Source organism: Zingiber officinale, chromosome 5A (genome assembly GCF_018446385.1).
Source record: "Zingiber officinale cultivar Zhangliang chromosome 5A, Zo_v1.1, whole genome shotgun sequence".
Lineage (NCBI taxonomy): Eukaryota > Viridiplantae > Streptophyta > Magnoliopsida > Zingiberales > Zingiberaceae > Zingiber > Zingiber officinale.
In genome coordinates, this window is record NC_055994.1 from 75,800,266 (window position 1) to 75,872,354 (window position 72,089).

A 72,089-nucleotide genomic window follows, 5' to 3' on the forward strand; every position below is an offset into this window, starting at 1 on the left:
ATTGAAACATATTTTTCCAATGCACGTCACATCCTTTGTATTTGACACATAAACCAATGTGTAATGAAGAAATGTGCCCCTATGCTTGATCCGGAGTGGCAACATTTTTACGCATCATGGCACTCACTCATTAATTCATCGACACAATGGTCTTATCGGCATAAGTGGGATGTCATGCGTAATGAGTATCAACGATTCGAGGGTGCTCTAAATTATCTTTGGAATACATGGTTACACCCTTACAAAGAGCGGTTTGTTTCAGCATGGGTTGATACATGTATGTTAATAGTTTTATTATTTAAATTTTGTTCATTATTGTAGTATTTCAATTCTTTTCAGTATTTAAACACAATGTATTTTTTTATTACAGGGCAGAATCTGCACATGCGAGATTGAAGTTATATTTGGGAGATACCATGTCATCCCTACAGACATCTTTTGAAAAAATACATAAGATGTTGAGAATTCAGTTCGGAGATAATGATGACATTTTCAGTCAAATAAGGTGTCGGATTTCATTAGAGGCAATGGAGTTGATTTCTGATCAACTAAAATGTATTGAGGAAGCATCTCACCAGCTATCTAGCAGATGCAACTGTTCTATCAAAATTGTATACGGATTGCCATGCAAGCATGATCTTACACATTACCGTTACTTTTCCATTCCAATTCCACTTCAGAATATCAACGCTCATTGGAGGAGATTGTCGATGCACGTATATCAGTTTAATGACGAGGAAGCAGAACCTAACAAGACATCCCATGTTGTTGAGATATTAGATGAGATAGATCCACATATGCGAGAGCATATGATAGACAAGTTTTTTGATATGATAGATCCATCTCAAAGTACATTGCGAGCTCCTTCATACAACACGTAACATAGAGGTCGACCTACGGGTAGAGATGAGCAAAGTGGACGCCGCATATCTTCTTTCTGAGAAGCATCCACTTCAGGATCTAGGGTTTCTCAACCGATTGCAACATCTCAAGGGAGAGGAAGACGTGGAAGAGGGTCGAAGGTTCTCAATACTCAAACGACCCATGATCACTCTCCGGTTCCACCCATCCGTGATACTTATATTGAGAAATTACGTGCCTCTGCAGTTATATTTCTCACACTGCTGATGTTCAACCCGATGGTCATTGTGGATTCTGGGCAATAGCGCACTAATTGGGTATGGTGAAGAAGGTTGGGTTCAAGTACGATTTGAGCTTATAGAAGAGATTCAACAAAATAAGGATATATATGATCAACTTTATCCGGATCCAAATTTGGTAACCAATCTATTATTCTCATTGAATTATTTGACGTGGGCACCGTAAATATATTGGATGGACTCTATGTACAATCTTGTACTTCATACATTTCGTGAGAATATTGGGAGTTGTTTTACTCACTTGCCATTAAGAACTCCTCCAGTTCCAAACCAAGAGCGTCGAAATAGCTATTGCTCATATTGACAATCACTTCGATAAGTTTTCTTATATCCTCATTATCCTGTACCACCCATTCCAACTTGGTGGTGGCAACATTCATCGTATGAAGCTAAAGGATGGGTCACTCGTTACAGGACACGCTTTCATTTGTGGTACGAAATAATAGGTACCACCACCAAATGCATCGGGAGCGTAATTTGGAGGCAATATTGATTAAGATTCCTATTTTTATATGTTTTTGTTTTTTGTATTATTACATGTACTCTTCATTTGAAAAAATATATTTGTTCCTAAGTTATGAATGTGTTCATTATTAATTAGTAATATATTTTTTAGTTTTAAATATAAACTAAAAATAAATAAAAGATTATTAACATATAAAAAATTATTGAAAAAAATAAAACTGAAAAAATTGATAAAGAAATTGATTAAAAAAATTAATAAAAAATTAAAATTTAAAAAAATCAATTGAAAAAATATAAGTATTATGAAAAAAATAATAAATTAAATTATTTAAAAAATAAAAATAAATAAAATTTATATAAAATTGAAAAATAAAGTATTGATAAAAAATAATAAATTAAATTAATTAAAAAAATAAAAACTAAATAAAATTTATATAAAATTGAAAAATAAAGTATTGATAAAAAATAATAAATTAAATTAATTAAAAAAGTAAAATTAAATAAAATTAAAAATATAATTGTATGAGAGTTATTTTTAAATAAAATTAATTAAAAAATTAAAATAAAATCAGAATTAAATGAAATTAAAAAAAATAAAAAAATAAAAAGGGGAGGTGGAGGGGGTACATGCGACTTTTGGCTGGGAGAGAGAGGGGAGGTGGGTTGACCAGGGGGAAGCAGCCCTCTTTTGATTTGCATTGCATGTAAATTATTATATGAGCAATGATATCTTGGAAAAAATCTCAAATATAAATTCAAGTATAAATATATAAATTTATAATCCATCATTATATATTTTTTTTTAATCCCATAAATTTATACGTCCATCATTCAATTTTGAAATTTTTTTCTTGAACATATTAATTTTTTATTATATTGTCAGAGATTTTGATCATTAAAATTTATTGTTATTATTTAACCTTTTAATTTGAGTTTATTTTTAATTGAACTTAATTGTTTTAAATTTTTTTATTATTTAATACATTTTATATTATAAGATTATTATTTTTTATATTAAAAACATTTTTTATTATAATTCACAAATTTTATTTTTTTAGACATTTTTCATATATATTATTCACTAATAATTTTTTTATTCAAAAACCAAACACATATATATTTAAATTTGAATAAATTATTAAGTTAATTCATATTATATATATATATATATATATATATATATATATATAAAATTTTATCGAACATAGACATTAATTCATTTACAATTCTAAGATCTAACTAGTTTTTTTTCTTTTTCGTGTACGTTGACTAATGTCCGGTCTCATCAAAAAATTTTATCGTCCACCAAATTAAATCGAAAAGTATTCACTTATAATGAACGATTTATTTTTTTAATATTTTTAAATTAACTATCTATTAAATAAAGATGAATCCTCTAATCCATAATTTATGATTCAGAGGATACTTCATTATATAAATTAGTTAATTTTAAAAGACCCTGTCAATTTAACCGATGGATTCATCAAAATTAACTAATAAAAAATAGATCATCTTTTGATGTACAAATTGTGAACTTAAGGGATTTCATATGTTATTAAAGAAAATTTATTTATTAATTTATGGAAGCACAGATTTAGGATAAATAATAACTCATTTACATCCATAAGGTGTGATCCCCTGACAGAAGACTTGATAAATAATAAAAGAATTATAATTGTGCTTTGAATTTATCCGAAGAAGACCATCTAAATTAATAAGTAAAACTTGATCTAAATTATCAAATAATAATAATAATAATAATAATAATAATAATGGCTAATGTACATGTCATTTATCCAGTGCTGTCAAATGGATCCGTGGAATGTTATCTATTATACGATGGGACGGACAAGCCCACCATCTCAGTGAATTGGAAAATCCCCAATCTAAAACGGATTGTGAGTAAATCATGCAAATCTTTTTTTTATAAGAAAACATCAACAGTCAGTTATCTATAACGGGGTAAAAAGATGATTTATTCGTCCTCAGCGTCTCCGTCACTCCGTCTCTAGATTAATACGGAGGAGGTAAATTACCCCGTCAATTCGTTTCTAGACCAATACAGAGGAGGTAAATTACAAGTGGCTACTAGCCATTAGTGCAAATGACCAAGACATGGGAGAGGTTATGCTCGGTCACACCGAGTTTCGACCCTAAGACTTCATATAACAATACCCCATATTTTAATCATCGTATCACTCCAAAGGGATAATAGTCATTTTTCTATAATGGTCTATGCTATCAATGATTTTTTTATAAGAAAAATATCAGATCAACTCATTCAAACGGTTACCTATTCAAAAAAATTCAAAAAGAGTTTTAAAGATCAAACTCCAGTGAAAATGGCAAAAACAAAAAAACAAAAAAACAAAAAAAAAACCTAGAATAGCACACAAAATAGATCTTTTAAAACTTAGAAGGGTGTCTAGACTTTTATAAACTGCATATAAATATAATGATATCTAAATTAAATTTTTATAGAGTTTTAAAAAATCATGTGGTATTCAAACTTGAATTTTTAAAATTCTATGAAAATATTTTGGTATCCAAAGTTTCAATAGATTTTTATGAATTCTTTTAGAAATTCTTGGATATAAATTTTAATCAATAAGAGCTCTCCAAAATATTTAGTACAATTTTAAAAATAAAATAAAAAAATTTCTCCTCACCCTTGAGATTTCTATAGACGTCAAATCGCTTTAATTTTTTAAAAATAAGTCATTCTCTTTTCGCTTCTCGATTTTGATTATTTCTTTGATCTTAAAGGTCCCGTCCTTGTTCAACCTCTCGACGGCATGCATCAACCTCTCAGCATACATTTTATGCGAAGCTGAGTGATCCTGTCCGAACGCTGACTCAACTGGCTCTCACTCAGCGTGCCATCGGGCATTTAGATCTCCTCGGCGTGACCGGTCTCCCGGAACCTTGCAGGAAGGCGGGCCGAACGGTCAGCAAGAGTCGTGACAATACTGTAGTGAACCTTGAATGATCTGCATCTTCTCAATACCAGAGCTCTGGACGTGAGGACCTTATATAGGCGAAAGCGGAGAAGCGGTGCACAAGTGAATACGTGTCCTCTAACCATACCTCGCAGCTCGAGGCTAATTCGACACCGCTACCCCTGAGCAGCATCTCTCTAATGGGACAACCCTTCACAAGATCCCTCGTTGGCTCGCGTATCAGTCGCTGAACATACCCATACGAAAAATGTCTCCCCTTCTTACCGTCTTAGCGCCGAGCGTCCGACCGTAGTCCCTCACTCCGATCGTACGCGCTGTCGCGCACGAGATCTATTCACGGTCTTATGATCACACAACATTGTTGCCGCCTAGGCGGGTTCGCGTCGTGACGTCCGGCGATGGCCATGAGCGCCCAGACCCGTTGTTTCGAGTCTCGACAAACTCAATCGGAGGTTTTCGTCGACATCCCCTCCGTGTGACCTTCTCCGCTTGCACCTTGCCCTCGACCCATGTGGACTTTCCTCGGGTCCCCGTCACATCACGATCACTTGCCTCCCCTTCAAGTCTAGTCGAAGGAGGCGATTAGTCCGACTGACTGGACCATCAATTTCGCCGAGCGGCGACCGTAAGCAACTATCCTCTGCTCGGCCCCTATGGGGAGTAGCTAAAACACCAGTCAACGTCAACCCTCCTCGGTATCTTTTCGAAGTTTTCGCCAATCTCCATCATTAAGGCCGAGCACGTGCTCTGTGCCTCGTTAAGGCGCTCCTTAAATGCTCCCCCATGATGGAATGCCACGTGGCCTTGCTAGCGTCATCGTACGGCAGCGGCGCCGCGGGTGACGAGACCGAGGCGGTTCGAAATGGACGGCGCGATGCGTGCTCCGATTCTCGCAACCTGGATCCGACGGTGGAGGCCGCTCGGGTTCCACCCTATAAAGGCTTCTCTTCTTTCCTTCGCCTCACTTCTGTTGTCGCGTGCTTACCGCTGCTTCTCGCATTCCAGATTTCCGACGATCTTGCTCCTATTTTCGGCGATCTCCGGTGCGCTTCCCTCGATCCTCCTCTTCGTTGTAAGGTTCTCCTTCTTTCTCTCTTTGGTTCTTGTGTTTTCTTTGCATTTATTTCCCGAGTTTCGATCCTCGGGGCATCGTTTCGATTGCTGTCTTCTTTCTCCTATCCTCTACCTTTCTTCGCCTTTTTTGATTTCGTCCGTTCGGACAATGGCCCATTCTCTCAATCCCAAGACCAAACTCTCGGCCCGTGATATGTTACCATGGAGTCACGCTTCGATCGCGCGTGACACCGATATTCTGATAAATAACTTTGACATCCCTTCCGACCTCGAAATTATCTTACCCACTCCCTCCGCTCAGCCACACAAACCGCCGCGCGGAACCTTTTGTGTTTTCCGTGACCAGTTCACTGCCGGTCTGCGACTTCCAATTCATCCCTTTATCATTGACGTTTGCAATTTCTTCGGCATTCCGCTCGGAAGCCTAGTACCCAACACTTTGCGCCTTCTATGCGGCGTTGTCGTCCTATTCAAAATCCATAACATTCCCCTCCGACCGGAGGTTTTCTACTATTTCTACTACCCTAAACAGTCTGAACCGGGCACTTACATGTTCTAGGCTCGGCCCGGCTTAGTTTTCTTCAATAAACTACCTTCTTCCAATAAGCATTGGAAAGAATTCTACTTTTATATTCGCCTTCCCGAGTGGACCTCCTTTCGAACCCAATGGCAGGTCGGACATCCTCTCTCCCCAAAACTCAAAAGGTTCAAGACCCGGCCGGACTATCTTCATGCCGCCAACATGTTAGCCGGCTTGACATCAGTTCTGCAGAAGGGGTGATGTACATATCTGATTGGAGTCCCATCAGACCCCTCCGAGCGGTTTTGAATTTTACTTCTGTACATTTGCCTTGATTGCAGCACATTTTTCCTCCTCCTCCTGATGAGCTAATTGTCGCGGAGTCGCAGTCGGTGAGTGATGGCTGGTATAAGAGGAAGAGGCCGGCGGCTTTTCGAGGCCGAGGAGTAGCGGTTGCCTGAAGCGCCAGCCCTCGCAGCGCTTTACAGCAGTCATTGCCGGGGGGAGGCGGGACTCGGCCGCCGACGGAGGCCTAGGCCTTCTTTCTGGGCCAGTAAAAGCTTCTGTGGTCTCACCGCGCCTCCAAGGCCTCTCCACAAAGGCCACCACCCGACACCATAATCCGGCTATTCTCAGGTCTCGCACCGTGAGAGCGACCGCGTCCTCGGATTCTCGAGCGAGGGCTCCAGGCTCCAGCTCAATATGAGACTATTTCTGTCCCGATCGGACCTTCCCAGTGGATGCCCCGCGACCCAGCCGTTCCGACGATCATCGGCGGTCAAGTCCGCGCAATCTTGTCCTCGATGCTCGGATGCCCGATCCTTCCCTCCCGGTCTTCAGACAATCCTCTGTACGCTCCTCCAAACCCGGCCTGCTGTCACACGAGCGACGCGCCATGTCCGGATCGCACCAACGATAAAGTCCACACGACAAATTAAAAGGAATTAATGTCTGAGCTGACAGCATTCAAGCGCAACACCCTTAATAGCCTGAAACAACGGACGCGTCCATTCCCAATATTGAAAGCACTTAGCTGTGCCCACGCCGGACTACCGATGATTCCCTAGTAGTAGTCGATCCGCCCGAGCACACAGCGGTAAGACCGGTGGGCACGGCTAGCAACAACGTCGTCAACTTTGATCGTGGATAATCGATGGTGGACAAATTCGAGCCTGCAACCTTCGGTCCAACATATTAAAGTCTGCTTCTCTCGTACCTTTAAGTCCGATGAAACCTTCGAGAAGCACACAGTATGACTCGAAGCCATAAAGCAAGACCTATTCCGGCGACGTGCTTTACTTCTCAAATCAGCGATCAAAGAAGACAAGGCGGAGAGGCTCGGGCCCGGCCAAAGCAGCTGCTGGTCCGACGAAGCCACATGGATCATCTCTGCCGACAACTTACAGAGTCCCACACATGCGAGTCAAGATCTTGAGCTTCCAGGCCCGCCGGATTGACGATCCTTCAGGAGACGTGGAAAGCGGGAGGCTGAATCGTGCGTCAAGTTCCTGTATTTGCGGTCCGGATTGGAAACGGATCACAACTGTGTGCAGAAAGCCTTGCCATGAAATCTACCACCAAGGGTCTACCCTGGACTCCCTGAATCCTAATCTCCGACTCACGCAAAGCAAGAAGGAGAGCTTCTTTCTGAACAAATTTCTCAACTCCGGTTTATGATTTTCTTGAGTAGGAAGCTTTTATGTAAAGTGTCGACGGCGAAACTTACAAATGTAATTAGTTGGAATGCCTTAATTTCTCTTTAATGTTGTCCTTTACTTGCCTTTTCCTTTTCTAATCAATATGAGTGTTGTCCTCGGCCTTAACTACCGCATCACTTCTCGTTACTTCCCACCTTTCTTGTGGTTGAAAGGGGGTTTTTACGAAGTATTTTGTGTAGCTTGTCTGCTCGGCTTAGTATATTATGTTTCAAAAAAGGAGGTTGTTCGCCGGATGTACTCTTAGGCGATCGACGAAACGACTCACTAGTTAAAACCTCTTTATTGCATTCGTCCGGCCGGCGGGTTTATAGTCGCCGGCTCGACTCTCGATTTTTAACGTCGGAGCTCGACGGTCTTCAGCTCGGATGATTTATAGTCGCCGGCTCGACTCTCGATTTTTAACGTCGGAGCTCGACGGTCTTCCACTCGGAGAGTTTATAGTCGCCGGCTCGACTCTCGATATTTAACGTCGGAGCTCGACGGTCTTCCGCTCGGAGGGTTATAGTACGATCAACCTCTTTGGACTCGACTCGATATTTAACGTCGAGCTCGGCGGTCTTCCGCCTTCGGAGGGTTTATAGTCGCGTGACTCTCGATTTCATACGTCGAGTTTATATCGGCGGTCTGACTGCCCGGAGGTTGCACGGAGGGTTTATAGCTCGACTCTCGATTTTAACGTCGGTCGCTCGAATTTTAATCACAAGATATTGCCATCTTTATCATTTTGCTTCCTGACAAGTATATAGGCGACCAAACATATATAAAATTACATCATCACCGCCTCGTCTGAGATGAGCGCTCCATGGATTGTCGCTCCCATGGTATCATCCTCCAAATAATAAGCACCCGAGAAGAAGTTTTTCGATGACTTTGAAGGTGCCTCCCAGAGCCTCAGCTGCCAACATCACTTTTCACACCAGTCAGCAGGGAACTGGGATGCGCGCCGGCGTAGTTTTGCTTGCATCATCGACGCCATGCATCACCGGACGCGCTTTGGCTCGCTCCTCGTCGATCAAGTCCAACTCCATGTTTCTGCTCGTCATCAGTTGGGATGACAGCCGATCGGAAGCGGCGCTTGCCTACACTAAATGGAAGGTCCTCCCTTTCAGGGGGTGTCGGAAGGACAGCCCCGAACGCGGCGGCCTCGTCCACCCAGCTTCCTCCTTCGTGATCAAGCGAGCTCGAAGAAAATCAAGTATTTTCGGTTACTTTGCTTGCGATTTGCACACGGATTCGGCACGGATGAAGTGTTGCACTGATTCTTGAGCTACTTTTCCTGACTGCCATTCTCGCGAAGATCCATTAGTCGGTGGTGCGCGAATGCCAAACCGATGATTACATTTATGCGATGAACTTTTGACCATATTTTGGCCATGGCTCGGCCTCCACCCATTTGAGAAGTAGTCCACCACGACAAGTAACCGGTCGCCATAGGGAACGAACCCACGATATCCATTCCCCACCGATCGAATGGACAGGATACTGTAGATGCTTTCATTTCCTCCACGGTCGGTGGAGAAGTTATGATACACTTGGCAAATGGCCGCGATTCCGAGGCAGTAGCTAGATGTTGGCGTCCGGCGGATCTTCTTAGCCAGCGATCGTCCGCCCGGATGTCCTCCGCACGATCCTTGGTGTACTTCCTGGAGGATGTATGCAGCGTCTTCCGAGCTCACACACTTCAAAAGTGGACGGGAGAAAGCCTTCTTGTAGAGTTGGTCTCCGACAAGTGTGAACCGACCGGTTCTCCTCCTTAATAGCTGGGCTTCCTCCCGATCAGACGGTGTTGCCCCCGATCGAAGAAACTCCATGATGGCTATCCTCCAATCGCTCGAAAAACGCGAGGCCCTCCATCCGGTCGACGTGCGCCACCAAAGATACTTGTTCAATTGGTTGTTGGATGACGACCGGTGATATTGCACTTGCGAGTTTGGCTAACTCATCTGCCGCCTGGTTATCCGCTCGGGGTATCTTCTGGATAATGACTTCTCTGAAGTTGGCCTTGAGCTTTTCGAATGCTTCAGCGTAGAGTTTGAACCGAGCGTTGTTAATCTCAAAGGTGCCCGAGAGCTGCTGGGCGGCCAACTGAGAATCTGAATGAAGCGTCACCCGACCGGCTCCAACATGCCGGGCGGCTTGCAGCCGACTATAAGGGCCTTATTTTCCACATAGATTCGGGCTCTAGCTTTTGTACTTCGGTGACAAAATCTGCTAAGGACTGCGCCTTTATCGCCGAACGGGGTTGATACTGAATGTCGAATTCACTCAACTCCGTAGTCCATTTGATGAGCCGTCCAGACGCTTCTGGGTTCAACAACACTCTTCCCAAGGGGCTATTTGTCCGGACGATGATAGTATGAGCCAAGAAATAAGGGCGAAGTCTCCGAGCGACGAGGACTAAAGCAAAAGTCAGCTTCTCGAGCCCAGTGTATCGAGATTCAGCGTCTTTTAAAATATGACTTAAGAAATACACGGGTTCTTCTCCGCTCGCCCTCACTAATGCCGAGCCTACTGCTTGCTCAGTTGAAGATAAATAGATACAAAGCGGCTCACCCACAGCTGGCTTGGCTAGCACGGGCAAAGAGTTTAGATATGTCTTCAGTTCTTCGAACGCCCGATCGCATTCTTCATCCCACTGAAACTTGGTGGCTTTGCGCAAGATTTTGAAAAACGGGAGGCGGCATATCTTGTAATGCTTTCACCTTGCTGGGATTTGCCTCGATGCCCCGCTCGGTCACTATATAGCCCAAGAAACGCCCGCCTTTTGCCCCGAACAAACACTTTTGAGGGTTCAGCTTAACTCCATACTTCCTTAGCATTCGGAAGGTCTCCTCCATGTCTTTAAAAAGATCGTCCAATCGGATGGACTTGATGAGAACATCATCCACGTACACTTCCAAATTGCATCCGATCTGCTCCTTGAACACTTTGTTCATCAATCGCTGGTAGGTTGCCCTCGCGTTCTTCAGTCCGAACGACATCACATTGTAGTAGTAAGTGTCGTCGCCTGTAACGAAGCTGACCTTCTCTTGATCTTCTCGGGCGAGCGGCACTTGATGGTAGCCCTGATAAGCGTCGAACATGCATATCAACTCACAGCCGGCTGTGGAGTCCACCAGTTGATCGATCCGGGGCAAAGGATAAAAATCCTTTGGGCATGCTTTGTTGAGATCCCGGAAATCGATGCAAACTCTCAACTTGTTGTCCGGCTTGGAGACTAGTACCACGTTCGCCAGCCAGCTCGGGAACTGTACCTCGCGTATGTGGCCGGCCTCCAGGAGCTTCTCGACCTCCGCTCGGATGATGACATTCTGTTCGGCACTGAAGTCCCTCTTCCTTTGCTTCACCAGCCGAGCGTCCGGCAGCTCATGCGTTGACCAAACGAAGACATCGGAGTTCCTCTGGAGACATTTGATCACTTCCTTTTTCTGGCTTGCCTCCAGATCGGCCGCGATGAATGTGGTGGCCTCCGATCAGGTCAGGTGAATCTGCAGTTCCTCTTTTTCTTCATAAACCAAAGAGGGGGGTTTTTCGGTTATAGCGTTCACCTCGATCCGTGGCGTCTTCCGAGCGGAATTAGCTTCAGATCGGACCATCACTACGTAGCATCGCCTAGCCGCCAGCTGGTCTCCTCGTACTTCTCCCACTCTATCTTCCACCGGGAACTTGATTTTCTGGTGGAAGGTGGAGACGGCCACTCGAAACTCGCTGAGCGCCGGTCGCCCCAAAATGAAGTTGTATGCAGAGGGAGAGTCGACCACGGGCGCCCTTCGCCGGCTCTTCTCCCAATAACATGTCCAACGCGAGAACTTCATTGCTAAACCCGTAGAGGGGTTGTCATGGCGGCTCGCTCGATCAATGGTCAAAAGTCTTTTTGAATATAATATTGAACGAGCTTCTTGTATCGATGAAAATGCGGTGAATAGTATAGTTATCTATTACCGCTTTGATGAGGAGAGCGTCGTCATGTGGCACTTCGACTCCCTCCAAGTCCTTGGCCCAACTCGATCGGTCCGTTCGCTCGTTCTTGACCGCATGGATCACTTGTGCTCTATTGGAGTCACCTCCGGTCGGTCCGCCAGCGATGATGTTGATTTCGCCGCGGGATGTGTTGCTTCTATTTTCTTCTTCCCAAGTGGACGGCCTAGGCCGCTCCCTAGACACCCGGGGATAGTCCTCGTGCCTTTGAGGATGATGTCGCTCGGGAGACTGTCGCTGTCGCCTGTCGGATATACGCCGATCGACTTCATGGTGTTGCTGTCGCCTGTCGGATGATGGTGAGCGACGTCGGCTACTCCGAGGAGCGGGGTGGGCGATCAGAGGAAGGCTCCGGCAATCTCTGGTGTTATGCGTGTCGGTCCGGTGGAACGAGCAAAACATAGGGGTCCATACCTTCTTCTTAGGTTTGGGTCGCTCGGCAGCTACCTCTTGGACTGCTTGGGACCTCACGTGGTGAGGGTGGGCTGCTTCGGCCCTCGGTCCTCTGGGCGGCTCCTGGCGATTGGCAGACTTCCGCTTGGCAGGGGCTAGCCGCTCAGTTGGAACTTCTTTTCTTCGGGTCGCCTGGGCTTCCTCCACATTAATGTACTCGTTGGCCCGATGTAACATGTGATCGTAGTCTCGGGGCGGCTTCCGAATCAGTGAACGGAAGAAGTCGCCATCCACGAGGCCCTGTGTGAACGCGTTCATCATCGTTTATGAGGTGGCCGTTGGGATATCAATGGTCACCCGGTTGAATCGCTGAATGTAAGCTCTGAGCGGCTCTCTGGGCTCTTGCTTGATGGCGAATAGACTAACACTAGTCTTCTGATAGCGCCGGCTGCTTGCAAATGGTGGAGGAATGCCATGCGGAACTCCTTGAAACTTGTAATGGATCCGTCCGGCAGCCTCCGAAACCACCGTTGAGAAGATCCTGAGAGGGTGGTAAGGAACACCCGGCACTTTACTCCATCCGTGTATTGATGTAGGGTAGCTGTGTTGTCGAACTTACCCAAATGATCGTCCGGGTCGGTGGTTCCGTTGTACTCACCGATCGCAGGGGGCACATAGTGCTTTGGTCAGGATGACCTCTGAAAATTGCCGGTTGATCCGTTCGGGGGAGGCGTCCGTTCGGGGAGCTTTGCCTTTTCTGTTGTCTTGCATGAACGCCTCGTCGGACGAAGATCCTCGGTCCCGATTAACTGTTGCGGCTTCAGGAGGCGTACGAAATAGGGCCCGATGAAATGGAACCGTGGCCGGTGGTACTTCCACTCAGCCTCCCGACGCGGACGTCGCTTGTTGCTCGATCCGCTCGGCTTGCGCTTGTTGTTCCACAGCTTAGCTCGGCCTCGATCGGAGCTCCTCCATGGAGAGCGGTCAGCTCGTCCATTGCTTCCGCCGGATGCCGCCGCCAATTTGATCCTATCCCGCTCGACTCCGGACGCACGTGGCGCTCGAGCGCGGCGTAGATCTGGGAATCCTTGGTCTCCCAAACTGCAGGAAGTCGGGCGGGAAGGGGTTCCGACGACAACCCTCCGCGCCAAGTCCGCAAGAGGAAATGTGGCTTGAATGGAGAAACCTCCGGTGAAGTATGAGGACCCTTATATAGGGTTGTGGAGAAGTGAGTTCTTACCCCGTGCCGAGCGTCCGACCGGTAGGTAGTCCCCTCACTTCCGGCCGGTCGTAGGTCGCTGATCCGCTCGGGAGATTCACGGTCGTGTGATATGCTGACTGTTCACAATATTGTTGCTTTCTGCCTCGGTCGAGCGGGTTTCCCGATTGGCCCGGCGACCCTGTTCCCCATGAGCGTCGGAGACCCGACTCCCCCGTCAGGTTGTTTTCGATTCTGCTTAGACCCCGTTCGGCCGACTGGTCGACATCCCCTTCTCCGGTCGGGCACCGTTTGACCTTTGACCTCCACGTGGCGTTGACTTTCCTCAAAGGGGGTCCCCCGTCGTTACCGCCGGATCACTTGCCTCCCCTTCAAGTCTAGTCGAAGGAGGCGATTAGTCCGACTGACTGGACCATCAATTTCGCCGAGCGGCGACCGACGGGCTGTAGGCGGAGATTTTTTCTCTGGTTGCTCGTGATGGGAAACAATGAGTGCCATTCAGAGAAGCCCGTGGGGCGCTGGAAAGGAGGAAAACAAATAGAAAATTTGTTTGAAGCAGCCGGTGATGCTTCTGTCAACTACTTACGAGCAAGTTGAAGTCAAAATCGATTTGGACGGCGACATTGTGCGTAGAGGGAAGAGAAAATTGAGACATTAGGTTTTAATATAAAATAGATATTAATAAATCAAATTAATTCTCAACTTAATTAATAGATAGTTTAGTAAAGTCTAATGAAATTCGACCCTAAAAATATTTTATAAAATTTATTAAATTTTAAAAAATCCTAAATAAATTTTATATATTTATATTTATATTTATTTTAATAATATTATTACTAATCAAATTAATGATAATATTATTAATTTTATTACTAATCAAATTTATTAATTCAATATTTTATTAAAAGTTTGACCAAATTAAAGAGTTAACAAACATTTCATGATAATTTGAATCAAAATTATAAATAAAAATATTTAAAATTATTATTATAGTTTGGATTTAAAATTATATTATTATTTATTTTAAAAGTGAGATGTTTATCATCTCTTTGTTTTTTAGTCAAAACAAAATAAAAATATATAAATGATGAAAATTTTTTTTATGGACAAATATGCTATTTATTATTATATTAAAAAAAATAAATTTAATTAGATATTTTAGATTTTATTTGAAAATAAATATCGTGCGAGACAATAACCACCGAGATGAGATCCTCTGGTCTGCAAAGGTTGGACCAATCCCTAGTCTAGCCTTTGCATTGGTGGGGGTAATAACCCTCATCTGTTAACAGATAGGCGTCATTGCCTCCCACCAATCCTCTTTTCTTTGTTCAAGAGCGGATCAGGAAAAGAGGTCCAGAGGATCTCATCCTATGACCGCCTACGATTTTCTAAGATTGAATACACTCTTTTAAATCCACAAGTTTCTATGAAATTTTAAAAATGTTTACAAAAGTCTTGCAAAAAATCTATAGAAATCTATGAATTTTTTTTTCACAACTACATGAAATTATATAAAAGTTAATAAAAATCTATTAACTCCATAAAAATTTATCATTAAAAAAAGTCAATAAAAATCATTCAATCTCTTGTTTGAATCCACCCCGTTAATTTATCTTAGAGTTTTTGGAGAGTAAAACCAACAACTAGAATATGATTGAGTTCAGATCAACACAACCTTCATGCAGTGAAAACTCGAAAGCAGTCATCAACTCATACAAAGGATAATGATATGCCTAAGAAATTATTTAACACCTAAGAAATTATCTTTTCTTCTTCTTTTTTTTTTTTTTCTCAAAGCATGACTGAAATTTTAGCAACAGATCAAGTTTATCCATCATCTAAAAGCTACACAAAGGAATTCCACACTATGACCACACATTAACAGATAGAGATTGTATATATTCAGCCTAAGGGACTGTTTGTTTGGGGGGTTTGGAATGAGAATGAAATGAAACTTGATGCTTGATTTGGGGAAATGATGATGAGACCCACGGATTCATTCCTCTAAATATAAGAAGAGACCATTACTGAGTAATATGCGGGGTATAGGAATCATTCTCATTTTATTAATATTTGCAATCATTCCTATTCTATTCCCATTCTCTTACCCAAACTAAGCACCCCCTAAATGAAAGAAAACATTAAGAACATCACTTTAATAATGGAAACTAATCGTTCGATAAAGAAGTACCAAAAAAACTTCAGCACAGGTCAAGTTCATCCAACATCTCAAGGTCATAGAGATTGAACTCATCCTAACCGAAAGAGAATATCAAGAATATCACAGTATTGTTAAGCATGGAAACGATCATCTCATACAAAGAAGTACCACATTTTCTTCAAACATATATACTCTGAATACTCAATACCTAATCAATTTCCCCCTTTTTTTTTTCTCAAAGCACAGCAGATCATACCAGTTAATAGCCGCCGACAACAACAACAACAACAATCAAATATTTATCCCACTAATGTGCCTATAAGATGAGAGGAACAAGTCATTAGAGCCAAATAGTAGATTGTATATATTCATCCTAACTGTGAGAAAACATCAAGAACACAACATTGTATTGTTAAGAATGGAAACCAATATCTCATACAAAGTGCTACATATTTTCTGGTAGATATTTACTCACAATAATCAACATGCAAGAAATTTCCTATTTTTCAACTGAGAAACTTCAACAACGGGGCCATGTTCATCCATGTTTTTTTTTTTTTTTGCTTTAAGAGATCACGACAATTGAGAAACTTTAGCAACAGGCCACGTTCATCCAACATTTAGAAGCCACAAGATATATCAACAGTGATGGTGATGGGGGTGATGGTGGTCGCGCTCCAAGCCAAGGCACCGTAAGATGGGGTAACATGACACGAAGATGCAGCTTCCAATTCCTCTAAGTACGGAACTCACAAGCAAGCATGGGCAGCAGCAGCAGAACAAGAAGGGATTCTCATATGGGTTGATTCCGTCATGGTGGTGGTGGTGGTGATGGTGACCCATTTGCCTGAAAAATTAGGGCTTTAGCAGAAACCCCCAAAACCAATGTCGAACAGGAGACACAATAAAAACCCAAAACAGATCACAGACGAACATATATTAGAGAAAAAGGTACTTTTCATTTAGATCTCCGAGAAAGCACGCCTTAAAGCGATCGTTTGCTATAAAAAAAAACAAACCCTAAAGTCCAATTATTTACTGCGAGAAGAAAACATTCCTATCCAAATCACAATCAAAAGCCGATACGCAGATCGAAATCATAGTTTTAGTAGCAGAAGATGATTATAGAAAAAGGGATCATCTATACCTCGAGGGAATCGAACTCTTTTTCCATTGATTCAAAGAGATGCTGCAGTCGATCCAGAAATGATCTCCAAATCCCACAAGATTGCAGCTTTATAATCCGATTGGAGCGCACGCGGATTAGGGGCGAAGGAAGGCGAATCGGGAATGGATTCCAATTGAAGCAAACGACTATTGTTCTCGTCGTCGAGTGCCAGCGAAGATTTACGCGTCGTGCGGCAGTTAATGTTGGACCAATCCGTTAATTGTCAATCAACAGGGATGTAAATGAAAACATTGCCATGTATTGTAATCTTCCAGGTTGTTTACTCGAGCGGATAGTTAGAGGGTATGACTCAGACCATATCGGGTCGGGTCGGGTCGGGTCCGGCGGCGGTTTGCGTTCGGTTTAAAATTCCCCTCCCCCGTTAAAATCGACAAGGTAGATTATCCGCTAGCTAGGACATTCCCATATCAAACGGAGCCGACCGAATCCGACGGCTGCTAACCGATCCATCATCGAGGCTTCACCGTCCTCTCTTTTTCCTCCGCCCCACTTCCTGCGCACCGCCTCCGCCTCCGCCTCCCGTCCCTCTCTCCGAGGGCGAGTGGTCGACCGCCTCCTTTTGAACCCTAGAAACCAGACAGAGAGAGAGAGAGAGAGATCGGATCCAACGTCTCGTCTCCTCCTCCATGGAATTCCACGACTGTTCCACCGACTTTCTCGTCGCCTCCGGCTTCGTTGCTGCGTTCCTCCTCGGCGGCCTCCTCTTTGCCGGGTCCCTTTCCCTCCTCTCGATCCGCCTCCTTCCTCCGTTTTCCCTTTCTCGGATGCGGCGGCGGAGGAAGAAGCCTGTCCGGGTTTACATGGACGGGTGCTTCGACATGATGCATTACGGGCACTGCAACGCGCTTCGGCAAGCGCGGATGCTTGGGGACCAACTCGTGGTTGGGGTCATCAGCGACGAAGAGATCAAGGTTAACAAGGGGCCTCCTGTCACTTCCCTCAGGGATAGGTATATAGATCGAACTATTTTTTTTTTTTTTGTTTTCTGATGATTAATGTTTTAATATTTCTTGCGTTTCGTGCTGAAAAAATTTCGATAGTGTTCTTCGTTCCTATACTATCATTTTTCATCATAGACGTTCTTTCCATTAGTGGCAATGTGCAACCCCAGCTTGGTTAATGCATTTAATTCGTATGTTTATTTTGTCTTTACAATTAAATTGAAGCATTTCCCCATCCCTCCACTCATCAGTGTTTTCTGCAATTTGATAATTCTCCCTCTTTGTTTTTTGTTGTCGCATTTTTTTCGTTTGCTGTTTACTTGTAGCATTCAAAATTCCATAGTGGTTTACATGGTCTTCTTAGTTTGTACATTTTTAGATATGTTAGCGTGAGATTTCCTTGAATACATGACTTGTTGTTCTGGTTGTTGCTGCGTTCTTATATTTTGTTGGGCTAATGAACTATGCTATATCTTATAAACTATCTGTCGCCGTACTTTGTTGGGCTGATGAATTATGCAATATCATCTACTAGTCTGGTATGAAAATGCCAAAATCCTTGCTTAATTGTCTTTTCAAATATGCATTTCCTGCTTTGTGGATAATTACACTACTTTAGATACTACTGGTTTTTGTTTCTATCATCATAAACTATGTTCCACCCATGTTTCCCCCCATGTTTCCAGCCTTTCCATTTCAACACGTCCAGTGGAAAGGGTTTAGTTTATCTGTTTCAAATAGAAGCTTAGCTTTTATAGTTTATTATAAGATAGATTTGTTTGTTTCTATCTCACAAGTCAAGAATGTTCAAGGCTGTTTACTTTGGACAAATTCTAGAACTACCATTAATCAGAGATTTGTATATTCTTCTATATGTGATTCTATATATATTCTTTATGGTAGGATGTTAATGGTAGGTGCAGTGAAGTGGGTTGATGAGGTCATTCCAGATGCTCCTTATGCTATCACTGAAGAATTTATGAACAAGCTATTCACTAAATATGACATAGATTATGTTATCCATGGGGATGATCCTTGTGTACTTCCAGATGGCAGGGATGCATATGCCCTGGCCAAAAAGGCTGGTCGCTATAAGCAAATCAAAAGAACTGAAGGAGTGTCAAGCACAGACATTGTTGGTAGTCATTCTGCTCCTGCTTTTAATCATATCTGTATATAGACAACTCTGTTTTTTTCTGTCAGCTAGCATAAAAGAATTGGACGAATTTGTTTGTATCTTGGGATGTATCATATTTGGTATTTGCATGGAAGATAGAACTCCTTATTTATTTGGTTTTTCTATTTGGTACCATCTTCACTCTAACCTTCCTAGTTCAAAATTTACTAGACTCTTGATTATCAATTCTTTGATCTAACATTTGCATGTCACAAAATCCTCATAGTCAAATTATAAAATTGCATACTTTCCCTAATTTACTCAATTCTACTGTTTGCCATAGGATGGTCTATAATGTGGGTGATCCAGTCTTCTAGTTTTCTTGTATTATCCATTTGACTGACTGGCTACATTTTACTTCCTTTACTTTTTTATAATTGTACTAAAAGCATACTGCTTATGTATAGCAACCGGGTCACTTTAGGGGAGTTCTGTCCCTATTTATAAATGATGCTACTGGTTTATAATGTGTTTCAACCTTGTCTGATGAGGGCAGGGTGTGGCTTTTGGCAGGCTTTTAGGATGCTAGGGCAAGGAATGAATTGAGACACACATTGAAGTGGGGAAAGTATGAGCTATGTTTGTAAAATGCCTTAAATGGATTAAACAACAAAGTGCGTTTTGATGAAATTGGCTTAGTTTTCCATAAAAATTCCATGGTTACTATGCTTGGTGTGGAGCATTTTAAGGATGAATGGTTAATTGGGAAGCTTCTTACCTTGAAATCAAATTCCACTCGTGACAAAATTTGTGAGGTCAATAGTATGGGGTATTGATTGAAGCAGACAATGCCTCGACGTGTGTTGAGTTTGTTACAATATATGCATGATTCACCACTGGCTAACAATATTTGACTTACAGACTTTTTACTAATTATACTTCAAGCATACTATATGTAAAATAACCAAGCCGCATCAAGGACATTAATAAATATGCATTATTGAATCATGAAAAATTCGTCAAAAGGATTAAACTTTAATACGATGACATAGTTTTTCTTTAGTCTACATCTTATCATCTTTAGCTAGTTTATATAGTAGCTTACGTTTCTTTTCATACTTTCAAAGCTTGTTTCAATGATCCCATATATAATTAATAGGCCGCATGCTTCTTTGTGTGAGGGAGAGATCACTTGGTGGCAGACATAGTCCTTCTTCTTTGCAAAGGCAGTTCAGCCGTGGGCACAACCAGAAGCTTGATGATTTGGGTTTTAGGACTCCAACTCGGATATCACATTTCTTGCCTACATCTCGTCGAATAGTACAATTTTCAAATGGCAAGGTATTCCCACCATAACTTTTCTAGTTAGACTACATAATTAATCATCTTAAACGCAATCTAAATTTTTCTTTATGAAAATTTCCTTTAGAAAATTCATTTTCTTGGTTTTGTTTTATTTCAGAAAGCTAAAAGTGGCACCTAAATTTGAAATTTGTTGCAATTTTTGTAATCATTTCATGGCAATCTTGTCCAACAAGAGAACTGCACACTGGTCCATACCTTTTTACCAGTTGTGCAGAAAAATTTAACTTCTTTTACTCTTGTCATACCTTTTTACCAGTTGTGCAGAAAAATTTAACTTCTTTTACTCTTGTTTTTTCTTCCTTCACTGGAATTTTGTTATGTCACCATTGAGATCTTCTTTAAACAAGCATTCTATACTAACCTGACATTTGGCATTCTTATAAAGGGTCCAGGTCCTGATGCTCGCATAGTTTACATAGACGGCGCATTTGATTTGTTCCATGCAGGACATGTGGAGGTACATCACTGCTTTTTTTTCTCCTCCTTAGGCACATCAACAATGAACATTAGTTGTAAAAACATACCAAAAGTTTATTGCAAATGAGCATATATGACAGTTTGCTTTATTCATCCTTGTTTCATTTGGAATTTTGTAATATTCATTCCTCATTCATGACACTTCAAATATAATCACCCCCTTCTGACACGGCCATTCGGAATCGATTGCTAGAATGAGCCTCTTTTTTTCCTCCATACTTTTTAGTCTTACTAGACTTTATTAGTTTATATGTAAAATTGTGCTTTGACTTAGAATTTCTGAAGTTAAGGTATATTGCGTTGTAAACATTTCTCACTATCCCATTTTTTAATTTTTTTTTTGTGGGCGCGCGTCTATAGTTCTTGCCAGCTCGAAATGGCCAAATACTCTTTGAGTCTAACCTTGATTACTGGGTTAGCTTAATGAAAACCTGCTGTTAAAGGATAATAAATCATTGCGAAGGTTCAAAAAGATTTTGCATCAGCAGGGATGGTTGGGAACAGGAAGTGAAATAGACTAACAATATTCTCAATTTTTATGAATGAATTACATATGTTCTTCTAGTGACAAAATTACATGTGTTCTTCTAGTTATTTGATTAATTGGTCTATGGTATTAGGACGTTTAACTAATAAGAAAGTAGCATAAAAAAATAATTTGCCACTGATAACTATGCAAGTAATATAACATTTATGTCACGATAAATTTATTGATGGGATTGGCGTCCCTCGTAGTTATTGTTTATATGCTAATGCTGCTAAAAGGAGCCATGATAGCTCAACTAGTCTGAACTCCGAACTCTGGAAAAGTGGACCTTATTTCTCCGAGATCTGATGACAAAGTGAACACCTACTGGTAATGAATATAATGCCAAGAAGATGTTGCAGCAGTAGGGATAGTTGGGAACATGAAAGTGAGTTAGACTCACAATTTTCTCAATTTTATGAATGAATTACAATTTTTCTAGTTATTTGATTAATTAGTCTAAGTATGCTATTAGGATGTTTAACTAGTAAGCAACTAGCATAAAAAAATAGTCAGTGATACTATGTAATTAATATAGCATTTTATGACATGATAAACTTATAGATGGGATGGGAGTCCCTAGTGGCTAGTAGTCATTGTTTATATGCTTAAAGGAGACATGATAGCTCAACTAGTCCGGATTCTGTACTCTGGAAAGTTGACCCTTTCTTTCAGGTCTGATGATTATGTGCCAGTCATAGCCTGTCAGATCTAATTACTTCTTGAGACTTACAATATGGTCTTAAGAAATCAAATGTGTCAATATACCTTACTAGTATTTAGGATATGACAATAAAATGACTATCTTTTATGGTATAAATACTCCTTGCGGAACAAAAGTATGCATTTGGGCTACACACTTTACTGCCGTCAAAATCTTCCCTTTAACTGATTGCCTTAGGCATTGGAGTTGGACCATTCTGCAGCAATTCCTACTGTCTGTTCCTCTGTGATGGGTGCCAATCCTAGAGAGGTCCATTGCGCCACCTAATAATAGAAACCTTCAGGTACATATCCCATATCCTCCAGAGACAACACTTGAGAAGGTTTAGCATGCATTGCAACACCTGAATGTCCTGAACATTAATGAGTGAAATTCTATTCCTAGGTGATTCACACTCTAGTTCGAGTAGCCTGCTCTACCACATCTTGTGCCTGCAATGTTAACCATTTGACATAGTGTTTAACTTGCACTCTGGATTTTAATATGAAAGCCTGCTACACATATCCTCGGAAAAACAATGTGTTGTAAACAAATTACTATTGTTCCAAAGCTAGACAGCCACCTAGAATATTATGAAGTTTTCTGTCACATGTTTTTTTTTCTCCATGATACTATTAGAAATTTTTGGATGATTCATAGACAATTTTTCTATTTTGAAATAGTGTTTTTGATTTTGTCATGGCCTTTGCTAATGATGACTAGTTTTAATTTTGCTTACAGATACTCCGACTTGCAAGAGAACTTGGAGATTTTCTACTTGTAGGAATTCATACAGATGAAACCATCAGGTTTCTCAAACTACTGAAGCTTCTGTCTTATCTGTTATTTGTCATTTATTAAAATTACAATTCAATATATCTATGATGCTGCTAGATTGTTTATAGATTTTACAAATACTGACTAGTAGTATGTTAAAGTGCTATACAAGGTGCCCATCGTCCAATTATGAATCTTCATGAGAGAAGCTTGAGTGTCTTGGCTTGTCGTTATGTAGATGAAGTGATTATTGGCGCTCCTTGGGAAGTTTCAAAAGATATGGTTAGTTTTTACACTGATGTCAGTTTCTATCCTGCAATCTTTAGTAGAAGAAAACAACTGATTTATGATCACTTTAAAAAACTGTGAAGTGAAATTCCTTTATTAATGAATGTTGGATTCTGGTTGCTTAAAGTTATCAATAATGTGAATGATTTTCATGGTTTTGACACTAATTGGATGTAGCTTGGACTAGCGCCAATCATCAAAACATCCTAATCTTGGCTTGATCTATCCAAAATATAAGCGATCTTCTGCTTTGATCCAGAATCTGATTGTAACTCAATGTTTGTTGAGGTTTCTTTTGAGACCAGTCATTGCTACATCTCAAAACTCCGAAGATGATATGAGACTTATGTAAAGGCTGTTTTATGATTCTCAACTGGTTTTCGTTACATAACATGACACTTCTTATTGCTTTTCGGCTATTTTATGATTCTCAACTGCTTTTCTTCACCTAAGATAACACTTCTTCTTATTGCCTCTGATGTTAACATGAAAATTTTAATATTTATCTCCAGATTACTACCTTCAACATTTCTTTGGTCGTTCATGGTACAATTGCTGAAAATATGAATTTCCGAAAGGTACTTTACTGATTTTTTATTTTATTTTACGTAGCACCGTAATATTGTGACTAACTGACTATTCATACTATTGTCTGCTAATTTTGCAGGAAGAGACGGATCCATATGCCATTCCAATGGCTATGGGAATTTATAAGCAGTTAACAAGTCCTTTAGATATCACAACAAGCACAATTATAAGGAGGATTGTTTCAAATCATGAAGCTTATCAGGTACTTCTGCATTGTTGCTCATGTCAAGCCAAGTTTTGTTTTAATCATATATGTTGCTTATTCCTGCCGTGCTGGAGTGCTAAAATATATAGTTGGCCTTGCCACATTATTCATGAACAAAATTGACCAGTTAGGTGCTACTGTTGTAAATTGAAACTGTAGGTGATTTATTCAATAGGTAGTTCTTATTGCTAACACTTTGCTGATGTCGCCCGCTTTTTGATGTTTGTTAGTAAATAGTAAGATGATTTACAGCGTATAACTATATCGGACCATCTTTTCATATCGGGTTAACCTTTGATTGCTGGATTGAATATTGTGCATATACAAGGTTCCATGCAATTGCTGGCCACTGGTATATTCCTTGCGCTTGAGAGATTGGTATCACTATGAAACATTGATGTAGAAACACAATTAGTGGAGACTTGTCTTTTCATGCTTACAGATTTGAAGATCTTATTAACTGCATTAAGAAGTTAGAAAAATAAAGGGGAAATCTGTTTTTTTGGTAGACGGTAGAAGATAATACAGCTTAGCCTTAAAAGAATCAGCCCATAGATAGCAACTATTAAATTTTGGTTCAAGTTGCCACTGTTTGGGTCACTAAATCATCTTCTTTGTATCGCGTGTACAGAAACGAAATGAAATGAAGGAAGCCAGTGAAAAGAGTTACTACGATAACAAAACATACATTTCTGGAGACTGACTCCTTGGATTTCAACTACTCACATTTCTAACACCAACAAAGATATGTCGGTTGGTGCGATAAGCCCAGGGTAATTGATCTGAGTTCTCATTCTTTTGTTTTCTTCATTAATGTACAATATGGTTCGATCAACAGGCTGGAAGCTTGATGTTTCGCTCTATAGCATTGTTTTTTTTTGTCCATCTTGTTTCCTATTCCATCTCTATTTGTTTTGTTATTGTTAAACGTTCTCTAGGCCATACAAAGTCTTCAATGATGGATGCCCATTTCTCCACGTATAGATATACATGTCTCATCTTAAGTTTTGAGTATTTGTTCATCGATATGTCGAATTCCTATGTATTATTTATTTTTTATGATGACGAGACATTATGATGCATTTGAGGTAAAAGATGCAATGAAGGTAATGTTTCGTTTTTATTATGGAATATGTTAACAATCAAATATACAAACATCTATTTCAAATTTCAATAACTTTCTTTTTTCTTTTTTATTTTTGGCAAGATTCTATTATTTCCTATATAATTCATATAAATTTATCCTTGCAAATGAACAAAAACTTGTGATACAAACTTAAATTATTATATCAATTAGATGAATTCTAAAACGTGGAACTTCGTAGATAAATCACATATGTAGCCATCTCAAAAACTTAAAAAAAATAGCACACAGCACGTCTTTTCTACAGTAGAGGATCAAATCATTTCCAGGAAACAAGGTATAAAAATGATTTTTTTCAAAAGGAAATAAAAGAATAAAAAGAATTTTCTAGCACGTCAAAATTCTGAATCAGAGACAACAGCAAACAAATCATAAGAAATTCAGGAGCACTGAATCTCATTGTTCCAAATGGTATTCATTTACACACGGTTCACTATGATAAAATCTGAAACTTATATCATTAAACTGTTGTTACAACGAGGAAAGGAGAAAAAAAAACCCACAAACTTGAGCAAGAGGAAGAAGACAAGACTGGAATTAAAAGAAATACCACCACCTCCTGTTTCTGGTGGCCGGAGATGTGACGGTGCTCTGAGACCTCTGAGGAAGCTGTTCCCTAGTATTGTGCTGGATTCTCACCTCACCAGTAGGTTTTTTTAACCAGAAAGCCAAAGCGATCCCAACAATACTAACAATTGGAGCGGCAGCTAGAAACAGCCATCGGATTCTGTTACCTTCGCCTCTTGGTTGATTCAGCTCCTGTGGGTGCTCCACTCTACCTGGCTCAGTGCTTGTGCCATTGAAGTCGGGAGCTTCCTCGGTCTCCAGCTCAGTAAATGCATAATAGATTTCTGCATCTGTGTTGGGTGGCTGAGGTTCATGTCTTGCAGTAATGTTGTAGTTCCTTTTCGTCTCTTCGTACTCTGGATCATCGGTTGGAAGTTCATGCCGGCAAACTGGGCACGAGTTCCTCAACTTTAACCATGGCACGATACAGAAAGAATGGTACAGGTGATTGCAGGGAAGCTGCTTTGCTTCTGTATCAACGGCCAATGGATCCTTGCAAACCGCACAGATCTGAGTACCATGCCTCTCGTGGTCGTCCGAAATGACTACCGATGGAAGATCCCTCACTGAGGAAGCTGCTGCAGGAGGTGCACCTCTTCTTGAGTTGTCAGCCGCCGCTAGCTGCTCGAGTAGTTCCTCAAACCCTCTTGCATCGACATAGTCCTCCGGGTTCCCCACATACGCTGGTTGAAATCCTGATTCTTCAAAGTCATTATCACCATACCGTGCTTGTGCTTCGCCTACCCTGAAGTGAAACCAGGCATCATCTCGAGCTACTCTGCCATCGCCATTGGGACTGATGTTAGTAGCATCCTGGAATTGCTGGTGTGGGTAGACAGATCTGTGTTCTTCCCAAATAGCCTCTTCCCAATATCGTTCTTCATCCTCTTGGTCATCAGAGTTCCACTGATCTAGTCCTGCATGCATTGGGTCAATGTCTGTGTCACTTGACCCGGAGCTTCCATTCTCGAGTTGCAAAAACAAATCTCTGTCAAATAAACTATGCCGATCCACAGAGGCATCCGAGTCTCCACCATAACCGCCAAAACTTAAGTTTGAGTCAGATTCTCCAAATATGGAGTCTGATTGATCAAGAACATCACTGTCATTATCAGATAATACAACCTGTTGTCTCCTGGACCTACTTCGAGCTGCATAATAGCTTCCACGTCGCCGAGTAGCAGGAGTATTGCTGCCTCCAACTTGTGTTTCATCATGACGGTTGGCCAAATTAATCAGTTGTGAAAATCTGCGAGAGAATGAATCCTCCATTGACTCCAAGCTCCTAAACCTGTCTCTGCTGTGTCGCCTTAATCGACGAATATCTCTCATGCTCAAATTTGTCTGATTATCATCAAGGATCATGATTTTACACTCTCTACAAATGTGGATTGCTTCAAAACCATCATTCACTTCGGCTTCCAAAGAAAAACTTCTTCGGCATAATAAGCATCGTACTCCTGTTGGGCTCGAATGAGGAAATAAACTTTGGTTTTGGGGCGAATGGTCTCCAGACAATGGCGACTCAAGGTAGAATTCCTGGGATTCACCATCCATCTGGGAACCTGATTTGATAGAAAATGATTCTCAATTCCAAGCGAAAGCAAATAAAAAAATTGTTATGAAACTGTTCAATAATGCCAAAAATTCATTATCAATTTCTTAAAGCTAGATGAAGCAAACAAGCAATACAGGCGATGACTAATGTGTTTTACTTAAATTATTAACATTTACATGTAAAATCATTTCAGAAAAAAAAAACTGCTTGCTATCAAGCTCAACTATGTAAACATTTTTTTTTTTTGATGAATGAGATCAACTATGTAAACATGGTGGCATGAGGTCATGCCACCATGTTTACATAGTTGATCTCATTCATCAAAAAAAAAAAAAAAGGCTTGACAGAAAGTAGACAACAATTATTCCACAAACATTAGTCTTCAACTTCTGGAAGATATAAAGAGAAAGATATTTATAAGAAGATAAATGTAACTTATTAAATGCTCACTATATGAGATAAAGTTGAGAAGGATAAACTATTACATTATTATTGTATAGAATTACAACTCATGCACTTTTAGCCGTCCAACATAACTTATTCTATTTGAAACTTAGACATAGAATCTAGGTCATTTGACACTCCTGTAATTACATAACTAGAAAATATTTCACTAGAAAAAAATATACATTAATAAAAAAAATAAACACAAAAATAGTGCAACATAATGAAAACACAAGGTCTTGGATTCATCTTTCAAGAGTTGTCCACTGGACTTATGGTTGTTAAGAGACAAGAACTTTGAAATGTGAAGTTGGTGACAATTTTTAAAAGACAAGATAATCTTCTTTGGCTGCTTCTCAGACTAAAGACAGCATAGGATCCTAAAGTTTTTTGAGGATAGATTACAATTGCTCTTCAAATGAGGAGTTAAAATACGAGAACTAAAGTAAAAACTGATATTACAGTGAGAGTTGAGGATGTTAGAGAGATTGATTAAAATTTTAACATCTACTCCAGAGAAAGAGGATGATGAACAAGAGATATAACATCCTCTTTCTCTGGAGTAGATGTTAAAATCTAATATACTTTTAATTAGGTCCTATTTGGACCAGGCCTAGCAGGACTTGTTAAGGATTTGCTTCCAGTGGGCAAGAGATGAACCCCACTAAGGTCAGTGTTGCCACTGCCATATAACAAATCCATGTTCCTCTACACAAGCTCATTTCCCAGGTGGATGGAAGTGATTAGATGGCTTGATCACTTCTCAAAACTGCAACAACAAAAAACGCAAGGTCCTCTTGAAGCACAAGAATGAGGAGACCACTTGGAAGGATACTTGGGGGTTCCAAATGGATTCCATAGATCTTAGAAGTCCTTCAAATTCCATTGGCAAGTGGAGAAGAGGCTAGACAAATGGTGTATGGGAGGAAAGCTATGTCAGAACATGGAAAGAAAGAAGATGCTTTATCCCAGTGAAGAAAGTGATATCAAAGACCAGAAAGGATGATGATGATCCAACACCATAACTAGCTCTATGTCCATCATCTAGAGGAGATGTTGCAGTGGAGGGAAGAATGATGCTATCGAGGACTCTGATGCTTTGGCATTGCAAGGACACTAGCAATTTGTGTTGCTAATATTGTGCTTTTATAGGAGAGAGGAGCACCACAAGCAAAAGGGGAAACCAATTAGGAGAAAAGGCTATACATTGGAGAAAAAGGTTAGAGAGGAAAGAAAATTAAGTTTTATAAAGGAAAAGAAGTGTGATTTGGTCAGCAACGGAGGAAGGAAGGCCTTCTGCTTAGGAAATTGAAGAAGGAAAACCTAACCATAGCAGAGTAACCCACTCAGATATTAAGTTGAAAGGAATAAAATATTGCATTAATATTGTAGAGCTGCAACTCGTGTATTTTAGTCCCCTCCAACAAAAACTAATTTGATGTTAAATTTAAGTATACGACTAAGCTATTTTTTGTATCTAAAAAGATATATAGTTATCACCATCCATCAGTGTTAATGCCATAAGATTTAGACACTTTCAACATCAGCAAGGCTTAGCCAATCCTCCACTTTTTTTCATATAAGCTTGGGACTGACATTTACAGTTTTAAATAACATCTAGTGAACAAATGAAGGCAAATGGGAAGAAAAACCCGAGTTTTGTCAGCAAAGGAACCTCTTATCTTGCTCCAGTAATTTTTATATTTGATAAATTCATTTCTTTGACACAAGAAGATTTATACAAGAGTTCATTATTCTCAAAACTGGAAAAAAAACAACGTGCAGTCCTATGGGTGATTGGAAATTTTACAATGCAATACTAGTTCAACTGTTAATGTAAGAGTTAAACAAAAGAGATTAAGAATGTCAGTAGATGCCCAACCTGTAGAGCTGAACCTTATATGCTAGTGAATCAAGATATTGCCTATCATCAATAAAGGTTATCTTCTATACTATTTGTTTGCACAACAAAGTTACAAATAGTACACATACATTGTTGAATTTTTTTACAGTTGCAAGATATTAACAAACAATTTCATGTCATCAGAAACTCATAATCCTTCTGATTATATAAGTCATATTCGTGAAGTGCCAAGAACAGCATAGTACAAAAATAAATAAGCTCTCATTTACTCTGCTATACAAGGCAATTAAGTGCAAACATAAGTCATCTTTCATTAAACCTAAGTGTTATATAAGCATCACCAGAATGATAAATGACAATAAAACTTCCCTAAAAAAACAAAGAGGAAATCCTAGCCCCATCATATTAGGCACATCTAATTAAGTCATCAAGTTCCTACATAAAGAACAAGACATGCTTAGCACAATTGAGTAAAAAATAATTGAGACCTCAGGAACTAAAATAGCTGGAATAACCGAATAACTAAAATCAAACAAGTGAAAGTAAGAGTTTTTACAAACTACAACTAAGGATATTGAAATAATTTATGAATACAATCAAGAAATCAAGCTTACTTGTCCTATTCACCTAAGGTGATAAATCATAACGTTTGAAAACAACAAACATTTTCATATAGTGTGTTGGCATCATCCAACCTTGATGCACAACTCGTGCAAGGCTGCTGTCCACCGAATGATGCTTGAAAACAAGGTGCTAGATTGTCGAACAAGAATTAGTGCCAAACATGAGTTGTCAAACAGACAAGGATGCATATGATAGAGGCAATGCATGCAGGCTAGGAGGATAAGTCAAGCAGTAAGAGGAATATAACTGTGAATTCATTTCCTGTCTACATATCACTTCCAAGATAGCTTTTGGCAATGTCATATTGGATAGTATCATAGTATTAGATCTAGTATAAGAAAGCCGATGTAGTGTTAGGTTGGATTGTGTCAGATTTATTACTGAGACAAGTCAGATTTTCCCTTCTAATTGAAATGGAAATAAGCAATAAACTATCCAAATCACTCAGGTAACAAGCTACAGGGAAATCACATTTTTTCTCAAACATTCAGCCCCATCACCTATCATCTTAACTTCGTGAACATAGATAAAATGTGTAATGTTGACTGCCACAAATGCAAACATGCTTAGAATTATTTATCAATCAGACTATCTAATTGGACAAACAAACTTTGTTTCTTTGATGAGCTAACGATCTCTGAAATGGGATCACATTTCAGATTTTACTAGAAATAAAATCTTTGTCTGATTACTATTGGTTGAACAATATTTAGAGAAGTCTGTATCCAATAATGGAGCATTATCACTACCATTCTCATATCTCCAAGTTTGAGTAGTGAATTGGTCCTACATTTTTCAGGCATTTTCAATTGATGGAACAAATATAATGGTATCTCAAAAGCCTGATATTTTTATCCACATATTTCCTCTATGTTCTCATATTTGTTATGCCTTGTATTTGTTCCTTCCACAAACTTGAAAAGAAAATATCAATTACCATTTTCTCCTAGCTTTTTTAATGTTAAGTATCCCTGTGCAATGGCAAATCCCAATAGAGCTCACTGGGAACAATTGCACCAACTGAGCTCTAGGTGTCAACGGTGACAATAAATCTATCAAAGGAATTTATGTAAATTTTATTTATCATTACACCCAGCAGTTAGTCATCTGGTCATGCTGGTTGCATTCCTTTTTGTATTTACGTTAACAAAGGTTCAAGTACCTACTAGCATAATACACTATCTTTTTAATAAAATATCTCTATCAAGTCATTTTTTTCAGTAATATCTATGTTTAGCGTTTATAATATTCAAAAATATTATGTACCAATTTTTTATCTAATAAAAAAAATATATTTCTAAACTTTAGTATTAACAAATTTTTCACAAATGTTATTTTATTGATATTCTCATCATGCTTTGTATTATATGTGCTTCCAAAATTCTTGCTCCTAATGAGTCAATCCTCTTTTTTATTAAGTAAAAAAATCTATTACCTTACCAATTTTATTATGTTTAGTGTATCGTTTTTGTCATTAAATAATAGATAAGATGGAAAATTGAATAATTGAAAAATTATGGTAATATATTAAATGCTACTATACTTTTTTACTTTGAAACTCTAGTTGCAAATGATAATGTTATTTTCTTTGGTCAGATATAATTTGCTTGTTATTTATATTTACTTTCAACTAGTTAACTAATCACATCACATATTCACATGCATCACAAAAATTTAATCATTCTCAAAATGTTCATACTATCTGAATAATATCCAATTTAACTCTAATGGAAACAATTAAAGTAAAATCTTACTAAAACTTAGTTTACTTCAATTCAACTAGAGTGAAAATATGAAATATTTTGCCCAAAATGATAATTATCCAACACGATGTCCAATTGAACTTTTTTTTGCTGTGATTTCTTAATAATTAAGCAGTTTGCTCATTATTAAAAAAGGGAATACCCTTATAAAATATACTAATCAAGCATAACCTACTTAAATAATTAAAAATAGATATACAATTGATGTAAATTCATCTTAAAGTTATATACTTTATGGTAGTGTATCATGTCTGAATAATATCCAATTTAACTATAATGGAAACAATTAAAGTAAAATCTTACTAAAACTTAGTTTACTTCAATTCAACTAGAGTGAAAATATGAAATATTTTGCCCAAAATGATAATTATCCAACATGATGTCCAATTGAACTTTTTTTTTGCTGTGATTTCTAAATAATTAAGCAGTTTGTTCATTATTAAAAAGGGAATACCCTTATAAAATATACTAATCAAGCATAACCTACTTAAATAATTAAAAAATAGATATACAATTGATGTAAATTCATCTTAAAGTTATATACTTTATGGTAGTGTATCATATCTACCCTTGAATATGTATATTTTAAAATGTGAAAAGATTATCAATACTCTGTATATTTCCTGTTGTAAAGGCATAATTAGATATAAGCATGTTTTTATGGTTAATGCTTTTATAGTAATGACTTTGCTCCACAAATCTTTGGGTCTAGGACCTGTGACAATGTAAAGTTCCTATGGCTAATTTAATCCATTTCACAGATGTGAAAAAAAAAGAAAAAGAAATATTCTACCTTTCCAATCAAAAGCTAATTTTGAGTATGAGGTAAGTTAAACAATTCCAGTGAGATGGATTTTAGTCCCACATTGACTTGAGATGAGAGACTTTATTATAGTGTATCAAGTAACTCCCTCCTTCCCCTTGAGGTGCATTTTAAGAGTGGGAGAAGCCAAAAAATAAAGTTGAGATGAGAAGGAGAGCTTTGGCGCAACGGTAAAGTTGTTGCTTTGTGACCAACAGGTCACGGGTTCGAATCCTGGAAACAGCCGCTTGTAAAAAGCAGGGTAAGGTTGCGTACAATGGATTCTTCCCTAGGACCACGCATGGTGGGAACTTCGTGCACTGGGCTTCCCTTGAGGCACATTTTAAGAGAGGGAGAAGCCAAAAAATAAATGCTCTAAAAATAAACATTTCCTCGAGGAGGTGATGTGTTTGTGCTAGCATGCAAAAGATGTTCTCTTCAGTTATTATCACTTATAGGTACAATAAAAATGCTTTTGTTTTTTCAACTAAAGGTGGCTAATAAGAGGAACACAAATTTCACAATAGTTAAAGATGAGGAATCTATACACTTCTGTGAGGCAAGGTAATCCTTACCACAAGGCACTTAAAAGAAACAAAGAGAGAAATGGTCTTTTTTGCTTCGCAGCTTGCGTGAAAATAATAGCAACATACCTAGAGGTTAAAGTTAATGTGCAAAAATAATCTCATTGGATGAGACATGAGGTTTCAACTCCCTACATAAAGTCTTTGAAGAGGGAGACTTTAATCCTACATTGGCTAGGGGCTTTGTACCTTCATCAAGCTCTAGACAGAAGCTCCTCACCTCCTAATGAATACATGTATTTTGAGAAAGGGAATATAAACGAGGATCTCATTCCACTCCAGATCCATTTCAAACAATAGGTCAACAAACATGAGAGCTTTGGTTAATGTCCAAAAAATTATAACAAACAACATTTTTAATGCAAGGATGAAACACTTCCAAGTCCCATAAGGAGGAACTTTTCAGAACCTAAACAAAATTGTAGGATCAAGAAAACACAATTGTGTGAGAATGACTGCATAGATAATTCATATTAATCAATCATCTTGGAAATATGCAACTTGGAGATGACATTAACACATTTATATGAACAATAGTATTTAATCATATGATTAAAATCTAATCTACGCCCCTCTACATGATAACCCATAGAAGTAAAGTAAAAAAAAACATACAAAGTGATTGTCGATTCATTACAACAATATGTGGGAAAAAACCTGCCCTATCCAACACAACTCCCCAAACATTTCTTGGATAGTTTCGACAAATTTTCTGAATATCAAAACATCAATTCCTACGGGCTCTCAAACTTTTTGCAGTCATCCCAGCATTGGTTAAAATAAAGGACTCATTTTGAGAAATGCGAAACCTAGAAGACAATATGTCAATGCAAGATTTGCCTTCGTCCAGATCATTGCGTTCGATTTGCTACATATGCGCAATATATTCCGGACAGGAAACCAAAACCAATCTATTAAAAAGCAAGGAAATCCTGGAAGTTGAACCTCACATACGTGCATGATAGGTAGGATAAGAGATCGCAGAGCAATCAAAAACCGGTTTTACGAGAACACAATTTCTTACCTCACCGTTGCTCTTCTAGCATGAGATCGCGATGGCACGGGCGATAAAACTCGAGCTGGCTACTGCTGGGGAACAAAGAAATTGATCAGGCAAAACTGCAGGTAGAAGACGAAGGAATCCAAAGAGGGGATTGCTAGGATGCCTGGAGCAAGCGATCGGAGATTAGGACCGTAAATTCCACGGAAGGAAATTGGAAGAAAGGGGACGAGACAGAGGGCGTTAGCGAGGAACACGGATTTGTAGCGGTCGCGACTCGCCAAGCCCATGGTAAATAAACCGGGCCAACATCCGGTCCAACGGGAGACTCGGAACAGGCAGATCGAACCAGCTCAGCGAACCGGCCCCATCGTTGGCATTCAACGCTCGAATACATATACCATATTTAATTTTATTGATTTTTAAAAAAAGGAAATAAAAAAATCATTAATTCCGTAGATTTATCATAATAAAGAATATTTATGGATTTCGATTCTTAGAAGAATCTAATTTGATTATTCATTTAACCTGTATATTCGATCAAACAATGATAATATTACAATGTAGAAAACCAATGTGATCTCACCTATATGCTCTCACTTTATATTACACTGTACAAAAGCATAATAATAATAATAATAATTTAAACCATGAGCAACTGTCTGTTGTACTACAGTGGACAGCAACGTTATGCATCAAGATCATCATTTGCATCAAGTTTCAAACCTGGAAAAGCAAAATAGAAGGTTTCAAATTTCATTACTTTTGCATCAAGATCATCACTTGTTGAATTGAACCATAGGCAACTAAAGGGAAACATGTCTAAGAACATGTTGGCTTTATGAACCGGTGAATGTGTGTGCCATATTGGTTGTCCTGGTTTAGTCTCACATCGAAAGTTGAACAACTAAGTTGAGCTTAAAAGATATCGAGCCACAAAAGTCATGATTTGCAATCAAACGGTGACACATTTATAGACTTTGTAAAAACTAACATGCTGGTTTTGATGGCAGAGAAATGTGTATGCAATCAAATGGTTTGTGTCAATTTAGCCTCAGTATCTCGTAATGAGAATTGTAGTACAGCTAAGTTGAGCTTAATAATTTCAGGCAGAATGGTTTAAACCTAGCAATGCTTCACATCTATGATAGGCCACCAACTCATGAAACTTGGAAGTAGAATAAACAAGTTAGCTCTTTGATAGCCAAGACATGCAACTCGAATTGGTTGTCTCAGTTTAGTCTCTCTTCAAAATTTTACTACGACTAACTCAAGCCTCTTAGTGTCTCACATCTTGTATAAACCCACTCATGTCAATTGGTAGCAGAACTAACATGTTGATTTTGATGGCTAAACAATGTGTTTATTGCATTAATCATCTCAATTTAGTCTCAAATTGAAAGTTGTACAGTCAAGTTGAACTCAACTATATCGGGCCTCGTAGTTGGAACCAATCAATTTTTCACATCACTGATAGGCCATCTCATGGCAATTGTCAATTAGGGGCCATTACTTCGAGTTAGGCATGGTGAGATGATTCTTAAAAAGTATATACCGAATGGTATAACTTTAAACGACTAGAAACTTCAAAGATATTGAAAAGGAGAAATACCTCGCTAGCAAGTTTGCTGGAAAGCCAATCCAGCCCCTCATACAAACCATCACCAGATGTTGCACATGTGCTCTGTATGTACCTATCAATCAACACCCATTTTCATGAACAAAGAGTAGTTAACAACGATATAGGCAATGATACTGCCAAGAAACAAAAAGTCAATCAGTATTCAAATTACACTGAAAAAATAAAGACTTTTTACCTTTCTTCAGTTAGTTTTAGTGTCAAGCTAGTGAGACAATTCTATAGTCCTAGTTTTTCTCATGTATTTAGTGGAAGGTTTAGGCAATTGGTTCTTCCCTCATCAGAATGACAAAGTTATGGAATATGTTGGAAAGATATAATAGCCTTGCATAGAACACAATAAAAGCATAAGATCGAGATAGTTGACCCCAAACAGTTGGGCAAACATGGCTTGATGGAATTTTGTTTATTTGGAATATTAAGTCACTCTTCAGTAACTCCAACTAAAAGAATGAATGTCATGAAGGATGAGGTAAGTTGGTTGCATACTTGCAAACATAACAAATAAAAAGGGTTTGCAAAATAGAATGATAGAGAAGAAAGGTCAGAATTGAGCAACAAAATGGCAATGTGTTGCCAAAAGCTAGAGGGTAGTATGGTGTTTGATTCCAGAAATAGTCTTGACCACCAAACCTTGCTTAGCATGAACATATAAAAATCTAGCATTTCTAGAAATAATATGAACATGAAGCATCATACCAGTGTCGCTTGTTCAGAGAGTGCAGACCAAGCTTATCAGTAATTTCAGCGACATTCATTGCATTTGGTAGATCTTGCTTATTTGCAAATACAAGCAACAAAGCATCACGTAACACATCCTGCACGCACACCAGAAGCCAGTCAGAAACTGATACTACCACCATTTATTTTGTATTTTGAGGTTTTACCGATCATGATACACCATTTCCTCGAAAACTTTGATGTCACTGCAACTTTTGTTCTTCTTAAAAGGTCAAAATAGATAAGTGGGCAAATTTGGCATTGGTTAAGCATCGAACATGAAGAAGCATATGATGCACTCTACCAGGAATTATCATAGAGGTGGCCATTTATTTTGGATTTTTATGTTTTACCAATTTTGTCACATAATTTCTTCTAAAACATCAAAATTTTGTTTTTTATTATTATATATAAAAGGATAGAAAAGATAAGCAGGTAACTTTGGCATCGAATAAGCATCAAACATGAAGAAGCATACAAATTTACATGGAAGCACAAGCTACAAGTTATCATGTACTCTACCTTCTAGTAAAGCTACCAGAGTTGAACCTACCTCATTTAGTATCACGTGCAGCTCATCCCTGGCATCCATAATACGGTCTCTGTCGATGCTGTCAACGACAAAAATGAGTCCTTGGGTATTCTGGAAGTAGTACCTCCATAGCGGTCTAATCTGTTTTGATAAGGCAGAGAAAAAAATAAATCAAAAACAGCTATCAAATAAACTCTAATCCTTTCATGCAGCGTTTCTAAAACCTCTGATAGAGCACATTATCATCATTGTCTCAACGATGTATGTGGTTGAACTAAGTTACAAAATTAAATCAAGTTACCTTACTTTGGCCACCCACATCCCAAACGGTGAAATTAATGTTCCTGTATTCCACAGTCTCCACATTGAATCCTGAAAAGGGAGGAAACTTTTTGAGTGTGAACAACTTAAGAGAACAAAAAATATTTTTCTTCTAGTGGCATTCAGTAAGAAACAAGTTTAAGAGGAATCTGTGATATGACCTAACTCCCATGTTTCAAGGAAACTATCTTAGAAGATGGATACTAGTTGCCGACTTATGGAAATTACTCAAGAGTGTAGCCATATCATTTTCAAAGGCATGGATGGATTAATCTCTGTAGCAACTGGAAATATCCTCGAGAAATCCTTAGAGGAACTGTTGAGTTGATATCGATGCATCAACCCCAGTCCTATCTAGATGAGCCATAAGATTTGAGGAACCTTCTTCAGACCAATGACCAAAACTCTGAACAATATAAGTCTTATCTGTAGACCTGGATTCTGTAAAAGGCTTTTTCATGTGTTAAATCAATGGATTTATGACGGAAAACAGATTTGTGATACTCAACAAACTATAAGAAAAGATGACAGGAATTTAGCATATTCTTCTAAATTTTAGGACTTTTTTATCGCTTTCGATTTGTTTTTAAAGCATAATCAAAGCCAAACAAACTAATGGAGCTGAACCAAGGCATCGGGAAATAGGATAACATCCAACCTTTAACTACTCCCCCAAAATTGCAATCTTGCATAATAATTTGTTTGAAGCATCACGTAGCAAGTCAAGAACTGTACCAACGGTAGGGATCGTAGTAACGACTTCTCCAAGCTTAAGCTTGTACAGGATCGTGGTTTTTCCAGCCGCATCCAGTCCGACCATCAAAATCCTCATCTCCCTCTTTCCAAAGAGCCGGCTAAAAAGCCTCGTAAAAGTAAGCCCCATCCCCTTTACCACTGATGAGCACAATGATCCAACGCCAAAGAAAAAAAAAAACAACCAAGAAACAGATCAAGCAGCTGATATCCACAACATCAACAGCAGAACGGATTAGAACGAGAAAAATAGATCAATCTTCGTAACGAGAGATTCACATAGAACATAAGAAGCATGGAATGTAATGCGAGGAATTTTACCCTAGTGATTTCAACTTCTTGGACTACGATTCTCCGGTGAGAAAGGAAGAGTAAGAGGAACGATGCGAGGTGAAATCGAAGAACCTAATTGCTTCCCTTATATAGATGGTAGAGTAACGTTGTTCTACGCGGCACGTTGTTGTTGGATGTTGCTGGTGGGGCCGTAAATCGGGAAGGGTTCCATGTCACGAGGTTAAAGCAGACCGTTAGATTAAAATCAGTGTGAATCTGCACCGTCAGTTTAAGTTTCCACTTGAAAAGATCGTACCCGTAACCCGTGCTTACGTACGTTGACTTTTGTTAGAATGGGGAGGAGTAGACATTAAGAAAACAATTGAAAAGATCCATTTTTAGTTGCTTATGGTTGAAGGTTCTTCAGGCTTAAGACCTAAGCTCGAGTCAGATCAGGCCGAGCTCGGGTCTAGTCAAGTCAAACAAACTCGAGTCAGATCAGACCGAGCTCGGGTCTAGTCGGCCCCTTTAGAAGACCAAGTCAAGTTTGTGTGAGAAAGTGGGAGAAAAGAAAACAATTGTCATTAGGCAAAAAGGTGCACCTCCCAGTCCAAAGGTGAGAGAGCTTCATACATCCCAGTCCATCTATGCCTATGCAATGACATTCCACAGATCAAAACAACTTATTTTTGTTTTAAGTTTAATTAAAACATACTATAGTGATGCTAATCTTTATAGCCCGCAAAGCACAGTGATCTTGATGTTTATAAATCAGCACCATTATTGTTTCAATCCTTCAAAACTGGACCCATAACTTCATATAGGACGTCAGTCTCATCCTACCATAAAATCTTAAATTAAAGGTTTTCATAGTCGTGCACAGTTTGTTTTCATATATTCAATTGGCGTGTCAATTGATATTGTAATATACGGTAAATTTAATAATGAATGTTATTAGAGAAATAGTCTTATTGGATTTTTCAAAAAATTTTAGAAAATTTTTTAAATTAAAACGGAATTCGTATGACACGTTCAAGAAGATGAAATTAATAGGACTTAAAGAAAATCTGTTTGATATATCAATTTAATGGGAGTTGATTGAAGAGTTAACACGACGTCGTCGAATCACCGCAAGCACCGGCGACGTTACTCCTCCGCCTCCGGCCAGCCGTCGTCGTCCCTCTTTTGTCCCTGATTCGTGCCCTAGATCTTCGCCAATCATTGGACATCCATGAGTAGCTGACGCTGGGAGTGGTTCGACCTTCTCTAGCCACGAGATCATCTCACTGTGCATTCTTCGTGGTGTGATTTCAATTTGTCGTTGTCCCTCTTTCTCCACTTCCCATAGCTTTATCATCGATCATGCCACCCTTGCTCAGCTATTACGTTGTGCGTTGAGGGCCAATCGGTGGCAGCCACTCGATGTCGCTTCACTTGGTGATCGATCACCGTGGCCAGACTCATAGATCTCTCTGTTGGATTGGACTCGCAGCCGCCAGACCTTGTTCTCCGGCCTCAAGAGGGTACGATGAGCACCCTCATCTCTATTTTTTCCCCATATGATTGTTGGTTATAGTATTCATCTGATCTGCATTTGGGTTGCAAATCTTAGCTGTCGCACTACAACCCTGTTGAATTCTGGTCAGCCAACTCTAGTTTGGGGTACTAGACGTAGCCCTAGCCATCAGCTCCAGTGACAACCTCCAACAACGAATCATCAATTTAGTGCAATGGAATTGGGTAAGTTCTAGAGTTGATTCATGATGGCTATTTGGTATTTGATTGATTTAGTTGGAAGCATGATCGATGTTAGGATCATTGAATTGTTGTGGTGAATTGTTAGGATTAGAGTTATTATCCAATTGATTATGTGGATGAATTAAGTGTGCATTAATCTCAGAAGATGGTCATGATTAAATTGATTAACTCATGAATAGGATTGAAGTGAAGGAATCATGAATTGAGTTAAGCCTAATTGGATTAATGAAATAGGTTAATTATTTCGATTAGGGTTTTCCCTAATTAGTGTGGGTTTTCCCTAATTAGGGTTAATCATGAATTGATTAACTCAGTTTTTCCCCATTTTTCTACCACACAATTTTTTATTCAGTCAATATCCGTGATAGAGTTCAAGTATACGTTCAGTGCGTCACGTCAACATGTGCTAGGTTGTGTCATGGTCTCACCATTTTATTTTGGGAAACAGACGTCCAAGTGTGACCTCTTAACACCGTTGGAGATGATGAATCTATTTTAAGGAGACTGTCTCGCTATAGAACTCAACGTCTTCGTTCCTCAAATGACACTCCTAACGTAACTCGAGCTCTGGCTCTGAGTTTGTTCAATGTTCATCTCGAGCCTTTGGCATCAGCTTCCTTAATTCATCACTCGAAGCACTTGCCGACTCGATAACTAGGCAAACCAGCGTCTCGACAAATTCCTAGTCAACTCAGACTTGGACAGCTCGAGACGGCATTGACAATCTGTAAGGAACTGTTGCTCTAAACATGTAGAAAGCGCAGCGGAAAAACAAGTTCCTTTCAGAAGATCCATGCGAAAGGAAATTATATACTAAGTTTCTACATGATGTAGGGAGTTACACATTTGATGCATGCACTCGATCTCCTGACTGTTAGGATCTCAACACGATCACACGGTCGCGCCTCTAACGGTATCCACACGAACAAGCTTCTTGTCCATCTCACGAACTCAAGGATTGGAGAAGAAAACCACCTAAGGTTGTACTAGCAACCAAGCAAGGTGGTTCGGTGGAGGAAAGAAGAAGAGTGGAAGATGAAAAGAAGACCAAATGAACACACTTTTTCATTGGCCGAAATTCACCTTTTATACCCCTAATGGAATACCAAAAGTCTCTTTTACCTTTTGCTCTTCCTTCATAAATGACTTTTAGTCATGAAATTCTATGAAGAGCCTTTTCATCTTCTTTTACATGATCAATCCAAAATTGATCTTTCCTCTTCCTTAGTGAATTCGAGTTCACCTAATGAATCTAACTCATTGGATCTCATCAATCCAAATTGACTCCATGAATCTAATTCGAATTAGACTCAATCCAATAATTGGATCCAATTGAGTCTAACTCAATGAGTCTAATTTGGATTAGATTTAATCTAATGATCCATTATATGAACGTATCTCCAAATCAACTTGTTCTTTATGTGTAACCCAATAGGTTCCGTAACGTTGACAATGTATCCAAATTAACATTTTAGATACATAAACAATGAGAGACATCTAGGAAAGCATCATTGCTACTCAAGTAATGAGAATGTCGAGATTCGACTTAACCTTTCCATGACTATTATTTTGTATGACTTGGTCGTTCTTTCTTTGATATCTAGATTGATCAATAAGGCATAGATCGTGTCATCCTCTTATCAATCTTTGTATTTCTTGATTTCTAGGTAGACACACTCAATCAAATAAGCTCAATATCTCATATTGACTCATTTGAGCATAACCATGCATTCTTGTGTCCTACTAATCAAGGTGCACACAGATATCGCTTCAGTCATATGGAAGGGATAGATCTCATTTACATCACTCACATCTCTCCACATAAGTTATTGCATACTCAGTGATCGACTTTATAGTCCACCCTGTTACAGGTGACGTTTGTCGATACCAAAGTATACAACGTCTTATGTAGGGAATCGTAGTGACTTCAGGTCTAAGGACTATTCATACCAATAGTCACATTAGAATATTTATGACACTCATATGACGATCCATGAAAGATTCTCATGGCGGATCATTCTGTATATAATCTCTAATATATACCTATGTGTCAACCTGATATCTTATATCCATGACTTGTGAGATTAAGCCATCCGTTGACCTACATACTAGTCTCAACTCATTAATATTGTCCTTGCATATTAATGCTTGATTAGAAATAGTTAAGAGTAGTGTTCTATGTATATCTACAATATCTCACTATCAATTCAACCAATTGATATGTTGTAGATTAGAACCTCCTACTCTAGGACATTATTATACTTATTCATTTGGTACTGAATTGAAATAAATATAAGAACCAACTTTACCTTTTATTAATAATGAAATATGATACAAAAGGAGTTCTTTACAATCATCTCATAATTGGTACTATTGAACCCTTGGGCGGTCGGCTAGAGGGGTGAATAACCCTGCACAATAAAACAAAAAAGACCTTCCTCGACTTACAGCTTTATCAAAATCAACACTTGCATAAATAGTATTAAAAGACTAAAAGGGAGAGACACAACAGATTTACTTGGTTACAACCGGCAGGTTGTTAATCCAATGAAGATGAAAAACTCAGTAAAAATATCCTCTAGACGAAGAAGTCTCTTATAACAATTAATCTCACAATTGGAAAGTTAAACTCAAAAGAAAATGATTTCAAGTGTTGTCTTCCATTTCCTAGGTCCAGGAGTCTTTTTATAGCCCCTGAAAAATCTTATCCTGGGCTGGAAGGCGCCTTCAACATGCTGGAAGGTGCCTCTAGCAAGGCATCAAAGGATAAAGTTTTATCCTTTGCCAACGACAAAATTTGTCAAGTCGAAGGCGCCTTCAAGTGCTTGAAGGCGCCTTCCACCAGAAGGTCGCGAGGGTGTCTTCAATCCATTGAAAGCGCCTCCAGTAGCTATTATCGAGTTCTAAACTTCTTCTTTAGTTCTTCCGCTGCTCCGCTCGTTTGGGTGATTTCGGCCAATCAGAATAGGGCTTACCCAAACTCATTTTCCGACCTTCTCCTCGAGTAGTCTTCCTCTTAGCTTCTCGTCCCTCGGACCGTTACACGCGTCCTTCTCGTCCGTCGGTGTACTCTTCTGCAGCACCTCATCTCTCGGCCGCACTGAGCCCGTCGGCTCTCTCCCGTATCGTCCTTCTCGCTAGCTGCGTCTTTCGTTCGATTTTCTATGCTCCTAAGTTCTGATGTACTTAGGCACAAAGATTAAATACTAACATAATCTAATCTAATTTAATTGCTCATATTAAAACTACCATAAAATATTAATATATACTAAAACTAATACTAATACTAATACGATCGACTTATTTAACTTGGCTAATAGTTTAAAATTATCGATTCAAATTATCTTAATAAATAAATAAATAAAAATGATCCCTCCAATAGACTATCTTAATAAATAAATAACTAAATAAATACGGTCCATCCGATAGACTAGAGAATAAATTAACTATATTTTAATACACCATATACACAATTGACACAATTAACATAACACATTGGAACTAACACCAAACTAGCGGACACTTGCCATCTCCCCGCGCACCTGCTCATATATTTATCACGAGAATTTCTGTTTTACAGGCTAACACCAAACGGATAATAGAATTTACGAAGAGAAAGTGAGAAACCAATATACATGTCAACTTGAGAGTTTCGATGAAACTCATTTCAAATGGTAAAGGTGTTTGAAGTCGGTTGGAGTCATTAGAAAGTTTAATAGCTGTCATTAGAAAGTTTTTAAAATTTAAAATTTTAAGGTATATATATATATATATATATATATATATATATAATTTATCATATAAATATTAAAATTAAACATGAAAATATTTAATTTTAACTGTACTATCTTCTTCTTATTACCTTCTTTCATTACATATCAATTTTTAAAAAATTTAAATTCCTTAGCCTATTAACCTAGACCGCTCCAATTAAAACATTCTAACTCATGTAAATTTTTATTAGGATTCGGAGTCCAAAGATGGTCTTCTTTGATATTTTTAAAATACCAACGTCATATCTTAACACACAAGTACAAGAGTAAAAGTTAGATAAAATTGAAAAAATGTGTACGTTTTGGGTATTCTCAAATTTAAGGCACGTTTTGTTGATCCGTTATGGCTGATAAGAATGGAATAAATTATTTTGCATAAAATAAAACAAGATTTTTTTTTAACTCAATAAGACTTTATCAATTACCCACTTAAATAAAATAAGTACGAAATAAAGAAATTTTTATTTAGTTGGCAATTAGAAGATTATTGTTAGAATGTATATTAAAAGTCTAGTTTTTGTAAATATTTATTTTTAAAATAAAAGAATCACATTGGTCAAATGTCTATATTTATTTGTTAAATATAGTTGTTCAATTAATTTATAAAATAGATAACATAGTGTGTGGTGTGACACACAGAAGATCATGTTATCAGCTCTTTATAAATTATAAACAGTTGCTCATGATTAAGATGGAAAGGAACAAACCATTGGTAAAGTCGTAGTGTAATTAAGTATTAGTTTATCTTGACTAATAAATTACACTAGTACACTCTAAGTGTATTGAGTAGGACCATTTTAGATAAGTTCTTTTTATACTGACTTAATAAAAGAACTAGACCTTAGTTATTATGAAAGTGTGTGTGCTCTTAATCCTAATATAATAACAAGTACATATATTTAATATTTATTTCTTTGACTTATCAAAGGGTGAGATTTAGTTCGATAAATCAATAAGCCCGATAAATTGGGAAATGATATTACTTATAGTATGTGTTGTTGATTATAGAAAGAAACTGTGTCCTAGTAATCTAGGTTGAGAATATCCTCAAGAGGAGCTCATAAGGATTGTCATGTTAAACCCTGCAGGTGGACTTAGTCCGACATGACAATGAGGTTGAGTGGTACTACTCTTGGACTTAGATATTAATTAAGTGAGTTGTCAGTAACTTACTTAATTAGTGGACATTCGTTATCTTAAACACAGGGAGACTAACACACTCATATAAGAAGGAGCCCATAAATGTAATTTGGGATTGATACGGTAGTGCAACAATAACTCTCTAGTGGAATGAGTTATTGTTGATAAACTTGAGTTGTGTGTTCGGGGCGAACATAGGATACTCAAGCTTATCGGAAGGCCAAAACCAATTTCTCCTCTAAGTTCCTATCGTAGCCTCATTAGTGCCTAAAGTCTATCCAAATAAAAGCCCTTTTTGGTGTCTAAGAAGGAGGCCGACCCATTGCTTGGTGACCAAGCAATGGTCGGCCACCATCTCCTTAAGAGGGTCGACCCTCTTGCTTGGTGATCAAGCAAGTAGGGGCCGGCCATAATTAATTCAAATAAGAGGAGTGTTTTGAATTTTTAAAATCTTCTCTTTATAGAAAACTACAAGTTTTAAAAACTTTCCTTATTTGAATTAGGCCACATGGTTTAATAGAAAATTTAAAAGTTTTAAAACTTTCCCTTTTTAACCATCTTTATGGTTTTAGAAAAAATGAAGAGAAGTTTTAAAATTAAAATTTTCTATTTTTGTAAGCATGTTAAAAAAGAAAATTTTTGAAGAGAAGTTTTAAATTTTAAAATATGGTTTTAATTTTTAAAACTTTCCTTTTTAATATCCACTTTTAGAAAGAGAGCTTGTAAAATTTTATAAGAGGTTTTCTTCTTTTATAAAATTTTATAAAAAATATATTTCTTCCTCTTTAAGGGACCGACCACCCTTGCTTGGTGCCCAAGCAAGGGGCCGACCAAATAAAATCAAACTAATCAATGATTTGGTGATTGATTCAATCAAGAGGAAAGAAAAGGAAAAATAAAAAGGAAAAAGGAAAAAACAAGAGGAAGATTTTAATTTTTGTAAAAATTCTTCCCTTATTTGCCTTGGGCAAGTAATATAAACGAAGGGGTGAGGAGGTCTCATGAGTACACAACTCTTATTCTCTTGCTTGGTGATCCTCAAGTGGCCGACCCTCTCTCTCCCTATCTTCTCCCTTTGCTCTCTCTTTTTCTTTAGTGGTGGTGGCCGAATACTAGAAGGAGGAGAAACTCTTTTGGGTGGTGTTCATCTTGGAGGATCGTCGCCCACACGACGTCCAAGGCGAGACGAGGAATACGACAGAAGATCTTGAGGTCATTAGCTTGCAAAGAAAAGATATAACTAGTAATTTTCTTCCGCATCATGCTAGTTACTTTTCTTTGTTAGAATTCCAAATACAAGAGGCATTAGATTCTAGTTTTTCGGATTTACTATTCGAATTTGTGTTTTATTTTTCGAATTTGTGATTCGATTGTTCCTTTTGGTTAAACCTAGAGTTATATAAGGAAATTAAATATTAGCTTTCCTTAAAAGGCTTTGTCTAGGAAGTGGTGGTTGCTCCCATATTCAAGAAGGTCTTGTGCCTCACCATGTTTAACCTAGAAGTCAATTTTGGAAATTAATATTTAATTAAATTTATAACATAGGTGGATTTGGATCAATAGTGTTAAGTTCCACTTGCGATCCAAGTCTAAACCATTAAGAACAGATAAGTTAAATTTAGAATCAATAATGTTAAGTTGCGTTTGTGATTCCTAATTTAACTTCTAAAGAACACAATAGGTTGTTTAGGAAAGGTTCGACACTTGTACAAAATTTTTGTACAGTGAAACCGGTACGATCTGTTGGTGCAACCTTAGGTCAAGGTTGACCTAGTTGACCAGACTCAAGTTGACTTGACTCGAGTTGTGTTTTGATGTTTGACGAGTTATGTTTGACAATGTTTGACGTGAACAGAAATGTTGTATCTTGATGCTTTACAAGGATACAAGCTTGGGAGATTGTGGGTGCAACCCGTAGTCAAGGTTGACCTGGTTGACCCGAGGTGAGTTGACCTGACTCGGAAAAGTCCAAGCAGGGAACTTGGCACGGGAAAAGTCCAAGCAGGGAGCTTGGCATGGGAAAAGTCCAAGCAGGGAGTTTGGCATGGTGAAAAGTCCAAGCAGAGAGGGTGAAAAGTCCAAGTATGGAGCTTGGCACACGGAAAAGTCCAAGTATGGAAGCTTGGCACATGGGAAGTCGAGAGGGCTCAGAGCTCATTCTCCTGATTGTGGTCGAGAGGATCGGGTGCTCGCTCTGGACCACATGGGAAGTCGAGAGGGCTCAGCTCGTTCTCGTTCGCGTGGTCGAGAGGGCTCGGAGCTCGTTCTGGACCGGATGGAAGTCGGAGGGCTTGGTAGCTCGTTCTCCGGTGGTCGAGAGGGCTCGATAGCTCGCTCTCTGGACCGGATGTGGAAAGTCCGGTGAGTGAAGCGAGCACGGATAAGTCCGGTGAGTGAAGCCAGCGGGAAAGTCCCGGTGAGTGAAGCGGCTGGGAAAGTCGTGAGTGGAGCAGCGGTTGTGAAAACCCTAGTGAGTGAAGCTAGGTGAAAGTCACAGTGAGTGAAGCCGGTGGGAAAGTCTGGTGAGTGAAGCAGTGCAATGGGAAAGTCTGGTGAGTGAAGCCGTGCTTGGAAAGTCCCGGTGAGTGAAGCCGGATGGAAAACCCCAGTGAGTGAAGCCGGTAAAACCCTAGTGAGTGAAGCTAGGTGAAAGTCCCCGTGAGTGAAGCCGGGCAGGAAAAATCCAGATGGATCAAGGCTGATCGGACATCGTGTTGAGAAGGTCAAGTAGGTCAAGGGGATACTTGGTAGAAAGAGAAAAGCCAAGTGGGTCAAAGGGATTGACCGACACGGTGGGGAGTCTTAGCAGTTAAGGAGTGACCGGATGCTAGGCATGATGTGCCAACAGTCAAGGTTGACCGGATGTTGGTTCGAGAGACTTGGGACTTGGTGTTGAGGAAAACCAAGCTCGATCAGTAGATCGATCCATTGATACCATGGATTCTGATCGGTCGACCGCGAGACCAAATCCGATTGATCGGCAGAGCCACCATCAGATAGCGTGTGTTATCCGACGACGATCGAAAGAATAATGATCGGTCTAGGGACCGATCAGCATAGAGCCTGATCGGTCCCCATGACCGATCAGCAGCACCCTGGACCGATCAGGGTGGAGCCTGATCGGTCCAAGCCTAGCCGTTGTGACTCAACGGCTAGGCTATTTCGGACTTCTGTATTCTGGCCTTTTTGCCTTGCAGGTTCGCAGGTTGGCTCAGGATATCAAAGGTTATAAAAGGATCGAGAGGCACTACAGAAAGATACTTCTTCTTCTTCTTCCTCCTCTGAACTGAGCTGCTGTTCTTTTGAAAGCTGTGCTCTTGAGCTTTGCTGAGTTCTCGATTTGCTGAAGCTTCACGTGAGCTTCGTGCTGGTTTTCTAGCTGCTGGATCCGTGAAGCTGCTGCTTCATCAACGGACTCCGACGAGAAGGTAAGCAAGTGTGTTTACAATTTCTATTGTTCTTGTTTATTTCCTCTATTGTTGTACTCCTCTGTTTTGCTGTTGCAAAGACTTTATGGTGAGGTTTCTCCACCCAGAAGGAGTTCATATTAGCCGGTTATCCGGGGTTTCATCCACCGACGGATTAATAGGCTTCGTCCACCTTACGGACACGCTAAGGAGTAGGAGTTTCATCTCCGAACCTCGTTACATCGCTGCGTCTAAGGTTTGATCTTCTTGTTCTCATTTCTATTATTGTATTTCCGCTGCGCTAACTAGATTTGTAGAAAGAAACGCGAATTTGGGGTCGGCTATTCACACCCCCCCTCTCTAGCCGCGTCTGTCGATCCTAACAAGTGGTATCAGAGCGAGGTCGCTCTTCGTTGGATCAACACCTGGGGGAGCACGAGCTAGAGAATGGAGTTATTTGGAGAAGACGTCACAATTCCACCTTTCTACGATCGCGACGACTTCGCGTTTTGGAAGGTACGAATGAAGTACTTTCTTATGACTAACCTTGAAAATTGGAGTTGTGTTCAATTAGGTTTCAAGCCTCCGATGGACAAGAAAGGAGAAACCCTAGAGAAGAAGGAGTGGACCAAGGAACAAGTCCACCAATCCCTAGTCAACGATGAGGTATTGAAAATTTTTGAATTTTCTTTACCTAATGATGTTTTGTGTAGGATAGGTGGATATAACGATGCCAAGGAGTTGTGGAACAACTTGGCAAAGTTCCATGAGGAGAACTCCACTTCAAGTCATGAAGAGGAGTCAAGTGAGCCAAGTAGCTCACTTCATGGAGGAATGGATTTAGAAGTTGAGGGCCACTCAACATCTAAAGAAGAAGAGGAGGAGAGTTCTTCTTCAAGTTCGGAGCAAGAAGAAGAAGCTTCTACCTCCGGAAGGGATGAAGGAGAGAGCGTTCATCCATCCTCAACTCTAGGTAACTCAAGCCATTTAGTTTCTAGCAAATTACACATAATGTGCTTTGAGTGTAGGGAATTTGGACATTACAAGAGTAAATGTCCAAAGAGGGTTAGAAAGACTCCACCGGCGCCAAAGGTCAAGGAAGCCGGAGTCCCAACACGCAAGGGCAAGGAGCACATGGTGTGCTTCCAATGCAAGCGAAGGGGACACTATAGGAGTCAATGCCCGAGGGGGAGGCAACCTCACAAGGACAAAAGACCGAGCACGTCAATAGGGGGAGCGAAGGCAAACCCTAAGGTAACATTTAAGTCTCACTCTTGCAATAAGACACATGCTAGTAGTTTTGTTGCAATTGTTAATAATGATAAGCATGTTAACTTTAGGAACCAATATATGTGCTTAGGTGCTAAACATGTTAGCCTAGATAAGGATAACACTAGGAAAGCCAACCCTAGAATTAACCCATCTAAGGCTAAGGAAAACCTAGGTAGGAATCCCAAATCAACTAGACACACGCCTAGGAATGCCTCAAAGAAAAATGACAAATCAAGTCTTGAGGTATTAAAGAAGGAAAATCAAGTCTTGAGGTCAAGACTTGACATGTTAGAAAAGACCCTTAAAAATTTGGAAAAGTCAAATATAGGGTCTAAGGGGCAAAAACCAAAGCCCAAGGACATGAAAGGTTTGGGTCACAAACCTAAGTCCCAAGTGGTCAAGCCCACTTATCACAATGTTCCATTAGATTATGGAACAAAATCTAGGGCAAGGAAGACCATCACCAAGGTCACAAGGAGTCCCCCTAGAGTTGATCTTGATGAGTCCCAAATGACCAAGGCTTCAAAGCCTAGGAGGGTCATTAGAAGGGTTGCTAGGGAAGTCATCCCTAGTGAATACTTAGTGAACCCAATGAGCTCCAATAGGTATTGGGTTCCTAGGAGCGTGATTTCATCACACTAGATTAGTTAGGGTGTGCCAACCTTACTTGAATAGGTAGTTAACCTAATCATGGCAAAAGGTGGCACTTTAGGATTTTTCAAGGTATAATCAAGCCTTGAAAATTAAATTAAGAATTATTCCTAAGGTGATTAGAATGTGCCAATCAAATTTGAGGAGTTTTCTAGAGTCAATCTAATTGGCACATAGTGATCTAAAAATCTTTGGTATAAGATGCTAGGTCCATTACACTTAGGAATATAAAACCTATGGCAAAATGATCAAAATTATCAAAAATGGCAACTAAGGCTAGAATTAGGTATTTTCTATACCTTTATATATTATTTGTCATGTATTGTTTGTCATATGCCATGTCATGACATCATATTTATTTTATGATCATTTAAAATGTCATGATAATGCTTAGGTTAGTTAAATGTCATGCTTTATTTAAGTTTCATACTTTATGCCATGACATCATGACATTGGCACATGTTTCCATTTATGATACAATTATATGCCATGTCATCATCTTGTGCATTAATGATCAATGAAATTGATTTAAGGACTAAAACACAATTTGATATGGAGATCAAATTGTTATTTAGAAAAATACATGAGAACTTAGATTAAGCTAACCTAAACCCATATCTCACATCAAAATTAACTTGGATGTGTTTGATACACCTTAGATGTGTGTGAGATATTAGGATTGTGAGTTAAGATCAAGGTGCATAGTTCTTGTACCTAGATGAGCCTAATTCTAATTGGGGATCATAGGAAAAGCTTGTGTACAAGTCATGTACATTTAGCCCTAAGATTGTGGTCCCAAATTAAATGCTTTAAGATCATTTCAAAATTGATTTGAAAAACCTTGATGAAGCTTTTCTAGTGATAGCATTCATCATTGAGCAAGTTGATACAAAGTTTTGAAACTTTGAGCTATTTCAAAACTTTTCGAACTTTGTATCAAGATTTGAAAATGGAAGTTATTTTCATAGAAAACTATTTTTTCTTGATAGTATATGTTATGAGGAATGTATCCTCAAAGTTTTATAATTTCTAGAATTTTCGAATTTGTAGGGTTTCAATTAGGAAACGGAAACTGATATCGAAGGTTGTGGACCGATCAGGGAGTCTGATCGGTCCAGTGGGGCGTCAGGATCATGATCGGACTGAGTCCGGGTCGCTGATCGGTGGTCTGCGGAAGTCTAAATCTGAAATTCGACTAGTCTGAAATTTCAGCTCGGGAGTTGGTATTTTGAAGGTTTGAAACTCTCCAAGACATTGGTGCAATGGTCAAGGGGAGTTGACCTTTAGGAATTTTACCTATTAGTCAAGGGGAGTTGACTTTTAGGGAGTTTTACTCCTAAAGACGAGTGATATGGGATTATCACTAAGTTAATTGTTGGACCTTAGTATCAAGGGAAATTAAGAGTTTCAATGAAAGGTATGGGACTTTCATTAGGAAGAAACTTTGACCTTGATTCACTCTTTTGATGTGTGTCAAAAGGGAGAGTGTAGTTTTGGGAGAATGTTCAAGGAAGAACATTAGAAAACCTAAGTTTGATTTATGAGTTTTGTCAAACATCAAAGGGGAGATTGTTGGTGCAACCTTAGGTCAAGGTCGACTGGACAGACTCGGTTGACTTGACTCGAGTTGTGTTTGATGTTTGACGAGTTATGTTTGACAATGTTTGGCGTGAGCGAAAGAGTGTTGTATCTTGATGCTTTACAAGGATACAAGCTTGGGAGATTGTGTGCAAACGTGGTCAACGTTGACCTGAGGTGAGTTGACCTGACGAAAAGTCAGCCAGTGGGGAAGACTGAAAAGTAGTCGGCAGGAGCTTGGCATGAAAAGTCCAAGCGGGGGAGTTTGGCATGGCACAGGAAAGTCCAAGTATGGAGCTTGGCAGAAAAGTCCAAGTATGGAAGCTTGGCACATGAGAGAGGGCTCGGTGGCTCGTTCGGACTTGGTCGAGAGGGCTGGGGCTCTCTCTGGACCACATGGGAAGTCGAGAGGGCTCGTAGCTCGCTCTCTCCTGACCGTGGTCGAGAGGGTCGGTTCGTCGCTTCATGGACTGAGGGCTGGGAGAGGGTGCGTCTCGAACCGTAACCGCCAGAAAGGCTCGCTCCTGCTTCGGGACGGATGTGGAAAGTCTGGTGAGGCCGGTGGATGGATAAGTCACGGTGAGTGAAGCGGCAGATAAGTCCTGGTGAGTGAAGCCAGCGAGTGGGGAAAGTCTTGAGTGAGTGAAGCAGGCAGAAAACCCTAGAAAACCCTGAAGGAAAGAGGGAAAGTCCCTAGAAGTCTGGGTGAGCCAGCTGTGAAAGTCCCCGGTGAGTGCGGGCGGATGGAAACCAGTGAGTGAAGCGGTAAAAACCCTAGTGAGTGAAGCTAGGTGGAAAGTCCACGTGAGTGAAGCGCGAGGAAAAATCCAGATGGATCAAGGTGATCGGACATCGGTGTTGAGAAGGTCAAGTAGGTCAAAGGGAGTGACCCCACTTGGTACGAGAAAGCCAAGTGGGTCAAAGGATTGACCTACACTTGGTGGGAATCTTAGGAGTTAAGGGTGACGGATGCTGGGCATGATGTGCCAGGTCAAGGTTGACCGGATGTTGGTTAGAGACTTGGGACTTGGTGTTGAGGAAAACCAAGCTGGATCGATCCATTGATACCATGGATTCCGATCATCCGCAGTACAATTACAACCGATTTGTCGTTGACCGAGACACACCCAAAGGAGCTCGTGTGTTATCGTGGAACGAATAAATGATCGGTCTAGGGACCGATCAACATAGAGTCCCCGTCGATCGACTGGACCTCTCGATCGGTGTGGCACGTTGTCTGCGCTACCGACCACCCTAGGCTATTTCGAGCCACTTACGCTTTTGCCTTGCGAGTTCGCAGGTTGGCTTCAGATATCGGAGGTTATAAAAGGATCGAGAGGCAGTGAAAGATACTTCTTCTTTCCCTCGAGCAGGCTGCTTTGAAGCTCTTGGCCGAGTTCTCAGCTTTGCGAGCTTCAGGCCGTCGTTTTCTAGCTGCTTCGAGCCGTGGCTGCTCATCAACGGACTCAATGAGAAAGCAAGCAAGTGTGTTTACAATTTCTATTGTTCTTGTTTGTTTCCTCTATTGTTGTACCCTTTGTTGCAAAGACTTTGTGGTGAGGTTTCTCCACCCGGAGGAGTTCATATTAGCTTATCGGTTTCATCCACCGACGGATTGATGGCCGTCCTTCCACCACACGCCGAGGAGTAGGAGTTTCATCTAACCTCGTTATCACGCCGGCTAAGGTTTGATCTTCTCGTTCTCGTTTCTATTATTGTATTTCCGCTGCGCTAACTAGATTTGTAGAAAGAAACGCGAATTTGGGGTCGGCTATTCACACCCCCCCTCTCTAGCCGCGTCCGTCGATCCTAACACGATCTTCCTAGGACCAACCAACAATTACTGCTCCAAGGAATGTAAGTTCACTATTAAGATCTCCTTCTCGAACAGAATGTCAGAAGCGGAGAAGTCATGTACACTAAAATAATGCTCAGAAATGAAAAATTGAAAGAGAATTGAAGTATAGAGTGTGTTGTTTTAAAAGGAGAATACCATGTCTCTATTTAGTCCACTGGTCGAAACTAACTGTTGCTGACGTGGCACGGCCCGGGCACCTGGAAGGGCTCCGGGTGGATAAAAGTTTATCCACGTCACAACGGCTACACAATGGCCGAAAAATAAAATCTTATTTGGTCCAGGCGCCTAGAATAGCTCTGGGCACTCAGACCACCTTCGAGCAGGAGCACCTCACCAAAGCGCCTCGGTTGGACCAAATTGGTCCGAGCGCCGGGAGTAGCTCCAGGCGCCCCGACTCCGAGCTCTCAGAATAGCTCCGAGCGCTCAGACCAAAAAGTCAACTCTATGTTGACTTTTGTTCGGGTCTTCCGCTCCAACTCCGCTCGTTTGGGTGATTTCGGCCATCCGGAATAGGGCTTGCCCAAATCCATTTTCCTACCTTCTCGAGCAACCTTCCGCTCTGACTTCTCGTCTCTCGGAAACACTGTGCGCTTCTTTCTCATTTGCCGGCGTACTCTTCGACAGCACCTCGTCCCTTAGACGCACCGAGCCCGTCGACTCTCTCTCATGTCGTCCTTCTCGTTAGCTGCATCTTTTGCTTGACTTTCTGTGCTCCTAAGTTCCTGCACACATACAATGATCAAACCACAACATGACCTAACTTGACTTGGTTGATCACATTAAAACTACCACGGAGTACTTACAATCTCCTCCTTTTTTATGTGAGCAAACAAAGTTAAGTTAAGGTAAACTAAAAATAAATAACAATAAAAAATAAGGATATGCTATGAAAATAACATGAAATAAATTTAAAATAGAGTCTAAGGAATAAAAATACAGTGGTTATCATCCAAAAAAAAATCATGAACTTTAAATTTCAAAAATTTAGATTTCTATAATTTATAAACCAATTTTTAAAAAATTATTTAAAAAATTATTTTTAATTAAGGAAAAGTTTTGAAAATTTTTATAATTATTAAAAAGACATATCTAAAGTAGAAATAAAACTTTCATGAAAAATTGGAATTAATTTAAACAGTATTAAATTCTTTTTTATTTGAAAACATATTTTATTTAAAAATACTTAAAAATAATTTCTAAACTCAACAAATCATGAAAAATTTATAATAGAGCAAGTATTTTTATAAAAAAATAAATTTAAAAAAATAACTTTTCAAGAATTTTTAATATTAAAAGGTATCATTTTGATAAATAATTCATATAAAATTTAATAATAATCAAAAAAACTTTTGAAAATATTTTTTTAATAAAGAACATGATAAATTTACAAAAAATAACACTATAAAATATATTTAAATTGAAGAATATAATTTTTGTTAAACAATTCATAAGAATTAATGCAACCGATAAAAAATTTTGAAATTTTTTTTATAGATAAAAAATGTGATAATTTTTCTCAGAAAAATTAATCTAGAATTAATTTCAAAAAATATATATACAACACAATTTATTTAGATAATTCTAAATAAAAATAATATTAAATCAAATTAAAAGTAAAACATGTATAAGAATTTAAATTAAGCATGATTTTGAAACTCAATATAGATTTCTACCTACTGAATTAATCAAAAATTTTCTAGCAATATATTTTCTTGATAATTTTTTAATTTGACCCTTGTGATATCTAAAATATCAATTTAGTACTTAATAATTTTAAATTTTAAATTAGCAATATTCGAACATGCAGAATTTTTCAAATTCTCTATTTGTTCTTGTAATTTTTCATTTTCAAATTTATTTTGTCAAAATCTTCTAGTCGACAAATCCTACTAAAGTTTCTTTTAGCTCTTTGTTTTTTGTTAATAAATTTTTATTTTGATTTTCTAATTTACAGAAATGCTTTGATAACATTTTAATAAATTCATATAGCTGGTCAGGAGGTAGAAACTGTATTTGACTTACCTTGTCGATCCCATTATCTGTGGCTCCCCTTGTAGAGCTGCTTTCTTCTGGTGTTACTCCCCCTTCATCGATACTCTCAATGTTCATTTCTGATGAGCTTGTTTCATCACCTTCTTCGTGACTTGCCATCGGCACAAATCCAGTGTAGGTTTCAATCTCTGATTTTTATGACGTTTTGTCCCATGTCGCCTTTAGGTTCTTGTACTTTTTCTGGGTTGGTCTTTTGTCCTTAACCTTGTCCTTGCTCTTCAATTTTAGACAATTGTCTTTCAAGTGCCCTTCTTCATTACAGTGGTAGCATTTCACTTTTCTTTTCCTTCTTTTGGCTTGCACTTGATTGAATTTATTAGTTCTATTTTTTTTTAAAATTTCTTACCATAAACGTCGTTTCATCATCGTCGAGGGATATTTTGGAATCTAGTTTGTCTATTTTTGTTTTTAAGGTAATGTTGTACTTTGACTAGCTCTTTTAGATCTACACATCTAGACTCATGAATTTCAAAAGTTGAAAATAGTTCTTCTAAATTACTTACCTTTAAGTTCCTAAAGATGAAGTATGCATCTACTAGGGTTGACCATTCAGAAGTCTTAGGAAAAATGTTAAGTGTGTATCTTAGTGAATCTCAGTTGATTGCCTTTTCTCCGAGATTCATGAGTCCGGTGATGAGTTCTTTGATCATTGAGTGGAGGTGTGTGATGGTTTCGTCTTCTTCTAACCGGAGGTTGCTGATCTGGTTCCGGAGTAGGTCCCATCTCACGAGTTTAGTCTCCGAGGTCCCTTCGTGTAGTTCCAAGAATTTCTCCTAGAGCTCCTTGGCTGACTCATAGACTCCGATCCGATTGATTTCTTGAGATGGTAAAGTGCTCAGCAAATGAAACTTTGTCTTATTATTTGCCACGAAGTCAGCTTGCTCCTTTTTTATCCATTGATATTTTTCTTTGTCTTTCCCTTGTTGATCCTTTGGTGCTACAAAATCATACTTCATTATTATTAATAATTCAAAGTCAATTTTAAAAAATACCTCCATCTTCTTTTTCTAAATTGTGAACTCCCCCTCGAATTTAGGCAAGTAGATGCTCGGTCTGGCCATCGTCTTCTGTGCTTCGGTCGGCGGTTAATCCTTCTTAAGCGGTTGGGCTCCGATACCACTTGTTAATCCCTTGTAGCCAACAAGAGGGGGATGAATTGCCCTGCGCAAAATAAAACAAGCAAGACCTTTCTCAACTCAATCGGCCTTTATCAATTACACACTTAAATAAAATATAAAGCAATAAAACAAGTACGAGACAAAGGAATTTTTTACTTGGTTGACAATCAAAGGATTGCTACTCCAAGGTGTAAGCTCACTATCAAGATCTCCTTCTTGAATATAACGTCGGAGACGGAGAAGCCTCGTACACCGAAATAATGCTCAGAAATGAAAAACTGAAAGAGAATTGAAGTACAAAGTGTGTTGTTTTGAAAGGAGAAGACCAGGGCTCTATTTATAGCCTATTTGTCGAAACTGACCGTTGTTGACGTGGCATGGTCCGGGCGCTTGGAAGGGCTCCGTGTGCCTATGTGTGGATATAAGTTTATCCACGTCGCAACAACTACACAACGGTCGAAAGATAAAATCTTATCTGGTCTGGGTGCCTGGAACAGCTCTGGATACTCGGACCGCCTTCGAGCAAGGGTGTCTCGTCGAGGTGCCCCGACTGGACCAAATTGGTCCTGACACTCAGAGTAGCTCCAGGTGCTCGGACCAGAAAATCAACTCCATGTTGACTTTCTGTCCGTGTCTTCCACTCTAGCTTTTTATCCCTCGGAAACGCCATACGCTTCCTTCTTGTCCGTCGGTGTACTCTTCCGCAACACCTCATCTCTCGAACACATCGAGCCCGTCAACTCTCTCTCGTACTGTCATTCTCGTTAGCTACGTCTTTTGCTCAACTTTCTGTACTCCTAAATTCCTACACACTTAAACATAAGGATCAAACCATAATAGAACTTAAATTGATTGATCATATTAAAATTACCATAGGGTACTGATACGGATGAAGCTGGGGCATGAGAGTAATTAGGGAAGAAGGGAGGGCCATTTTGGTCTTTTGAGAGAGGAAGAGTTTAGGTTTTAGTGGATGGCACTGTTCATAGGAATGGGGGTCTCACGTTTTTAGGTCCGCCACCGAGAGGACCCTCTTCCTCCCTCCTCGCCAACGCCGATGCCAGCCGTCGGCCGACTTCGCCCGCCATCTCTCTTCTTCCTTCTTCTCTGGACACATGGTGGCTACCATGAGTAGAGGGGGCTGGGTGCTTTTGCTCTTCGTCGCCACCACCATGAAGAGCAACCAGTACCGTGTCCCGGCCTTACTTTCCGAGCCGCCCTGCAGGCGCTCGACCGAAACTTCTTCCGCCTCCATCCCTCCTGATGGTGTCGCCTGCTCAGCTACTCTTTCCTCCCTCAGCCTCGTAACGCGGCACTCGGCAGTAACTGGTCGCCACCGCTACTCTCCTCTTAGCACTGCTGCCAGCCAACTCACGCCGGCATCATCCTCTGGGATGCTGATGGTCGCCACTAACTCAACGGGGCACTGCCCGTCTAACTCACGCTGCCAAACCAGCTCAACGCGGGCACACTACTCGACTTCTGATGGTCACTCACGATTAGGGCTCGTCTTTCGCGGCCGCACTCGCAAGATGATGTAGTCCATCAGGCCACTAGTGGCCTAGTAGTTGCCACGATCATCAAAAGCAAAAGGCCACATCTCCACCTCTGATCCCCCTCACACTCTACTAGTCACACTCCTCTCTTCAGGCGCTATCTCACCTAGTTAGCACGCTCCTGCACACTCCGTCACTAGCCCGCGAACCTCATTGTCGCGCCGGTAGCACTCACCGCCAACCATTTGTCACCACTTACGCCGGTCCCACTGTCGCCGCTTTTCGTCGATGATGACCGCGGAGCCATGCTCGAATCATCACGTCCTACCTATTCGTTGATCCTCAGCTATTCCAGGCCTATCTAGTGCTAGTGCCGTAGCCGGCCAAGGCCAAAGATCACGCCCGACCGCCGAGCCAACTACTTCCCGACCACCGCTCAAGCCCTTATCGTATATCCGTGGGACCATCGACTACCGGGACCACGCAAGCACTCGCGCGCACGACATTTACTTACGCCATTGACGCCATTACTATATTTAATTGCTTATACATTTGGAGACCCGCCTCGAAAGACGGGTACTGTGGAGCATTGGCCGAGCATTTGGGTCAACTGATTAGACAACCCACCATCGACTGCAAGGTCGGACACGATGGATGCGGTCAACCTGTATTCCAGATTACACCAAAAGTTCGCCTTCCTCTCGCCCCGATGGAACATATTTGAACTTCACCAGATCCGAACGCTACAATCGCCCTCCGCTATATACGATGACTTGTGGGGTTCGACGAAAGATATCATATTAGCCCAGGAACACGAATTCGACGTGAGAACGTCGGAGAATGCTCGATTCTCACGACGTGGGGCTCTGACGACATTCTCTCTCGGCCTTCAGTTCCTCAAGAATGATTGAACCTGAAGCTGCTGGCGCCAGTCTATTCGCTTCCTATCGATTAGCATTCCCCCCGAGGACTTGTCGACCCCACTGTATTTATGAGCCCCACGGGCTCGATACAAGACGAGCCGAGACCTGATCGACAGACCGGGTATTTTTCAGCCACGGCTCGATACATTGACCCCCGAGCCGACCAGGTGTGTATTTATTTATCGAGACGCTCGACATTGAAGACCCCAGAGCCGATCTGTAGCCAAGAAACCCGATCTCGATCGCGCTCGTGTATATTTATGACCACCGGCCGATCTGAATGGTGTATTATCTGAGCCGTGCGGATGTTCATCGGGCCGTGATCGGTCGGTATGTATTTAAGACTCGAGTCTATTTAGCGGAGATCGGCACCCTCAAGACCCTTCAACCACAACCCCAGTCCGAGGCCTTTGGTGTGTATTATCACACTTGCTGATCAAGACCTCCTTTGAGCCAAGGAAATCGTATTTATCTGAGCCACGGCTTGATGTCAAGACCTTTAATAGATCGACCGGTGTGTATTTATCTCGAGCCACGGCTCATGTTGAATACCCCAAGCCGACGGCCAGTGTGTATTTATCTCGAATGTTCGATGTCGGGTTAACTTCGAAAGCTGATCGCCGTGTGTATTTTCTTTATATTGTTTACAGACTTGAAGTCAAGCAATACTATAAAAATCCCTCTGGAAGACCGCCGAGCCACGTTAAACCCCAGAGTCACAAATACTATAAAAATCCCACCTCAAGACTGCCTTCGAAAGATGACGCAACCCCAGAGTCGGGTTTACAACCATAAAACCCTCGCTTGAAGACCGCTTGAGGCGACGATGTTAAACCTTAGAGTCGAAGCGCCGACCAGCAAAACCCCACTCGAAGACCGGCCGAGCGGTGACGTTAAACCCCAGAGTCAAGCCAGAGCTATAAAACCCCGCTAAGACTGCCGAAAGGCAAATTAAACCTTAGAGTCGAGCCGCCACCATAAACCTCGCCTCAGCATTCGCCGAGCTTACCTAATGCTAAACCCGTGTCTCAATTCTACTCTGGCCGAGCGACGACTCAAACTGCGGCTCTTCACCCACCAATGTACTTATTAGAGTACGATCTCCCTCATCGGCCTAGTGGTCTTCACCGGTCTCGCACTGTGCTATCGACATTCTATCTCCCTGCTCGAGGCTCCAGCCGATTGTCACCATCGGTCTTTCTATCTCGTCAGGTCGAGCAATCGGTCACTACCTGACATCTTCTATCTCACCGGTCGAGCGATCGCCATATCGTAATCAGAAATTCATATTTCCTTATCTCCTCTGCTCGGGTCGGTGATTTTCACTGTCTCGACCAAGATATCACATTTCCTTATCTCCCCCGCTTGGGTCGAAAGGTCTTCACCGGGACTAGTATATCGATATTCTATTCGTCAAAGGTCGAGTGGTCTTCGTCTCGACTCAAAGATATCATTTTTCCTTATTTCATTGGGTCGAGCTTCATTGGTCTCGACCAGCTCGTCGATTCATATCTCCTTCGGGTCGAGGAGGTCTCATTGGTCACGAGCATCGTGCCAAGCGCCTTTCGCCTCGCTCGAGTCGCCATCTCTAATGGCTCGACGAGTATATCCGCTGGTTTCGGCTCATAATATCTCAGGCTCTGCGCCCTCTCGACACCACTTTGTTTCGTATGCGATTCGATGCGAACCCGCCAGCTCACGATTTTCATGCCCATTCGCCCGCCTGCCACCCGCACCCCGCCCACACGGTGATGCACTCGCTTGCTCATGACTTTCATCTCGCGCACTCGACTTCACGGACTACGTTTCCGCCAGCTGGCTCCACTCTGCCCAAAGGTCGCCTCTTTCGGCCCCTGCCTCGCCCTACGCACTGGTATCGAGGCTTTCTGCCCGGTAGCAATTTGACATTTTTCTCACGCCGGGTTGACACTTTGATAGCCACTTCGATCCTTCGCCTGATCGTCCACTTAGCACGTGTTGCTTCGCCGACATCATTATAGTCACCTAGTTGGCATTTTACGGTCACCTGGCTCGATTTCGAGATCGGATCACATTTTACATCCATCGGCCCATTTTTTCGGGCTAGTCCTTCTCGACCGATCGCCAACATTTCTCTGCACACGCTGCCGTCTAACCCGCTGCTTATCCACCCGATCGCTCAAGCGCAGTGCTCGGCGTCGATATCGTCATTCACCTGGCCTACCTGTCCCACGCGCCTATTATCATTTTACTCATCGCTCGCTTGACGTTTTGCCGTTCACTCAGCATCGGTTAGATTATCGACTTGGTATTATTTCTCGTAGTTCGCTCGGTGTCGTTACCATCTCATGTGACACCATTACTATAGCGACCGATCGCGTGTCATTATACGATGGGTTCAACGATTTGATTTGGTTCGAGAGTGAGTCAGCCTTTGTGATAGACTATCTAGTCAGTCGGACTCGCACCTCATTCGAATAGACTTGAAGAAAAGGCTTGTGATACGGATGAAGCTGGGGGCATAAGAGTAATTAGGGAAGAAGGGAGGGCCATTTTGGTCTTTTGAGAGAGGAAGGGTTTAGGTTTTAGTGGATGGCACTGCTCATAGGAATGGGGGTCTCGCGTTTTTGGGTACGTCGCCGAGAGGACCCTCTTCGTCCCTCCTCGCCGACGCCAATGCCGGTCGTCGGCCGAATCCTCCAGACATCTCTCTTCTTCCTTCTTCTCTAGACACACGGTGACTACCACGAGTAGAGGGGCTGGGTGCTTTTGCTCTCCACTGCCACCACCATGAAGAGCAGCCACCTGTTCTTCTCCGTCGCTCATCGTCACCTTTGAGAAGGGCGTTGATGAGACACTTCTTCCTCCCTCCTGTCCTCCCGCTGGCAGAGGCCTCCGGTAGCCACCTCCTCTCCGCCTCACGCATGCCTCCGATGCCGCTTACACTGGAGCTACTTCTTCCTCTCCCTACTCGCCTGCCGGTAACCCGCCCAAGCATCATCTCTAGCACTGGGGTCGCCACCGCCGCCTCCCTAGCACAGGCAGCATCTAGCGGCCTAACTCACGCGCTGGTCCTTTTTGGTCTTCGCCTTTGTCGGCCGACCCGCGACCTTTAACGGCCGCACAGTGCCACCATGGTTGGCTGCACGGTGCCATCATGGTTGGCTGCACTCCTAGTGCCACCGTGGTTGGCTGCATTCCTGCCGCCGGATTAGGTGCGTCCGACTTGCCAGCTCATCTTCGTCCCGCGACTCCTCGCCGACGGCCTGTCACAACCTCCACGGGCAGCAGCCCTCTAGTTGGCAACCACGCGCCGCCTCCAGTGCGCTCTCTTCCAGCGGGCGCCGCCACCACTACCTCCAGTGGGCGCCACCACCGCTGCCTCTAGCAGTCATCGCCGCCACTACAGTCACTAGCCGGGTAGCCGCCACTACTGTCTGCTTCGGCCTTCGAGTCGAGAGGGTAGGATGTTCGGCCTGCAAGCCGATGTTGTCTTCTGGCCAGCGAGTCATTGTTGTATTCCGACCCTCATGCCGCTATTCTGGCCTACGAGCCGATGTTGTAGTTGGACCGTGTGTCGTCTCACGAATCCATATTGTTGGTTGCTACTTGGAATACCGTCCTAGTTCCCCTGTACAAAAATTTATACAAGCATAGAACTATCTGTTGAACCCCGTGGTAGTTTTGATGTGATCAACCAAGTTGGTTAGGTCTGCTTGATGGTCCGAGTGGAGCTTAGGAGCCATGAAGTCGAAGGCGAAGACGCCTAGCAAGAAGACAAAGACGGAAAAAGCCGACGGACTCAGGCTTGAAGGACGAGTCGCTGAAGAGTACTACTGGAGCGAGAAGAACGTGGCGCTGAGGGACAAGAAGCAGCTTGTCATTAAGGAGAAAGTCGGAATTGGTTCAGTGAGTCCCTATTCGCTGGCCGCTATCACCCAAAAGTTCAGAGCATCGCTAAAGTAAAGGAAGCAGTCACGAAATCATCGCCAAGGCACCTTCAACAAGCATGAAGGCGGCCCACAAGCGTGAAGCCAAGCCGTCAAGACGCCTTTTACCTGCACCGTCAAACATGCTCTCGTGCGGATAAAGCTTTATCCGCGGGACCAATTGAGGCGCCTTTACCTCAATGGAGGCTGGAGCTTCGGGATAGAATTTCTAGGCTATAAAGGACCCCCGAGCTAGGAATTCATTACAACTCAAGCAATCAATAAGTTCCTAAGCAACTAGTGAGCTTCAAAGTGTAAAAGGCTTCTCCGCCGCAGAAGAAGATTAGTGCTTATCGCTCGGATTAACAACCTCTTGGTGGTAACACAAATTTCATTTATCCGTCTCCTTAATTTAGTTGCTATTATTTATCACTGATTTTTCGAGTTGAAACCCGAGAGGGTAGTTTTATTGTTTGCCGCACCACCCCCTTGCCGGGCCTCCCACCAATATGTGGTATCGAGTCGCCTCGTAGGACTAACCGCCAACCCAAGCACTACAATCAAGAGACGATGGCCTGAGCGAACATCCATCCCCAAAGTTCGACGGAGATTTCACAAGTTAAAATGGAGGTATTCTTTAAAATAGACTTTGATATTTTAATTACTATGAAATATGGTTTTACACTCCTAAAGACAAAGAAGAAAACACGGAGCAAGAAGGAGCAAGCCGATTTCATTGCCAACGAAAGTCAATTCCACCTCCTCGCCGCCCACTGAGATAAGTAGGATCAAGCACAACTAAAGATCTCGGGAGAATTTCTCGAGCTTCACGGGTACCTCCTCGGGAGGCAACATCCCACACAACTAACAAACCTCCGAATGAACAACGACGAAGGTACGTAACTCAAGCGAGAATCAAGGAGCGATAACGCAACCAACGAAACTCGAGAAGAAGTAACCAACCGGATTCCATCCGACACGCGCGCTTAATGCCTTCCCGAGGACTATGTGCGGCCTGTAGATGCTTACACATCTCTAAGGACTTTGAGGTAAGTAGTTTAGAAAACTTGTTTTCAACTTTCAACTTCACGAGTCTCGACTTGCGTAAAACCGAGAGAAATCAAACCTCAACGTGCCCTACGAAATGAAAAAGACGATCCCGACCCGTCAATCACTAAAACGAAGTTGCATTAATGGTAAGACGTTTAATAAGTTTTTAAATCTAACAAGTTTAGATCGCAATCAAGTAAATGTCATCAAAAGGAAGGACAGTCCTGCACCGTTGCAATGCAACGAAGGGCATCACAGTGCAACTCAGGCAGGTCGACCGGTTGACCCGACGTCAATGACTGACCGACGTGAGTTGATGATGTTTGACTTGGGAAGATTGTTGATGCAACCTTAGGTCAAGATTGAGTTGAGTTGTATGTTGATGTTTGACGAGAAGAGAGTTCTATTCTTGATGTGGGACAAGAATAGATGGTTGAGATTATTGGCAACCGTAGGTCAGGCTGATGAGGTCAAGACCTCGACCGGGAAAAAGTCCAAGTATGGAGACTTGGCAAACGGAAAGCCCAGGCGACTAAAAGTCCGAGTATGGAGACTTGGCACGGAAAGTCAAGCAGGAGTTCACGGGAAAAGTCCCGTGAGTGCCAGCAATGGAAATCGTGAGTGAATCCAGAAAATCCTAGTGAAGCTAGGTGAAGGTGAAAGTCCCGTGAGGAAGCCAGTATTCGAGAAAAATCGTGAGTGAAGCCGTGAAAACTAGTGAGTGAAGCTAGGTGAATGAGAAAGTCCTAAGGATGTTAGGCATTGGAAAGTCCCTGGTGGAAGCCAGCAATCAGGGGAAACCGTGAGTAAAGCCGTGAAACCCTAGTGAGTGAAGCTAGGGTGAAAGTCCCGTGAGTGAAGCGCAGGAAAATCCGATGGATCAAGGGTGACGGACATCCGGTGTCAGTCCAAGTAGATCAAGGGAGTGATGGATACTGGCACGAAGAGGAAAGTCCAAGTGGGTCAAAGGGATTGACCGACACTTGGTTCGGAGTCTTAGCGAGTCAAGGGAGTGACCGAAGCATGATGTACCATATGATGTGGGACCTTGTTCGAACCAAGGTTCGGGACCGATCAAGTGTCGGATCAGACCTCGATCGCTGTGAAGATCCGATCGATCGCCGATCGTCGCTGACAAGGTGTGACGCTCAGGACTGATCGAGCTTCCCGCCTCAGCGACCATCGACGTGGCGAACGTGAGACGAAGGGCACAAAGAGTTGGGATCGTCTGGGACCGATCCGACCGTCTTCGATCCGATCCCGATCGGTACGCAGAAGGTGTTTCGAGACCGATCGACGGTCGGGGACCGATCTCGACCGGCGGGTCCACAGTCGAGTTCTAGCTGCTGCAACGGCTAGTTTCTTCCGCTTCTTCTTCAGTAAAGATCGAGGCATCTTCCGCATTTTTCTTCTCCTCTCTGAGTCGCTCGTGCTTCTTTGTTGAGCTCTTCTGAAGCTCGCGTTCGAGCTTCTCGATATCCCGCATTGTAGGTGTCCGAGGAGTCGCTCTTAACGAAATCCACAAGCGAGGAGGCAAGAAACCCGTGTTTTTACATTCATTGTTCTTGTCTTCTTGTATTTTGTTGTATTCCTTTCTCTTTGTTGTAAGAATATTGTATGGGGTTCCACCCACAAGGAGTATATTGTATTAGCCGGTTTTCCGGACTCATCCACCGTCGGATTCTTACGGACACGCCGAGGAGTAGGAGTTTCATCTCAACCTTGTTACATCCTTGTGTTAAGATTTGGTATTCTTCCTTTCGCTTTATTTGTATTCTGCAACAAATTGTAGGAAGAAACAAGGGGCTGCTATTCACACCCTCTAGCCGACGGGATCCCAAGTAGCCGCTGTCGTCTCTTCGGATTCACACCTGGAGCACAAGCGCTAGAGAATGGATCGTTTCGGAGAAGATATCACAATTCCGCCTTTCTACGACCGCGACGATTTCGCGTTTTGGAAGGTAAGAATGAAGTATTTTCTTATGACTAACTTAGTGCATTGGAGTTGTGTACAATTAGGGTTCAATCCTCCGATGGATAAAGAAGGAGGACCTTTAGAAAAGAAGAAGTGGACGGAGGAACAAATCCACCAATCCGAGATCAACGATGAGGTAACGAAAATTCTTGAGTTTTCATTACCTAATGACATCTTGTGTGAGATAGGTGGTTACAACAACGCCAAGGGGTTGTGGAACAACTTGGCCAAGTTCCATGAGGAGAGCTCCACTTCAAGCCATGAAGAGGAGTCAAGTGAGCTAAGTAGCTCACACCATGGAGGAGAGGAATTAGAAGTTGAGGGTTACTCAACATCTAAGGAAGAAGAGGATGAGAGCACTTCTTCAAGATTGGAGCAAGAAGAAGAAGCATCTACCTCCGGAAGGGATGAAGAAAAGAGCATTCATCCATCTTCAAACCTAGGTAACTCAAACATGTTAATTTCAAGTAAATTGCATATAATGTGTTTTGAGTGTAGGGAATTTGGGCACTACAAGAGTAAGTGTCCAAAGAGGGTAAGAAAGACTCCACCGGCACCAAAGGTCAAGAAAGCCGGAGTCCCGATACGCAAAGGCAAGGAGCACGTAGTGTGCTTCCAATGCAAGCGGGGACACTATAGGAGCCATTGTCCAAGGGGGAGGCAACCTCACAAGGACAAGGGATGCACATCGATAGGGGGAGCTAAGGCAAACCCTAAGGTACCTTTTAAGGCATACTATTGCAATTCAAATAAGAAACATGCTAGTAGTTTTATTGCTATTGCAAATAATGATGAGCATGTTAACACTAGAAATCAACACATGTGCTTAGGTGCTAAACATGTCAACCTAGATAGGGATACTACTAGGAATGCCAACCCTAGAATTACCTCATCTAAGGTTAAGGAGAACCTAGGTAGGAATCCCAAATCAACTAGACACATGCCTAGGAATGCCTCAAAGAAAAATGACAAATCAAAAATTGAGGTATTAGAGAAGGAGAATCAAGTCTTGAGGTCAAGACTTGATACTTTGGAAAAGGCTCTTAAGAACTTGGAGAAGTCATCTCTAGGGTTTAAGGGTCAAATTTCAAAGCCCAAGGACAAGAAAGGTTTGGGTCACAAACCTAAGTCCCAATTGGTCAAGCCCACTTACCATAATGTTCCATTCGATTATGGAACAAAATCTAGGACTAGGAAGACCACCACCAAGGTCACAAGGGAAGTCACCCCTATAGTTGACCTTGATGAGACCCAAATGACCAAGGCTTTAAAGCCTAAGAGGGTCATTAGGAGGGTTGCTAGGGAAGTCATCCCTAGTGAATATTTAGTGAACCCAATGAGCTCTAATAGGTATTGGGTTCCTAGGAGCATCTTCTCTACCCCATAAATGGGTTAGAGAGTGTCAACTCCAATAAGAAGGGTAGTTAACCCAACTTTGAGGAAATTGACACTCAAGGAGCATTTTCAAGGTTTTTGGGAACCTTTGAAAATGAAATGGAATAATCTTTATCATTCACTCCTTGGAAGAGTAAAGTGTGCCAAAGTGAGAATATATTAATCTTACTTTAATTTGACACAATTTGGAAAAACTTAGAGAAATATCAAATTGGGATTTTGATATTCTCTTAGGTAATCAAGGCAATCCGGGCCTTAACTTAGAAGTGCTACTCTTGTAGAATTTTAAATGGTATAAATCAAACAAGAGATCAAGAAATGCCAACTTGGGTTTTGACTTTTTCTTGAAGCACTTTGGGCAATCTAGGATTAGAATTTAAGTTAGCTAAGTGATTAAGGATACTTAGATAGGTAATCTAGGTATTTTATTTGTGCTAACTTGCCATGATTGGTTGCCATATGCCATGCCATGACATCATATTTATTTTATTATCATTTGAAATGTCATGATAATGCTTAGGTTATCTATATGTCATGTGTTAGTTTCGTTTCAAACTTTATGCCATGACATCATGACATTGGCACATGTTTTCATTTATGATACCATTTTATGTCATGTCATCATCTCTTGCATTAGTAATCAATTGAATTGATTTAAGGATGAAAAATACACTTTGATATTGAGATCAAAGTGTAGTTTAGAAAATGCATGAGAACTTAGCCTAAGTTGACCTTAACCCATATCTCACATCAAATTGACTTGAATGTGGTTTGATACACCTTAGATGTGTGTGAGATATTAGGATCATGAGTTAGGATCAAGGTGCATAGTTCTTGTACCTAGATGAGCCTAATTCAAGAAATGGAGGATCATAGGGAAAGCTTGTGTACAAGTCATGTAGATCTAGCCCTAAGATTATGGTCCTAAATTCAAATGGTTTTAAAAGCATTTTAAAATTGATTTGAAAAACCTTGATGAAGCTTTCCTAGTGATAGCATTCATCATTGAATACAAAGTTGAGTTAAACTTGAACTATTTCAAAGTTTTGAACTTTGTATCAAGATTGAAAATGGAAACTATTTTCATAGAAAATTATTTTTCCGATAGTATATGGTATGAGGAGTGTATCCTCAAAATTTTGATTTTTGGAATTTTCTGGAATTTATTAGAGTTTCGAATTTCCAGGGAAAATCAAATCTTGAGGTGGATCGGTCACGACCGATCCAGGGTTCCGATCGTCGTGACCGATCTGATCCATCGCGATCAGAGGCGTGGATCGGTCTGGGGACCCCACCGGACCGACTGCGGTCAGCTCGATTCGATTTTGTCAAATTTCCAACCAAGTTGGGTTTTGTGGATTTAAAGGTTTAAAACTCGCAGACATTGTTGGTGCAATGGTCAAGGGGAGTTGACCTTCGGGAAGTTTTACCTAATTGTCAAGGGAGTTGACCTTGGGAGTTTTACCTAATTGTCAAGGGGAGTTGACTTTAGGGGGAGTTTTTACCCAAAAGACTTTTAAGGATTAGTGATATGGGATTATCACTAAGTTGATTGTTGAGTTTAGTATCAGGAAATTAAGAGTTTCAAATGAAAGGTATGGACATTAGAAGAAACTCTTGACCTTGATACCTCTCTTTTGTTCTATGTGTCAAGGGAGAGTGGAGAATTATCGAGAACCCAAGTTAGGTTATCGGGTTAACCTAAGTTAGGAAAGAATGTCAAGGAATGTTCAAGGAAGAATATTGGAATTCTTTTTGGTGTGTCAAAAGGGGAGAATTATTGAGAATCCAAGTTAGTTAATGTTAACCTAAGGAGAATGTCCAGAGAATGTTCAAGGAAAGAACATTGGACATTGGAAGATGATTGAAAACCTTAGGTTATCGTTAACCTAACTTGATTATGGTTTTGTCAAACATCGGGGAGATTGTTGATGCAATCGACGGTCTGTGACAATTGAGTTGACACGACGGACGAGTTGTATTTTGATGTTTGACTTGGGAAGATTGTTGATGCAACCTTAGGTCAAGATCGACCTAGTTGAGTCGATGTTTTGACGAGAAGAGAGTTCTATTCTTGATGTGGGACAAGAATGGTTGGGAGATTATTGGTGCAACCGAGGGTCAAGGCTGGCTGCTCGACCGATTCGGGAAAAAGTCCAAGCATGGAGACTTGGCAACCAAAAAAAGCCGAGCTTGCTGCAGCTTGAAAAGTCCAAGTATGGAGACAAGGAAGGGAAAGTTCGAGGCAGTCTGTGAAAGAATCCAGTGAGGGAACGTATCCAGGAAACTTGTGATGAATCCTAGGTGAAAATCCTGAGTGAAGCTGTTCGAAGGTGAAAGTCCCGTGAGTAAGGAAAAATCAGGAGAAGCCGTGAAAATCCTAGTGAAGCTAGGTGAATGAGAAAGTCCTAACTCGATGTTAGGCTAGAAGTTTCTGAGTGAAGCCAGTGAGGGCTGCAGCCAGGAAACTCGTGAGTAAAGCCGTGAAAACCCTAGTGAGTTTAGAAAGTCCGTGAGTGAAGCTGTGCAGGAAAATCCCAGAGGTGACGGACACGACATTGTAAAGTCAAAGCAGATCAAGGAGTGATCGGATACTTGCACGAAGAGGAAAGTCCAAGTGGAAGTTGACCTGACACTTGGTTCGAGTCTTAGCAATGTCAAGGGAGTGACCGGATGCTAAGCATGATGTACCAATAGGTCAAGGTTGACCGAATGTTGGGAAGGTTTGGGACTTGGTTTGGGCAAAACCAAGTCACTAGGTATCTCATCGTCCCGACGACCGATCAAGAATCGATCGTGTGCTCGATCGATCGATCGATCGATGAAAGCGAGTCGCGAAAGAGAAGACGGGACCGGGACCACAGAGCGATCGGTCGCGGACCGATCGATCAGGAGATCGCGAAGCATGAAGCACACTAAGAGCCGGGGACCGCCATCAGGATCCAGTCGGGACAGCACGCATCGACGTACGCACGTATGCTCGCGACCGACTGATCGGCCGGGGACCGACACAGGGCTGATCGGGTCCACGCATCGATCAGGTTCTAGCCGCGTACACAACGCTAGTTTTCTCGCTTCTTCTTCGCAGTAAGATCGAGGCATCTTCCGGCATTTTTCTTCTTCTCTTCTCAGAGCCAGTCTGCCTGTTGCTGTGCTTGAGCTTTGTTGAGCTCTTCGCAAGCTTCGCCAGCAATCGGGATCCCGCTGTAGGTGTTCGAGGGAGTCATCGCTTCAACTCACCAATCAAACCTCAAGAATTTTTCATTGTTCTCTCTTCGTATTTTTTGTTGTATTCTTTCTCTCTTGGAATATTGTGGCGAGGTTTCAAAGGAGTAAGTGTATTAGCGTTTTCCGGACTCATCCACCGACGGATTGATAGGCTTCCATTCACTTACTTACTACACGCCGGGAGTGGAGTTTCATCTCCAACCGCTACACCTCTTGTGTTAAGGTCTTTCTTCGTTTCATGTATCATACTAACAAATCAGTAGGAAGAAACGAGCGATTGGGGTTATTCACACCCTCCCTCCGAGGGATCCCAACAGTACATCAAGGATGATTGCCCAAAATGAAGAGCAAAACAGAAAGATAAGGAAAGAATCAAGAAGTCACCGACCCAAGCACAAAAACCAGGCGGACGACTTTTCATCGAGAGTCAAGAATCCTGGACTAGCACTAATGGCCAATCATCCTAGAAGAAACGATAGCCGTAGATGAGCATCAATGAAGGGGAGGAACATCAAGAGGAAAGTCAGTGAAGGGGAGCCCTCACCGAGTCGTAAGTCACACTAACTCGACTACCTTTCTTTTATTAAATCGCTTTCTAAAGACTTATTCGAATTAGAAAAAGAAAATAAAGAATTGAAAATGAAATTAGCAAAAGCATGTCCACTTGAGATGTACTATAAAATCAGAAATGATAAATTAAAATTAGAAATTGAAAAATTGAAATCTGATGCATGCTTAAATAAATTTCCTAAATCAAAATTAAGAACTTATGGAAAATTAAATTAGTACATTAGAAAACACCAGGGTCAACTTAGAAATGTGCCCAAAAATCATGTACCCCCTAAGTTTTTGACCAACCCTGTAGGAAGGAACCTTTATTGGGTTCTAAAATTACTGCTAGTTTAAATTTCTCTTTTAGTTAAAAGCTTACATTGAGAAAATTAAACATTGAAATTCTTTATGAAAGCTTTGTCTAAGGAAGTGGTTGTTGCTCTAATAACCAAGAAGGCCTAGTGCCTCACCACGACCTGGAAGCTAAAATATTGAAAGAAAATGTTTAATTAACTTTCTAAAAAAGTATTAAAAACAAGA

General features: G+C 40.8%; 3 protein-coding genes and 1 long non-coding RNA gene across 5 annotated transcripts; 1 reads left to right on the top strand and 3 right to left on the bottom strand.

The window, feature by feature from the left end:
* Positions 1-16,041: 16,041 nt before the first annotated feature.
* LOC121980618 lies at positions 16,042-17,226 on the bottom strand. The gene is made up of 2 exons (XR_006111629.1): positions 16,799-17,226; positions 16,042-16,498 (listed from the first exon to the last, which is right to left on the bottom strand). It is a non-coding gene; the product is annotated as an uncharacterized LOC121980618 (long non-coding RNA).
* Positions 17,227-17,247: 21 nt separating this feature from the next.
* On the top strand, positions 17,248-24,804 carry LOC121980617 (ethanolamine-phosphate cytidylyltransferase-like). The gene is made up of 9 exons (XM_042532723.1): positions 17,248-17,789; positions 18,685-18,920; positions 20,058-20,239; positions 20,649-20,720; positions 22,711-22,778; positions 22,908-23,028; positions 23,547-23,612; positions 23,702-23,824; positions 24,459-24,804. Exons 1-9 carry the CDS (start codon positions 17,467-17,469, stop codon positions 24,528-24,530), a joined length of 1,263 nt encoding a protein of 420 aa, XP_042388657.1. The 5' UTR covers positions 17,248-17,466; the 3' UTR covers positions 24,531-24,804.
* A 539-nt stretch (positions 24,805-25,343) lies between these two features.
* Positions 25,344-34,429, bottom strand: LOC121980619. 2 transcript variants are annotated; one of them, XM_042532724.1, is made up of 3 exons: positions 34,344-34,429; positions 34,202-34,263; positions 25,344-27,103 (listed from the first exon to the last, which is right to left on the bottom strand). In XM_042532724.1, the coding sequence occupies exon 3, from the start codon at positions 27,093-27,095 to the stop codon at positions 25,509-25,511; it is 1,587 nt and encodes a 528-aa protein (XP_042388658.1). In that variant the 5' UTR covers positions 27,096-27,103; positions 34,202-34,263; positions 34,344-34,429; the 3' UTR covers positions 25,344-25,508. The 2 variants fall into 2 exon arrangements, with proteins under 2 accessions (XP_042388658.1, XP_042388659.1); XM_042532725.1 differs by having other exon boundaries at positions 34,207-34,423.
* Positions 34,430-34,687: 258 nt separating this feature from the next.
* Positions 34,688-38,534, bottom strand: LOC121980620 (ADP-ribosylation factor 1-like). Its single transcript, XM_042532726.1, has 7 exons — positions 38,464-38,534; positions 38,125-38,283; positions 37,370-37,440; positions 37,090-37,209; positions 36,516-36,634; positions 35,790-35,871; positions 34,688-34,903 (listed from the first exon to the last, which is right to left on the bottom strand). The coding sequence occupies exons 2-7, from the start codon at positions 38,270-38,272 to the stop codon at positions 34,898-34,900; spliced, it is 546 nt and encodes a 181-aa protein (XP_042388660.1). The 5' UTR covers positions 38,273-38,283; positions 38,464-38,534; the 3' UTR covers positions 34,688-34,897.
* Positions 38,535-72,089: the final 33,555 nt, after the last annotated feature.

Coding starts and splice junctions, on each gene's coding strand:
- LOC121980617 (XM_042532723.1), top strand. CDS start 17,467: ATGGAATTCCACGACTGTTCCACCGACTTTCTCGTCGCCTCCGGCTTC. Junction 22,779..22,907: donor CATACAGATGAAACCATCAG/GTTTCTCAAACT, acceptor AGTATGTTAAAG/TGCTATACAAGGTGCCCATC. Junction 23,613..23,701: donor AAAATATGAATTTCCGAAAG/GTACTTTACTGA, acceptor CTAATTTTGCAG/GAAGAGACGGATCCATATGC.
- LOC121980619 (XM_042532724.1), bottom strand. CDS start 27,095: ATGGATGGTGAATCCCAGGAATTCTACCTTGAGTCGCCATTGTCTGGA.
- LOC121980620 (XM_042532726.1), bottom strand. CDS start 38,272: ATGGGGCTTACTTTTACGAGGCTTTTTAGCCGGCTCTTTGGAAAGAGG. Junction 37,441..38,124: donor TACTACGATCCCTACCGTTG/GTACAGTTCTTG, acceptor CTCCCTTTTCAG/GATTCAATGTGGAGACTGTG. Junction 37,210..37,369: donor ATGTGGGTGGCCAAAGTAAG/GTAACTTGATTT, acceptor TTATCAAAACAG/ATTAGACCGCTATGGAGGTA.